The 72089-nt window shown below is 43.3% G+C and overlaps 2 protein-coding genes and 2 long non-coding RNA genes across 5 annotated transcripts; 1 reads left to right on the top strand and 3 right to left on the bottom strand.

The window, feature by feature from the left end:
* The first annotated feature begins 7044 nt into the window (after positions 1-7044).
* Positions 7045-10924, top strand: LOC139386718 (zona pellucida sperm-binding protein 3-like). The gene is made up of 9 exons (XM_071132551.1): positions 7045-7467; positions 7545-7660; positions 7750-7853; positions 8673-8850; positions 9028-9145; positions 9290-9375; positions 9495-9691; positions 9850-10026; positions 10800-10924. The coding sequence occupies exons 1-9, from the start codon at positions 7045-7047 to the stop codon at positions 10922-10924; spliced, it is 1524 nt and encodes a 507-aa protein (XP_070988652.1).
* Positions 10925-39828: 28904 nt separating this feature from the next.
* On the bottom strand, positions 39829-41207 carry LOC139387265 (uncharacterized). Its single transcript, XR_011629145.1, has 3 exons — positions 41163-41207; positions 40950-40994; positions 39829-40089 (listed from the first exon to the last, which is right to left on the bottom strand). It is a non-coding gene; the product is annotated as an uncharacterized lncRNA (long non-coding RNA).
* Positions 41208-41269: 62 nt separating this feature from the next.
* On the bottom strand, positions 41270-59023 carry LOC139386717 (aspartyl/asparaginyl beta-hydroxylase-like). The gene is made up of 7 exons (XM_071132550.1): positions 58604-59023; positions 57289-57444; positions 53470-53538; positions 45244-45321; positions 43087-43158; positions 41976-42953; positions 41270-41400 (listed from the first exon to the last, which is right to left on the bottom strand). The coding sequence occupies exons 1-7, from the start codon at positions 58668-58670 to the stop codon at positions 41270-41272; spliced, it is 1551 nt and encodes a 516-aa protein (XP_070988651.1). The 5' UTR covers positions 58671-59023.
* A 122-nt stretch (positions 59024-59145) lies between these two features.
* LOC139386531 (uncharacterized) lies at positions 59146-71179 on the bottom strand. 2 transcript variants are annotated; one of them, XR_011629065.1, is made up of 3 exons: positions 70956-71179; positions 68046-68093; positions 59146-59765 (listed from the first exon to the last, which is right to left on the bottom strand). It is a non-coding gene; the product is annotated as an uncharacterized lncRNA (long non-coding RNA). The 2 variants fall into 2 exon arrangements; XR_011629066.1 differs by lacking the exon at positions 59146-59765 and adding an exon at positions 62553-62908.
* Positions 71180-72089: the final 910 nt, after the last annotated feature.

The following is a 72089-nucleotide window of genomic DNA, read 5'->3' as shown; positions in this document are numbered from 1 at the left end:
CACATTGGTGCGGCTGGCTTCCGGGTTGGATGCGCGCTGTGTTAAGAAGCAGTGCGGCTGGTTGGGTTGTGTATCGGAGGATGCATGACTTTCAACCTTCGTCTCTCCCGAGCCCGTACGGGAGTTGTAGCGATGAGACAACATTGGATACCATGACATTGGGGAGAAAAAGGGAGAATAAAAATAAAAAAAAACTTTAAAAAACTACCCTAAACAGAAACCGTGGATGGATGGCGGCATTCGCGTAAAACTGAATGCCATGGAAAAAGGTCTGGGAATTTGGCTGAATATTAACAGTGTAGTTATTCCCTCCTTAAGGCAATCAAACAAGCGAAATGCCGGTACAGGGACAAAGCCCAATTCAACGGCTCAGACATGACACGTATGTGGCAGGGTCTACAGGAAATCACGAACTACAAAAAGAAAACCAGCCACATCACGGACAACGACGTCACGCTTCCAGACAAACTAAACACCTTCTTTGTCCACTTTGAGGATAATATAGTGCCACCGCCGCGAGCCGCTAACAAGAACTGAGGCGCCCCTCTTCTTCTCCGTGGCCGACGTGAGTAAAACATGTTAACGTGTTAACCCTCGCAGGGCTGCTGGCCCAGACGGAATACCTAGCCGCGTCCTCAGAGCATGCGCAGACCAGCTGGCTGGTGTGTTTACAGACATATTCAATCATTCCCTATCCCAGTCTGCTATCCCCACATGCTTCACAATGGCCTCCATGGTTCCTGTACCCAGGAAGGCAAAGATAACTGAACTAAATGACTACCGCCCTGTAGCACTCACTTCTGTCATCCTGAAGTGCTTTAAGAGACTAGTCAAGGATCATATCATTTCCACCTTCCGGCAACCCTAGACCCACTTCAGTTTGCATACCGCCCAAACAGGTCCACAGACGATGCAATCGCCATCACACTGCACACTGCCCTATCCCATCTGGACAAGAGGAATACCTATGTAAGAATGCTGTTCATTGACTACAGCTCAGCATTCAACACCATAGTACCCTCCAAGCTCATCGTCAAGCTGGAGGCCCTGGGCCTCAACCCTGTCCTGTGCAATTGATTACTGGAATTTTCTGACGGGCTGCCCCCAGGTGGTGAACGTAAGAAACAGCATCTCTACCTCGCTGAACACTGGGGCCCCACACTGGTGCGTGCACAGCCCCCAACTGTACTCCCTGTTCACCCACGACTGCGTGGCCAACGACTGCGTGGTAACTCAACCATTAAGTTTGCAAACAACACAACAGAAGTGGGCTTGATTACCAACAACGACGAGACAGCCTACAGGGAGAAGGTGAGGGCACTCAGAGTTTTTATTTATTTGATTTCACCTTTATTTAACCAGGTAGGCAAGTTGAGAACAAGTTCTCATTTACAATTGCGACCTGGCCAAGATAAAGCAAAGCAGTTCGACACATACAACGACACAGAGTTACACATGGAGTAAAACAAACATACAGTCAATAATACAGTATAAACAAGTCTATATACAGTGGGGCAAAAACGTATTTAGTCAGCCACCAATTGTGCAAGTTCTCCCACTTAAAAAGATGAGAGAAGCCTGTAATTTTCATTATAGGTACACTTCAACTATGACAGACAAAATGAGACAAAAAAATCCAGAAAATCACTGAATTTTTACTGAATTTATTTGCAAATTATGGTGGAAAATAAGTATTTGGTCACCTACAAACAAGCTAGATTTCTGGCTCTTACAGACCTGTAACTTCTTCTTTAAGAGGCTCCTCTGTCCTCCACTCGTTACCTGTATTAATGGCACCTGTTTGAACTTGTTATCAGTATAAAAGACACCTGTCCTCAACCTCAAACAGTCACACTCCAAACTCCACTATGGCCAAGACCAAAGAGCTGTCAAAGGACACCAGAAACAAAATTGTAGACCTGCACCAGGCTGGGAAGACTGAATCTGAAATAGGTAAGCAGCTTGGTTTGAAGAAATCAACTGTGGGAGCAATTATTAGGAAATGGAAGACATACAAGACCACTGACAATCTCCCTCGATCTGGGGCTCCACGCAAGATCTCACCCCGTGGGGTCAAAATTATCACAAGAACGGTGAGCAAAAAGTGTGAATGACCTGCAGAGAGCTGGGACCAAAGTAACAAAGCCTACCATCAGTAACACACTACGCCGCCAGGGACTCAAATCCTGCAGTGCCAGACGTGTCCCCCTGCTTAAGCCAGTACATGTCCAGGCCCGTCTGAAGTTTGCTAGAGAGCATTTGGGTGATCCAGAAGAAGATTGGGAGAATGTCATATGGTCTGATGAAACCAAAATATACGTTTTTGGTAAAAACTTAACTCGTCGTGTTTGGAGGACAAAGAATGCTGAGTTGCATCCAAAGAACATCATACCTACTGTGAAGCATGGGGGTGGAAACATCATGCTTTGGGGCTGTTTTTCTGCAAAGGGACCAGGATGACTGATCCGTGTAAAGGAAAGAATGAATGGGGCCATGTATCGTGAGATTTTGAGTGAAAACCTCCTTCCATCAGCAAGGGCATTGAAGATGAAACGTGGCTGGGTCTTTCAGCATGACAATGATCCCAAACACACCGCCCGGGCAACGAAGGAGTGGCTTCGTAAGAAGCATTTCAAGGTCCTGGAGTGGCCTAGCCAGTCTCCAGATCTCAACCCCATAGAAAATATTTGGAGGGAGTTGAAAGTCCGTGTTGCCCAGCAACAGCCCCAAAACATCACTGCTCTAGAGGAGATCTGCATGGAGGAATGGGCCAAAATACCAGCAACAGTGTGTGAAAACCTTGTGAAGAATTACAGAAAACGTTTGACCTCGGTCATTGCCAACAAAGGGTATATAACAAAGTATTGAGATAAACTTTTGTTATTGACCAAATACTTATTTTCCACCATAATTTGCAAATAAATTAATTAAAAATCCTACAATGTGATTTTCTGGATTTTTTTTCTCATTTTGTCTGTCATAGTTTAAGTGTACCTATGATGAAAATGACAGGCCTCTCTCATCTTTTTAAGTTGGAGAACTTGCACAATTGGTGGCTGACTAAATACGTTTTTGCCCCACTGTACGATGTGAGCAAATGAGGTGAGATAAGGGAGGTAAAGGCAAAAAAAATGCCATGGTGGCAAAGTAAATACAATATAGCAAGTAAAACACTGAAATGGTAGATTTGCAGTGGAAGAATGTGCAAAGTAGAAATTAAAATAATGGGTTGCAAAGGAGCTAAATAAATAAATAAAATAAATAAATACAGTAGGGAAAGAGGTGGTTGTTTGGGCTAAATTATAGGTGGGCTATGTACAGGTGCAGTAATCTGTGAGCTGCTCTGACAGTTGGTGCTTAAAGCTAGTGAGGGAGATAAGTGTTTCCAGTTTCAGAGATTTTTGTAGTTCGTTCCAGTCATTGGCAACAGAGAACTGGAAGGAGAGGCGGCCAAAGAAAGAATTGGTTTTGGGGGTGACCAGAGAGATATACCTGCTGGAGAGCGTGCTACAGGTGGGTGATGCTATGGTGACCAGCGAGCTGAGATAAGGGGGGGCTTTACCTAGCAGGGTCTTGTAGATGACATGGAACCAGTGGGTTTGGCGACGGGTATGAAGCGAGGGCCAGCCAACGAGAGCGTACAGGTCGCAATGGTGGGTAGTATATGGGGCTTTGGTGACAAAACAGATTGCACTGTGATAGACTGCATCCAATTTGTTGAGTAGGGTATTGGAGGCTATTTTGTAAATGACATCGCCGAAGTCGAGGATTGGTAAGATGGTCAGTTTTACAAGGGTATGCTTGGCAGCATGAGTGAAGGATGCTTTGTTGCGAAATAGGAAGCCAATTCTATATTTAACTTTGGATTGGAGATGTTTGATGTGGGTCTGGAAGGAGAGTTTACAGTCTAACCAGACACCTAGGTATTTGTAGTTGTCCACGTATTCTAAGTCAGAGCCGTCCAGAGTAGTGATGTTGGACAGGCGGGCAGGTGCAGGCAGCGATCGGTTGAAGAGCACGCATTTAGTTTTACTTGTATTTAAGAGCAATTGAAGGCCACGGAAGGAGAGTTGTATGGCATTGAAGCTTGCCTGGAGGGTTGTTAACACAGTGTCCAAAGAAGGGCCAGAAGTATACAGAATGGGGTCGTCTGTGTAGAGGTGGATCAGAGACTCACCAGCAGCAAGAGCGACATCATTGATGTATACAGAGAAGAGAGTTGTTCCAAGAATTGAACCCTGTGGCACCCCCATAGAGACTGCCAGAGGTCTGGACAGCAGACCCTCCGATTTGACACACTGAACTCTATCAGAGAAGTAGTTGGTGAACCAGGCGAGGCAATCATTTGAGAAACCAAGGCTGTCGAGTCTGCCGATGAGGATTGGGTGATTGACATAGTCGAAAGCCTTGGCCAGATCAATGAATACGGCTGCACAGTAATGTTTTTTATCGATGGCGGTTAAGATATCGTTTAGGACCTTAAGCGTGGCTGAGGTGCACCCATGACCAGCTCTGAAACCAGATTGCATAGCAGAGAAGGTATGGTGAGATTCGAAATGGTCGGTAATCTGTTTGTTGACTTGGCTTTCGAAGACCTTAGAAAGGCAGGGTAGGATAGATATAGGTCTGTAGCAGTTTGAGTCAAGAGTGTCCCCCCCTTTGAAGAGGGGGATGACCGCAGCTGCTTTCCAATCATTGGGAATCTCAGACGACACGAATGAGAGGTTGAACAGGCTAGTAATAGGGGTGGCAACAATTTCGGCAGATCATTTTAGAAAGAAAGGGTCCAGATTGTCTAGCCCGGCTGATTTGTAGGGGTCTAGATTTTGCAGCTCTTTCAGAACATCAGCTGACTGGATTTGGGAGAAGGAGAAATGGGGAAGGCTTGGGCGAGTTGCTGTGGGGGGTGCAGTGCTGTTGACCGGGGTAGGAGTAGCCAGGTGGAAAGCATGGCCAGCCGTAGAAAAATGCTTATTGAAATTCTCAATTATGGTGGATTTATCAGTGGTGACAGTGTTTCCTATCTTCAGTGCAGTGGGCAGCTGGGAGGAGGTGTTCTTATTCTCCATGGACTTTACAGTGTCCCAGAACTTTTTGAGTTAGTGTTGCAGTAAGCAAATTTCTGCTTAAAAAAGCTAGCCTTGACTTTTCTAACTGCCTGTGTATAATGGTTTCTAGCTTCCCTGAACAGCTGCATATCACGGGGGCTGTTAGATGCTAATGCAGAACGCCATTTTGTGTTGGTTAAGGGCAGTCAGGTGTGGGGAGAACCAAGGCCTATATCTGTTCCTGGTTCTAAATTTCTTGAATGGGGCATGCTTATTTAAGATGGTTAGGAAGGCATTCAAAAAAAATACCCAGGCATCCTCTACTGACGGGATGAGATCAATATCCTTCCAGGATACCCCGGCCAGGTCGATTAGAAAGGCCTGCTCGCTGAAGTGTTTCAGGGAGTGTTTGACAGTGATGAGTGGAGGTCGTTTGACCGCTGACCCATTACGGATGCAGGCAATGAGGCAGTGATCGCTGAGATCTTGGTTGAAGACAGCAGAGGTGTATTTAGAGGGCAAGTTGGTTAGGATGATATCTATGAGGGTGCCCGTGTTTAAGGCTTTGGGGAGGTACCTGGTAGGTTCATTGATAATTTGTGTGAGATTGAGGGCATCAAGCTTAGATTGTAGGATGGCTGGGGTGTTAAGCATGTTCCAGTTTAGGTCGCCTAGCAGCACAAGCTCTGAAAATAGATGGGGGGCAATCAGTTCACATATGGTGTCCAGAGCACAGCTGGGGGCAGAGGGTGGTCTATAGCAGGCGGCAATGGTGAGAGACTTGTTTTTAGAGAGGTGGATTTTTAAAAGTAGAAGTTAAAATTGTTTGGGTACAGACCTGGATAGTAGGACAGAACTCTGCAGGCTATCTTTGCAGTAGATTGCAACACCGCCCCCTTTGGCAGTTCTATCTTGTCTGAAAATGTTGTAGTTTGGGATGAAAATTTCCTAAACTAGGATTCAGACACAGCTAGAACAGTGTGTGGAGTGTGGTGTCAGGAAAACAACTTCTCACTCAACGTCAAAAAAGATGATCATGGACATCAGAAAACAGCTGAAGGAGCCCCCCCCACCCCCCCACCTACATCGAAGGGACACCAGTGGAGAAAGTGGAAAGTTCCTCAGCATACACATCAACGACAAACTGAAATGGCCCACCCACACAGACAGTGTGGTGAAGAAGGTGCAACAGCGCCTCTTCAACCTCAGGAGGCTGAAGAAATGTGGCTTGTCACCCAAAACCCTGACTAACTTTTACAGATCCACAATCGAGAGCCTCCTGTCAGGATGTATCACAGCCTGGTACGGCAACTGCTTGCCCTCAACCGCAAGGCTCTGGGGCAAACTACCTGCCCACCATGACATCTATAGCACCTGATGTCACAGGTAGGCAAAAAAAGATTATCAAAGACAACAGCCACCCGAGCCAATGCCTGTTCACACAGCTACCATCCAGAAGGTGAGGTCAGTACAGGTGCATCGAAGCTGGGACCGAGACCCAATCACTGGCCACGTTAACAAATGGATCATTAGTCACTTTAAATGATGCCACTTAATAATGTTTACATATCTTACAATACTCATATCATATTTATGTACTGTATTTTATACCATCTATTGCACCTTGCCTATGCAGCTTGGCCGTTGTTCACTGTGGAACCGCATATGTACATTTTCTCATTCACCCATTTTAGATGTGTGTATTGTTAGATTACTTGTTAGATATTACTGCACTGTCGGAACCAGAAGCACAAGCATATCGCTACAGTCGCATTAACATCTGCTAACCATGTGTATGTGAGAAATAAAATGTGATTTGATTTGAACATGTGTGCCAATTAAAGATCTTGACTAATCAGATGCAAGGCCAAATTAGGGTGTAATCCAGCCCAGGTGTGCAGCCTGGTTTTTTGATAAAAGCTACCTCAGTTTCATCAATTGTAGCATAGCAGAGGCGCGCTGTCCTCTAACCTACAGAGTCACATTAGTTGTTGGCATGGGACTCATGATGGCAAACACGCTCAGGTTATTGTTCAAGCAACTGGTTTGGTTTTTACTTGTGGAAAACTTCTTAATCTCTCCTGCTTTGTCATATACTTATAGCACTGAGACATGGCAACAACTTCTAAGGCGAACACCGCAATTTGACAATCATCCAGGCTTTAAACAGCCTCCACTCCAACAAACAGTTTCAAGGCCAGTTCGAGTAGAAACTGTTGCTGTGACGTGCCATTCAGACTACATGGAGATAGTTGTGAAGGCTGATCTGTTTCAACTCGGTAATCTAATCGATGTGGAGGACCTGCGACTTGGAGTTGAACAGTACCAAGACCAAGAGCCGTGTAGGGCTACAGCTTCAGCAGCCGGAGATGAGTACAGAATATTTGCAGCACTTTCGGACTGTGGAACCAAGTACATGGTAATATATATATTTTTTTAATCAGAGTTGACTTCTTGAGAGAACCTTCTCTTAAATGCTGCTTTGTGACTCCCCAGCTGAACGAAGACTCATTGATCTACACAAACCTTCTCAGCTATACACCCAGAACCACACCAGATGGTGTTATTCGAATGGCTGGTGCTGTAATCCCAATTGAGTGTCATTATGAAAGGTGAGTTGTGGCTATACTGTTGTATGACGGTCATAGGAATCCTGCATTGACCTATTGGTGTATTTACCGGTCTGTACTTTCTGTTTCAGGAAGTACAGTTTGGACAGCTCTTCTCTCCAGCCGACCTGGATCCCTTTCACCGCCACAGTGTCTGCTGAAGACACCCTGCAGTTCTCATTGAAGCTTATGACAAGTGGGTATAAATCCTGGGCTGCATTTCGCAGGGTCCAATTTTGTTGACCATTCAGATAATAAATCAAAAGGATACAATGGCGCCCTCCCAGAAGCTTGGTAAAACCTGTGAATTGAATGTTAAGATATCAAATGTATTTATATAGCCCTTCTTACATCAGCCCTTCTTACATCAGCTGATATGTCAAAGTGCTGTACAGAAACCCAGCCTAAAATCGCAAGCAATGTAGGTGTAGAAGCACGGTGGCTAGGAAACTCCCTAGAAAGGCTCTGAGGGGTGGCCAGTCCTCTTCTAGCTGTGCCGGGTGGAGATTATAACAGAACATGGCAACGATGTTCAAATGTTCATGCATGGTCAAATAATAGTAATCACAGTAGTTGTCGAGGGTGCAACAGGTCAGCACCTCAGGAGTAAATGTCAGTTGTCTTTTCATAGCCGATCATTGAGAGTATCTCTACCGCTCCTGCTGTCTCTAGAGTTGAAAACAGCAGGTCTGGAACAGGTAGCACGTCCGGCGAACAGGTCAGGGTTCCATAGCCGCAGGCAGCTATAAATGTACTATGTAGCACACATGCCCCTCTGACATGCAAAATACGGAATCACATCAGACAACTGTTATTGGGGACACTTCTATCTGCAACGTTATACAGTTTGCCTTCTAAACATGGCCCTCATTTTAACCCATTATTAGATGCTCACTAGTTGAGCGCCTATTGACAATATGTTCTGGCCGGGGTAGCTTTAATAGCGACTCGCGTTCGTAACTTTAAAACGCATCGCTTGCAGTATGGCCTTTCTTTACTGCCATTTCCTTTCCAGGTGACTGGCTCTATGAGCGGGGTTCTGGAGTCTACTTCCTGGGTGATCTCATCAACATTGAGGCATCGGTCAGGGTTGCTCACCACACCAGGCTCAGGGTCTTTGTTAGCAGCTGCGTGGCCACACTGGACCCTGATAGCAACTCTGTCCCCAGATATGTCTTCATTGAGAGTGATGGGTAAGCAGGGGGGATGCCTTAGAACGACTATTCTCCGGCTGGCCCGTAGAGAACGATGGAATATGCCATTTGAGGGCTTCCACCATTTTTAAAGTAGGCAACTGGTTTCTTTGAGACTTCTCAATTGGTTACTAAGGAAGATGCCCCAATATGTATTTTAATATTATCTCCCTCCAGGTGCTTGTCGGATTCCCAGCTGCCTGGTTCCCGCTCTGGTTTCATGCGTAGAACCCAGGACAACAAGCTCGGGTTCCACATTGATGCCTTTAGGTTCCACCAGGGGGACAGGGCAGAGGTGAGGGCGGTTTTTAATAAAAACAATGTTGTCGAGGCCATTATGGGTACTGTAGTTAAATTATTCTACAGTAACATAATTTACAGACATTATGTAGGCTACTGTGATTCTGCATCTTTGTTTTGCTTATCCTGTTTTTCACAGCTATACATCACCTGCCACCTTGTGGCAGTCCCTGTCATGGACCATGCAGAGCCTAGCAACAAGGCATGCTCCTTCATTGATGGCAGGTGGGAGAAGTCACATTTCCTTAGCTACTGTTACTGGGCTGTGACCTATTACTAGAACAACCATAGCTTTTTTTTAAAGTGTGTTCTTGGTCCATGAGTAGATCTTTCATACATTTCAGATGGAGGTCTGCTGATGAGAATGATTTGCTATGTGGGCATTGTCCAAGCCTGAGTAGACAGAAGGGGGTTGATCAAGCTCCAGCACAACGTCCCCTCAGTCCAAGACTAGGTGGTAGCCAACTTGAACCTCGTGTCTACCGCAACAAACCCCCAGCCTCTGGTGACAATTGGAGTATTGGGATGAAGGCCAAGAAAGGTGTATTTGACATCTTAATCCCTCTATTCCATCACCACCTTCTCAAAACACATTTCAGGAGTGGGACCTTCCCTCAATTTCCATCTCAACCATATTCGAGAAGACTAATTGAGTGTCTTGACTGCAAATGTATGTGTTTAATTAATGTGTCATTTTAGTATGGGACCAGGATACTACTTTGGGCCCCATGATGGTCCTCCCAAGTAAACAGAAGAGTACACCTCTATCTCTATGGACGAGTGGAGGTATCGATATACCTGGCTTCCCTGCCTCAACAGGGGACAGGAAGCCCGTATCACCTGGCAGTCGTTGGCGTGGCATGGACTTCAAGAGAGGTAATTTGACTCTGACATGGCATAATCTTATTCCTTATGTAGGTGCACTACCTTTGAACAGGTAGTCTTGAGAACCCAACCCTAGGCAACAGCACTAACTAGGGTCTTGTTTCAATGACTGACTCGTTTGACAACTTCTCCCAACAAATCACGAGGCAGAACGTCATGATCTGAAACCAAATTTTTCAGGGAATACCTTTGCAGTGGTTTTAGTGAAGGTAGTTGAAGCAAACTAGCCACTTGCATAATGCACTCATTAAAAATAAGTAATCTCCATCTTGCTAGCTATTTTGTATGTATTCAAGCGGATAAGGTAGTGACATAGGCAGACTTAGTTCCTCTATGCCAAACTCGCGTTCTAGTACGTACAGAAGTGTAAAGCCAGCTTTTAAAATGTGTGGGAGGCAACCAGGATGTCTAGACTATTGCCCAGACCATGATGCACTGGTCAAAAGTAGTGCACTCTATAGGTCATTGGGTGCCACTTCGGACACCTGTCTTTTCCTATCCCTATAGGCTAGCAATTCTGCCAACACTGGCTGTGTTAATCTGTTACATTTAATTCCAGGACCTTATTTCGCCCAATCCCAAAATGAGGCTAGTCCCTTGGGCCCAAGGGTCGGACCCAACAACAAGCACGGTCTCGTTAGCTCTGCAACATATGATGGCTTCATCAGGCAGAAAGGACTAATCGCCCAAAGAGGTAATGACAGTACGTTACTGTTTTGAATGATAATTGCATGTAGGCTCTGTGCTAAATAGTTTGTTCTCAGAGATGGAGGCCACTCCAGACCCTGAGTTGATTCCTACACCTGAGCCCATTGGAGACCTTGAGGTTACCACAGAGAAAGAGGGTCTGGGTGAAGAGGAGGATCAGTATGAGATTGGAACCTATTGAAAGGGTATGTATGGGATGATGGTACTGCTATTATAGAGGGAAATAACCTGCACATGGCAAGCAGGTTAGCACTTATTGGGATGGCTCCACAGAATATTCACTAGCTGGCACAGCCACAAGGTAATAAAATATGATTTTTAAACATTAACCTCACTGCCAACCCTAATGTCTAACATTAAATTAGAAGCATACATTGTTACAATGTAGCCAATTTTGACTTTCCATCTGGCACATCTAGTGGAAATCGCTCAGTTCTGCCTCCAGGACAATACCGTCTCAATAAATGTCAACCTGCACATGGCAATTGCCAGTATCACTTTAAAATATCTGCTTTTGATGTGGTTTCATAAAGAAGGGTTATGTTCCCAGTCCACTATCAAATTTCTAGAATTGGAAGGCGCTGTTGTCGTGGTGGCCCTTAATAGACTTGCTCCAAGCAGCAGCACACCAACTCACTGAGGTTGGTGCCGGTCCTGATGTCCCAGCACACAAGGTGGATGACCCTCCAACAAAGTGACATAAGCACCACATCTGCTCCTGGCGAACTCAACCAGTGAAGGGACTACCACAACACTGAGACGATCTCAAGAGATGCCTGTTAATCTCTTTGAAAAATAAATGATTTAATGCTACTTCGACTGACTGTCTTCACCATTATGCACTACATGCTAGAGTAATCTGAAATATTGCCTTCACTTGTTAAAGTGAGGGCCTGTTGCTGCCAACTGACATTTCCTAGCTTAGTCTTTGGTCTGTATTGGTGTTTGCGTAGCCAGACATCACATCCTGGATTAATGTGACTCTGTCCCGAGGTTCCTGATTGAGCATGTAAGCTACAGAGCATTCAGACATTGGGCTTGCTATGAAGGGTCTGAGGAATGGGTGGACTGCACAGGAGGTTGGTGGCCCCTTAATTGGGGAGACCGGGCTTGTGTTAACTGCAGTGGAATGGTATCAAACCCAAGGTTTCCAAGTGTTTGCAATTCGTGCCATTCTTCCCTCAACCTCCACTGGTGGACTGGAACCAGAAATCGGCACTGGCATTTCTAACTGGTCCTGTTCCTTAAGGAGAAGTGTCTTTAATTCTGTGCATAACACTTGTGTCTTTTATCAAAGTTTATGATGAGAATTTCTGCAAATTAATGTGGCTCTGTTCGGCGATGTTTCTGAAGCACAACATTAATGCGCCAACTGATTTTTGGATATAAATATGAACTTTATCGAACAAAACATTTGTGTAACAAGAAGCCCTATGAGTGCCATCTGAACATCAAAGGTTAGTGATTAATGTTCTCTATTTCTGCTTTTTGATTCTTTGGCAAGAATTTGTTTTTTTTTGTGACTAGGCTCTGGCCTAACAATATGGTGTGCTTTCGCTGTGAAGCCTTTTTGAAATCAGACACGATGGGTAGATTAACAAGTTCAGTTTTAATTGGGTGTTTTGCACTTGTGAATGTATGAAAGTTAAATGTATATGGATACTGTTCTAGTCCTCCATATACATTACACAATCTCATGTGGTCGATGACCACTACTAGCTAATGTCCATTTGAGTAAACAAATATTTCCCTTAAAGTGTGCTAAAATTGGGCCCAAAAAATTACATTATCCCACTGATTTTTCCTATAACTATAGTCCTTGCATTAATGTGTTTTTTGAACAAATACAAGATCTGCGTTGCAGTCCTTAAATATAAAAACATTTGTCTTCAACAGGTTTCGTATCCCCCTGGCATTCAAGTAAAAATAAATCCTATTTAATCTTAACTCTACCCTCTATAAAAAGTTACTTCATATATGTATTAAGTCTTAACTTGTATTTTATTTCACCTTTATTTAACCAGGTAGGCAAGTTGAGAACAAGCTCTCTTTTACAACTGCGACCTGGCCAAGAAAGCATAGCAGTGTGAACAGACTTACATGGAGTAAACAATAAACAAGTCAATAACACAGTAGGAAAAAAGTCAATATACATTCTGTGCAAAAGGCATGAGGTAGGCAAATAATTACAATTTAGCAGATTAACACGAGTGATAAATGATCAGATGGTCATGTGCAGGTAGAGATACTGGTGTGCAAAAGAGCAGAAAAGTAAATAAAAACTGTATGGGGATGAGGTAGGTAAATTGGGTGGGATATTTACCGATGGACTATGTACAGCTGCAGCGATCGGTTAGCTGCTCAGATAGCAGGTGTCTAAAGTTGGTGAGGGAGATAAGTGTCCAACTCCAGCTATTTTTTTTTTTTTGCAATTCGTTCCAGTCACAGGCAGCAGAGAACTGGAAGGAAAGGCGGCCAAATAAGATGTTGGCTTTAGGGATGATCAGTGAGATACACCTGCTGGAGCGCGTGCTACGGGTGGGTGTTGCCATCGTGACCAGTGAACTGAGATAAGGCGGAGCTTTACCTAGCATGGAATTGTAGATGACCTGGAGCCAGTGGGTCTGGCGACGAATATGTAGCGAGGGCCAGCAGACTAGAGCATACATGTCGCAGTGGTGGGTGGTATAAGGTGTTTCGTAACAAAACGGATGGCACTGTGATAAACTGCATCCAGTTTGCTGAGTAGAGTATTGGAAGCTGTTTTGTAGATGACATCGCCGAAGTCGAGGATCGGTAGGATAGTCAGTTTTACTAGGGTAAGTTTGGCGGCGTGAGTGAAGGAGGCTTTGTTTTGCGGAATAGAAAGCCGACTCTAGATTTGATTTTAGATTGGAGATGTTTGATAGGAGAGTCTGGAAGGAGAGTTTACAGTCTAGCCAGACACCTAGGTACTTATAGATGCCCACATATTCTAGGTCGGAACCATCCAGGGTGGTGATGCTAGTCGGGCATGCGGATGCAGGCAGTGAACGGTTGAAAAGCATGCATTTGGTTTTACTAGCGTTTTAAGAGCAGTTGGCGGCCACGGAAGGAGTGTTGTATGGCATTGAAGCCTGTTTGGAGGTTAGATAGCACAGTGTCCAAGGAAGAGCCAGAAGTATACAGAATGGTGTCGTCTGCGTAGCGGTGGATCAGGGAATCGCCCGCAGCAAGAGCAACATCATTGATATATACCAGTGGTTCTTAACCTTGTTGGAGGTACTGAACCCCACCAGTTTCATATGCGCATTCACCGAACCCTTCTTAATTGAAAAAAAAAATCAAATTCAAAACATAGGTATATATTTGACTGGTGCACAAAATGAACCGTGCATCAACATCACTGTGTTCAAAGAACAAAATCATCAAAACATTTTCACACAGATGATCATTTTCACACAAAAACAAAAACATAATAATGAATATTTACTGCAAATCAGTGTGACTTCTGCTGTTGCCTTTCAGAGACCAGTTCAGAAATGCGCGGCTTCACCTTGGCAAGTGCCACTCTCATGTCATTTTCGCAACAAAGTCTGTTCCTTTTCTTCGTTTTTATGTCCAGCATTCTCGAAAAGGATTGCTCGCAAAGATATGTTGTAACAAACGGTATGAAAATCTCCAGAGCTTTCTTAGCAATAACAGGGTACTTACCATTTGTTGACACCAAAACGTTGAAAGCGTTGTTGTTCTGAAGAGTTGCTGTTGAACCTGGCTCTGCTGAATTTCAATGATTTCATCGAGGTATTCATCATTGACATCTGTTGTCTCAACACTAAACGTGAACGGCTGTCTCACCCATGCTGGATATGACTCTCTTGTAGGGAAGTATCCGTCCAGAGAATTTGCAAGCTCATCTAAGTGCGTGGCAATTGCTTGCTTCAGTTCAGCGGGTACAGAAATGTCTCCGATTCCAGATACATCTTCGATCTTACTTACACAGTCGTCCAGCAGGGGAAAGTTTGCAAAGTTATCGTTCTCTGTTCGTCGTTTCCATAACGGTAGCTTTTTTTGAAAAGCCTTCAGGTTTTCCTCCGCTTCGATGATGTTGACTCCACCGCCCTGCATCTTTTGATTGAGATGATTGAGAGCTGCGAAGATATCGGCCATGTACGCTAAAATGAGAATGAACTCAGAATTTTTGAAGCAATCTGCATGACAATGTTGGTGCTCTTGCAAAAACAGGGCTAATTCCACACGCACGGCAAAAACACGATTCAGCACCTGTCCCCGGGATAACCACCTAACGTTAGAATGGTACAGAAGTACCTCGAATTCAGAGCCCATTTCTTTACACAGCTCACTGAAGATGCGATGCCGCAGAGCACTAGTTCGCACACAGTTCACGCATTCCACTACAATTTTTAATACTTCTGCCAGTTTTGGAGGCAAGGTTTTTGTTGCCAACGCATGCCTGTGCAGAATACAATGCGTAACAATGATGTGTGGTGCATCGGCTTTCACTAGCGCACCAAAACCAGACTTTCTTCCCAGCATGACTGGAGCTCCGTCCGAACAAACTGCAGAAACCATATCCCACGAAAGATTGTTGTCTTTGAAGAAGTCATCCACAAGTTTCTTCACATCGGCTGCCTTAGTTGTTGTTGTAAGAGGCTTACAAAATAAAAATTCTTCCTTTTTCACGTCGTCTTTCACATAGCGCACGAATACAGCAAGCTAGCTTAGATTGGAAACATCTGTGGTCTCGTCGAGTTGAAGGCTGAATTTTGCTGGGTTTGAAATCAGATCTGCAACTACTTGAGCCAAGATGTCTTTGCTCATGTCCTCTATTCTGTCGCTGATGGTGTCATTTGAAAGAGGAATTTGGGATAACTTAACTTCAGCCTCTTTTCACAGCATGATATTCACCATCTTCAACGCAGCTGGTTTTATGAGTGTTTCACCAATGGTGTGTGGTTTGCCCTGCTTTGCGATCAGGTAAGCAACTTCGTACGATGCTGTGAGGATCGGTTTGTTGATGGGTACAAAGCCGAGAACAGGCAGAGTAGCCTTTTCATCGAATCTGGCTCTCTTCACCTTGAATTCAGCGAGCGTTGTGTTCTTGTATTTTCCATCTCCATGCAGCTTAAGGAAGTGTTCTCTTAGTTTTGCCGGTGCTAGACTAGAATTGCTCAACTTGGCATTGCAAATCATGCAGTTAGGACACTGACTCCCATCACGTTCGGTTATACATGTAAATCCATATTGTACATATTCGTCCGACCACTTTCTTTTTTTGCTCGACATAGTAAGTATGAAGGGATTAAAATATTAAGAAAGAAATCACAAGTCGACTACTGAGCGCACCAAATTCCCTGCAGCACAGATAGGCCAAGCGATGTAGCGTGATCACCTGCAGCCAATGATGGCCAAGCGGAGCGTGTCATCACAAATCATATTAATCGAATGTGTGTCTTGACCTCCGCCGAACCCCTGAGACTGACTCACCGAACCCCTGGGGTTCGATCGAACCCAGGTTAAGAACCACTGATATATACAGAGAAAAGAGTCGGCCCAAGAATTGAACCCTGTGGCACCCCCATAGAGACTGCCAGAGGACCGGACAGCATGCCCTCCGACTTGACACACTGAACTCTGTCTGCAAAGTAGTTGGTGAACCAAGCAAGGCAGTCATTAGAAAAACCGAGGCTACTGAGTCTGCCGATAAGAATATGGTGATTGACAGAGTCGAAAGCCTTGGCCAGGTCGATGAAGATGGCTGCACAGTACTGCCTTTTATCAATGGCAGTTATGATATCGTTTAGTACCTTGAGCGTGGCTGAGGTGCACCCGTGACCGGCTCGGAAACCAGATTGCACAGCGGAGAAGGTACGGTGGGATTTGAGATGGTCAGTGATCTGTTTGTTGACTAGGCTTTCGAAGACCTTAGGCAGGGCAGGATGGATATAGGTCTGTAACAGTTTGGGTGCAGGGTGTCTCCCCCTTTGAAGAGGGGGATGACTGCAGCAGCTTTCCAATCCTTGGGGATCTCAGATAATATGAGAGGTTGAACAGGCTGGTAATAGGGGTTGCGAGGGGAGGGGGGCTGTTGGCCGAGGTTGGAGTAGCCAGGAGGAAGGCATGGCCAGCCGTTGAGAAATGCTTGTTGAAGTTTTCGATTATCATGGATTTATCAGTGGTGACTGCGTTACCTAGCCTCAGTGCAGTGGGCAGCTGGGAGGAGGTGCTCTTGTTCTCCATGGACTTTTCAGTGTCACAGACCTTTTTGGAGTTAGAGGTACAGGATGCAAATTTCTGCTTGAAAAAGCTGGCCTTTGCTTTCCTGACTGACTGCGTGTATTGGTTCCTGACTTCCATGAACAGTTGCATATCGCGGGGACTATTCGATGCTATTGCAGTCTGCCACAGGATGTTTTTGTGCTGGTCGAGGGCAGTCAGTTCTGGAGGGAACCAAGGGCTATATCTGGCTCTACGCTCCTCCAGTGTGCCTCCACGGTCCAGTATATCCTGTGCCAGCTCCACGCACCCGGCCTCCTGTGCATGTCTCCAACCTGGTACGTCCTGTGCCTGCTCCGTGCCCGGAGTCCCCGGCGACGATCCGCGGCCCGGTTCCACGGAAGTGGAGGGATCCACGAGCGGAGCGGGGTCTACATCCCGAACCGGAGCCACCACCAAGGCTAGATGCCCAACCGGACCCTCCCCCATAGAGTCAGGTTTTGCGGCCGAAGTCCGCACCTTCGGGGGGGGGGGGTACTGTCACGCCCTGACCTTAGAGAGCATTTTTATTCTTTATTTTGGTTAGGTCAGGGTGTGACTAGGGTGGATACTCTAGTTAGAAACATACAATGTTGGCCTGGTATGGTTCCCAATCAGAGGCAGCTGTTTTTTGTTGTCTAATTGGGGATCATGTTTCGGCAGCCTTTTCTCAGCTGTTGTTTGTGGGATCTTGATTTTGTATTGTTGCTTCTGAGCCCTACAAAGATGGACGTTTCATTTTGTTACTCTTTATTTTGTTTTGTTGCTGGTTCACTTTAATAAATATGATGAACGCTTTCCACGCTGCACCTTGGTCCGATCCTTCAAACAACAAGCGTTACAAGTATCCACCCTTTCCTTGATTTCAGGCCGGTTGTACAAGAGGCCACAATTTGGCTTTGTTGCCTTGTCTACTGCAGTCAAGTCCTTACCGAATCTACATTTTCTCTTTCAGAAAGGCGCTTTCCTTTGCTTGGTTCCAAACTGCATCTCTCACTGTGCGAAAAGCAAACTGGATGATGATCTAGCGGCTGACGATGGCATCTTGTTTCTTCCCAATCAGATGAGCGACATCCACAGCCATATCCATCGGGGAAGTTCGGTGCCAGATGTCTCTTACAAAGCGCTTCACATTCTCATCCTGGTCCTCGGGGACACTGTAAAGCCTTAGCCCCCACCTTCTCCGGTATCACTCTGCTTCCGATAAGTGCTCTTGCATGTCTGTGATGGTCTTCTCCTGTGCAATACATTTCTCAGAAGTAGCAATGTTTGAAAGTTTTAAGTTCTTCGATACTCTTGTGTGCATCATTCAGAGAGGTCTCAAGGTCAACTATTTTTTATGTGGTTTCGCGTATCATTTTCTCCAGACCATCGGCTCTTTCGTTTATCTTTGCAGAGACAGTATTGATTATGTTGACCTGTAGTTTGCGCAAAGACTATTATTTCTGTGTCTTTTTGGGTGCAGGACTATTGACTGGATTTTCAGAATCAACCGAATGTCCAGAATCCTCCATGTCTTCTCCCGAGGAGTCAAGTGGCAGTTTTTCTCCAATGTATGAGTGCTCAGCTAGCAACTGCCGTCTCCTCCCATTGCTCTTTGGCACATTGTTTTCTTCCATTTCTCAAAGTTTCAGATCAAATTAGCAGTCAACTGAGCGCTGTTCTCTATTGTGTTTACTATAAGCCAAGTTCTGTTAACTTTTATCCCTTTCAAACGTACTTAAATGTAAGGTTACTCGGAGCAAGCTGAAATCTCGTCTGCACTCGCCGTCATCTTCAGCACCCCCAAGGAAGTGGTCAGATGCTACACTACAGGACAGTTTTGCTAGCACAGACTGGAATATGTTCCGGGATTCATCCGATGACATTGAGGAGTACGCGATAGTACGTACTAGGGATGCAAGGGTACAGTGGGCCCATGGTTTGCTATATATCACGGTTTGTGGGTAACAGTACGGTTTCAAAACCTTTATTTTTAAGAAAAGTGTGCGCTTGTGTGACTCTCATACAGGGGACAAGTTTGCAACACGTAGCTCTCCCAAACCAGTACATAGTGAACTGTCACAGTGAGGTAGCTTTGAGTTGCTCTGGAGGTCTAACTATCAGTGGAGAGAGCTAGATAGGGTGTCTGTCAATTCGTATCCAATTTCTATCTGATGTTTCATGAAGTTTAGGAATTACTTTGCTGCTGAAATGTGTGCGGAAGGGGACTTTGTAACCCGGTTCAATGTTTTTCATCAGGTGACGAAATCCCGAGTCAGTAACCACCGAATAGGGCTGCAAATCTTTGGCTATGAATACTCCCACTGCTTTAGTTATTTCTTTGTTTTTCTGAATTTGTTGTAGGAAGGCAGCAGCGAAAGATTGTTGTGTTTTCGCTAACAAGTGGACTCTCCTTGCTCCAACACCACCTGCAAGGGATACGGCCGGGTTATGTAAATTACATGTTATAAGTGTTTCCACTTGAGTAGCCGACAGTGGCAAAGAAATGCTTGCAGACTGTACTTTGTTGTTTAAGGTCTTCTTACCCTCTGCCTCGCTAGCGCTTGCCATTGTCAAGTTGGAGCTGAGAGAATATTTGTTTTTAGTTCCCCTCTCTTCATGGGGCCCCTTTAGGGAGGTTTCCTACTGAGATGTCATTGCAAATCGTCCATTGGTTGTTTAAGGGGAGGGGGTTGAGATCTCTGCGGTTGCCACATATTGAGGCATTGCTGTGAGGTAAAGTTTGTCAGCCCTCAGGAGTCCCTTAACGGCTTGGGGCCCCAAGTTGTTGCCTGCCAAGCCTGGTCACAAGCTGCACGTCTGGTTCTGTGGATCTGAATGTACAACGTGCGTGTAGTCTGCAGCGAAATAAGCAAGTTTAGGAAAATGACAGGAATATCGTAATTCCACGGTTCACATGTGTGTATTGAACCGTAGGGGGCGTACTGAATGGTTTGACAGCATATGTGTTGAACTGCTTTGCTTTATCTTGGCCAGGTCGCAGTTGCAAATGAGAACTTGTTCTCAACTAGCCTACCTGGTTAAATAAAGGTAAAATACTGAGCACTGAGCTAAAGGGTAGAGCTGCCACTTTCAAAGAGTGGGACTCTAACCCGGAAGCTTACAAGAAATCCCGCTATGCCCTCTGACGAACCATCAAACAGGCATTGCGTCAATACAATACTAAGATTGAATTGTACTACACCGGCTCTGACGCTGAGACTACCAGACAAGCTAAATTACTTCTATGTTCGCTTCGAGGCAAGTAACACTGAACCATGCATGAGAGCATCAGCTGTTCCGGACGACTGTGTGATCACGCTCTCTGCAGCCGATGTGAGTAAGACCTTTGAACAGGTCAACATTCACAAGGCCACAGGGCCAGATGGATTACCAGGACGTGTACTCCGAGCATGCGCTGACCAACTGGCAAGTGTCTTCACTGACATTTTCAATGTCCCTGACTGAGTCTGTAATACCAACATGTTTCAAGCAGACCACCATATTCCCTGTGCTCAAGAACACAAAGGTAACCTGTCTAAATGACTACCGACCAGTAGCATTCACATCTGTAGCCATGAAGTGCTTTGAAAGATTTGTCATGGCTCACATCCACACCATTATCCCACTCCAATTTGCATAACGCCCCAACAGATCCACAGATGCGATCTCTATTGCACTCCACACTGCCCTTTCACACCTGGACAAAAGGAACACCTATGTGAGAATGCTATTCATTGACTACAGCTCAGTGTTCAACACCATAGTGCCCTCAAAGCTCATCACTAAGCTAAGGACCCTGGGACAAAACACCTCCCTCTGCAACTGGATCCTGGACTTCCTGACGGGCCACCCCCAGGTGGTAAGGGTTGGTAACATCTGCCACATTGATCCTCAACACAGGGGCCCCTAAGGGGTACGTGCTCAGTCCCCTCCTGTCCTCCCTTTTCACCCATGACTGCATGGCCAAGCACGACTACAACACTATCATCAAGTTTGCCGATGACACAACAGTGGTAGGCCTGATCACCGACGAGACAGCCTATAGGGAGGAGGTCAGAGACCTGGCCGTGTGGTTCCAGGACAACAACCTCTCCCTCAACATGATCAAGACAAATCAAATCAAATTTTTTTATATAGCCCTTCTTACATCAGCTGATATCTCAAAGTGCTATACAGAAACTCAGCCTAAAACACCAAACAGCAAGCAATGCAGGTGTAGAAGCACGGTGGCTAGGAAAAACTCTCTAGAAAGGCCAAAACCTAGGAAGAAACCTAGAGAGGAACCAGACTATGAGGGGTGGCCAGTCCTCTTCTGGCTGTGCCGGGTGGAGATTATAACAGAACATGGCCAAGATGTTCAAATGTTCATAAATGACCAGCATGGTCAAATAATAATAATCACAGTAGTTGTCGGGGATGCAGCAAGTCAGCACCTCAGGAGTAAATGTCAGTTGGCTTTTCATAGCCGATCATTAAGAGTATCTCTACTGCTCCTGCTGTCTCTAGAGAGTTGAAAACAGCAGGTCTGGGACAGGTAGCATGTCCGGTGAACAGGTCAGGGTTCCATAGCCGCAGGCAGAACAGTTGAAACTGGATATGATTGTGGACTACAGGAAAGGGAGGACCAAGCACGCCCCCATTCTCATTGACGGGGCTGTAGTGGAGCAGGTTGAGAGCTTCAAGTTCCTTGGTGTCCACATCACCAAAAAACGATCATGGTCCAAATGCACCAAGACAGTCATGAAGTGGGCACGACAAAACCTATTCCCCCTCAGGAGACTGAAAAGATTCGGCATGGGTCCTCAGATCCTCAAAAGGTTCTACAGCTGCACCATCGAGAGCATCCGGACTGGTTGCATCACTGCCTAGTATGGCCTCCAAATGTAAGGCACTACAGAGGATAGTGCGTACGACCCAGCTTCCGGCCAAGCTTCCTGCCATCCAGAACCTCTATACCAGGTGTCAGAGGAAGGCCCTAAAAATTGTCAAAGACTCCAGTCAGCCTAGTCATAGACTGTTCTCTCTACTACCGCACGGCAAGCAATACCGGAGTGCCAAGTCTAGGTCCAAAAGGCTTCTTAACAGCTTCTACCCCAAAGTCATAAGACTCCTGAACAGCTAATTAAAGGGCTACTCAGACCCCTCTTTTACGCTGCTGCTGCTGTCTGTTATTTATCTATGCATAGTCACTTTAACTCTACATGTACATATTACCTCAATTACCTCGACTAACCGGTGCCCCGCACATTGACTCTGTATCGGTACCCCTTGTATATAGCCTCGCTAATGCTATTTTACTGCTGCTGATTAATTCTTTGTTAAATGCTTTTTTTAAAAGTTTTTTAAAAATTTTTTTTACTTAACACTTATTATTCTTAAAACCTCAAAGCATTGTTGGTTAAGAGCTTGTAAGTATTCGGTACACGTGACAAATAAAATTTGATTATATGGGAATAATATGCAGTCCTAAACCTGCCTTCCTGCCTTTGGGACAGAGAGTCCCATTGTTAGGGCGGAGGTATGAGCATCTCGTCATTATATACAGATCTCTGGTTTCAGCCTACTGCGAATTGGACATAAATTGGCGAGTGCACGGTGCACTGTTAGGATGCTGGACTGCCCTAAAGTAAATTGATGTTTCGCCAAAATGATATAATTACTTCGGTCTAAATAAAATCGTTCAAAATACGCACTACTTCACGAGGGAGCATGATTTAGCCACAGAAAATCATTAGCTTCCTAAATTTTTTTGATGTTGCTGTGAATTATTTCACATCACTATTGTGTTTGGGGAAACTCGCGATTTGGGTAGTGCGCATAGCAATATGTCTAGCTGATTGAGTTTCGGCGGTCAGTGAAAAGCGTCTAAAATATGTGTGAGGATAATGTCTTGAGTATAATTGAAAATGTTGCATCAATTAGAAGGGGAGGGGGATGTGACGAAGATATGGTGCGTCTCTCTCAAGAATGCATTCATTTGTTGGTAAGTGCCATCTTGGCAGTCTGATTTCTGATTGTATTTACTCACCACGTACACCGCTAATTTTTACTTTGCCTCACACAAGTCAACGAAGTATGTTTTTTAAACATCCATTGAGAATGGTAGTTCCTCAGTATTTGAAAAATCTTCCCAACACGCCCGGCCTCGACAATCACCAAGCCATGTGAAAGAGCAAAATATCATGATCAGATGATCACATACACTACCCGTCAAAAGTTTTAGAACACCTGCTCATTCAAGGGTTTTTCTTTATTTTTACTATTTTTCTACATTGTGGAATAATAGTGAAGACATCAAAACTATGAAATAACACATGGAATCATGTAGTAACCAAAAAAGTGTTAAACAAATCAAAATATATTTTATATTTGAGATTCTTCAAATAGCCACCTTTCGCCTTGATGACACACTCTTGGAATTCTCTCAACCAGCTTCATGAGGTAGTCACCTGGAATGCATTTCAATGAACAGGTGTGACTTGTTAATTTGTGGAATTTCTTTCCTTAATGCATTTGAGCCAATCAGTTGTGTTGTGACAAGGTACGCTCAACGTTACCTCATTGGTTTTTAGGAACATATACCATATGGGTGATTTGAAAGATTAACTGGAGGTCCACACTCCAGTCGGTTGTAGTAATGCTGTAAAGTTGGTTGCCAACCGTCATGTAAAGTCCAAAGACAAATAAGCCTGAAGGAAGGAGGAGAGATGAGAAATGAATGCAGTTTAATGTTTTATCTGTGGATTAATTGTCGGAGCAGTGGACCTTGTGCATTTCAGGTAAAATAACAACCCAATGTTTATATCCCAGGACAAATTAGCTAGCAACAGCAAGCTAGCTAGCTAATTTGACATACATGTTTAATGCTTTTTGACCTGTCCCCAAAATAATATAATTGGTTGAGTTTATTTTGATATTTCAACCTACGTGTCCTGGTCGCTTCTCGTGCTGGTGAACAAAATCAATGTGCGGACGTCCGGTTTGGTTAGCATGTTAGAGTTACTAGCCTAAGAAATTGCAGCCCAAATAAATGCTTCACAGAGTTCAAGTAACAGACACATCTCAACATCAACTGTTCAGAGGAGACTGTGTGAATCAGCCATTCATGGTCGAATTGCTGCAACGAAACCACTACTAAAGGACACCAATAATAAGAAGAGACTTGCTTGGGCCAAGAAACCCAAACAATGAACATTAGACTGTTGGAAATGTGTCCTTTGTCTGAAGTTAAAATGGGAGATTTGTGGTTCCAACTGCTGTCTTTCTGAGATGGTGTGGGGGTGCTTTGCTGGTGACACTGTCTGATTTATTTAGAATTCACTTAACCAGCATGGCTACCACAGCATTCTTCAGCGATACGCCATCCCATCTGGTTTGGGCTCAGTCTCACTATCATTTGTTTTTCAACAGGACAATGACCCAACACACCTCCAGGCTGTGTAAGAGCTATTTTACCAAGAAGGAGAGTGATGGAGTGCTGCATCAGATGACCTGACCTCCAAGATGGTTTGGGATGAGTCTGACTGCAGAGTGAAGGAAAAGCAGCCAACAAGTGCTCAGCATATGTGGGAACTCCTTCAAGACTGTTGAAAAAGCATTCCAGGTGAAGCTGTTTGAGAGAATGCCAAGAGTGTGGCAAAGGGTGGCTATTTGAATCTCAAATATAAAATATATTTAGATTATTTAACACTTATTTTGATTACTACATGATTCCATATTTGTTATTTCATAGTTTATGTCTTCACTATTATTCTACAATGTAGAAAATAGTTCTACATTTAAAAAAAAAAAAAACCTTGAATGGGTAGGAGTTGACCGCCGTTCTGTCCCGAGCTCACTGGCGCAGGAAACTCTGAGGGCCCGGAATAGGCTAGTTGATAGAATGTAAGTTCGCTATAGAGACAGAGTCTGGCAGGACCAAGTGATGATTTGATACAATATTGCACTTCACTATCAATAGCTCAAGTCAAGACAAAAAGGAAGGCTAACCACTGGCCTAGAACAACACATCATCACAGTTGCTCAAGGCAGTACCCTGCCCAACCACAGGTTACTGTTAGGAGGGAAGGGTAGCACCAAGCACATCTAAACTCACACTGTGAGGGTCAGCCACATTTACCTGGTAAAACATTGCAACGGTACTGGGCGATACCAGCTGGCAGCCGCTCATATGTCCGAGAGAGGGACTCCCTTAAGCAGTGCCCAGGAGGTGGCAACTCCCCTGGTGGAGTGCGCTACCACAGAGGATGGGGCTGGGCAGCCAGCTAGGCTATATGCTTGCAGGGTAGTGTCTACAATCCAATGTGACAACCGTTGTTTTGAGAGAGAGACTTACCCTGCACTATCTCCAAAGTACACAAACAGCTGATCAGAGCGACAGATCGCCTGAGTCCACTCCATGTACGCATTTAGGAATCTCCCAGGACACAGAGCGCGTACATCAACATCAAGAGCCCCAAGGTGCATGGAGGTGTACAAGGCTGTCAGCACCATTTCCTGGCGGCAGGACTAGGATTAGGTAGGTAGGTAGGATTAGGCCACAGAGTAACGCTTGTCTTACCCGGCCTAGATGATAACACTCATCACTTACAGATAAAGCATGGAGCTTGCCAACCCAGAAATGCTGTCTTAAGAGAGACACTATAGACTTGAAATATCAAATGGTTCGAAGGGAGGTCTAACAGTACTCGACAGATTCCCTTACAAAAAAACTTTTGTCTGCCAATCGGACCATCCTGCTCTTCATCATGGAATGCTGAAATGCCAGCTGCATATACCTTAAGTATGGATGCAACTCTGCCAGCATCGAACAAAGACCTCAAGAACTGGAGCACAGTTTTTATGCAGCAAGATTCTGGAGCAACCCCCTGCTCCCAACCCCCTGCACGTTTATCCCGCAGTTGTATGAGAAAGTTGAGCAGAGCTAGTTGGACTGCTCTCAACTCCAGCATGTTGATGTGGAGTTTGGACCAGCTGGCCACCCTCCCTCTCAATACTGCTCCCCAGTCTCTCAAGGGGGAATTTGTTTGAACCAGTTTCCTACGATGGACTCTGCCCAGATGTATCCCACATGAAAGGAAATTCAGGGATCACCATCTTGCCAGTGCTCGTGTGCATTCCTTGGACACAGTCAGGCAACAATACCTGTGTTCCTTGGGATGTAAACCTTGAGCATTGAGCCACCTTGGCAGGGATCTCAAGTGTAGAAGGCCTAATGGGGTCAAAGAGAGGCTGCGGAGAGGAGACCTATTAGTCTCTGACAATGAAGAACAGTCATCTTCTGGTCTTGGACAAAAGTGATGAGGTGATCTACAATTTTCTGGACTCTCTCTCTTCGGTGAGGGAGCCCTCAATAGAAATGAGTCGATCCGCATGCCCATGAACATCAAAGTTTGTGTGGGGACCAGGTGGCTTTTTTGCATGTTCAACCTGAGGCCTAGCTCTGAGATGTGCCTCAGGAGAGGTCGTGTCTGCTGCTGTCTGTTTACGTGACTGAGCACAGATTAGCCAGTCATTTAGGTAATTTAGTACTATCATCCCTTGTGTTGTTAGGGGTGCTAGAGTGGCATCCATGCATTCTGTGAATGTTCTTGGTGTCAGGGAGAGACCGAAAGGTAACACTTGATACTTGTACACTATGCCGCTGAATGCAAAGCGCAGTAACTTCCTGTGAGCCGGGTGAATGAGAATGTGGACGTAGGCATCTTTAATGTCGACAGCCCACTGGCCTGGGATGATAGGCTGTAGGATGCGGGACGGAGATAGCATCTTGAAGGGGTGGGTTTTCAACCACCAGTCGAAAGGCCTTAAGTCCAGGATGGGGTGAAAGCCGCCATCCCTCTTGGGGACTAGGAAATATTCACCATAAAACCCACTGAGCTGTTCTGATGGTTCCAGTTGTCTGATTGCCTCCCTTCTGGAGAAGAATGCAATCTCCAGTTGGAGAGCTTTTCAGGGGGTCAGTTGTTGTAGTTCACCAAACCCCTCTGAAACTGGAGTTTGTACCCCTGTAGTATGGTATCCAGCACCCAGGGGGACTCCACAAGCTCCTCCCACTTTGCCCAATGGGCGTGGGAGAAGTGACCGATGCGGGGGCCACACTGTCACAGGCCGGCTCATAGCCTGTGGCAAAAATGAGGGGACACGAACAACAGGTATAGGCCAATCAAAAAGGTTCTTTATTGTAAACCAAACTATTAACTTTAAACAAAGAAAAAGGAATGAGGTGTGAAAGTATCATAATGTAAGGTGTATGTAAAGTGCAGGGATGCGTGAATCTGTGTGTGTGAATATGACTGAGTGAAAACTATGCAAAACTACAAAGGAACAAACAAAACAGGATCATACCTGGAGGAGCAGAGTGATTAGTGAAACAGTTTAAATACTTTGAGCCCAGGTGACTCCAACCACTAACGACCCTTCTCTGCCTGCAGGAGGAACCGCCCCTGCACTGCAGAGGAGCGGCCGTGACAACACCCATCAGGATGAGTGAGGTGGCCCGTCTATCTTCGGAGCAGAGGGACGGTGCTTGTTATGCCGCTGCCTGTGCTGGTGTTGGCGTGGCTGGTCAGGGCGTGGCTGGTTTGGGGGTGGGCCCAAGCGGCCTTTCATGGCAGGGGAGAGCTGAGGTCTAGACTGAATGGTCTCTGGGTAGGGTAACGCGGTGCAGAGGGACCCATGAAAGACTGCAGCTTCGCCGTTTGATCCAAAATGGCGTTCACGCCAGGACCAATAACTTGGCCTGTGGAGATGGGGAGCTCCATAAATGTTTTCTTCACAGAGGCTGACATCTTTGTCTGTGAGAGCCAACAATAGATGAGATGACAGTATGCAGGGCTTTTCCATTAGCACGTGACATCTCAGCGTTTAATAGGGAGTGGAATGTGGACACCTGAGTCATTTCAGCCGTCAGCTCAGGGCCACCATCGGTGGACAGGCAAGCTATCAGACTGTGTAGGTATGCCTGCAGCAGAGTGGTTTCATGAAGGTGTGATCGTCAGCAGCCCAATGAGCTCCCGGAGGACAGCGGGGAGACCTACTAATGATCTTCCTGTCTGGGAGGACCGAGTTCACCTAAGCCCAAGTTTGACGCAGTTCATTGAAGAACTTGGGATACTGAGGAATATACACTCTTCCCGGGCAGCTGTTAGGGTCTAGATTAATATCCAGAGCTTTCAGAACCCTAGAGAGGAGCTCCTACATATTAGCTGATGAACAGGGTGCTTCACTCAGCCCTCTGAGCCGTGGTTCGCTGACCCAGAACCGGTCTCAGAGGTCGCTCTGTCTAGGTCATTACAAGCTAGGTTGGAGATAACATCAGGATCCTGTCTTAAGTCTTCAACTTGCATTATTATGCACCATAGTGCTATTTTTGCATTTTCGTGCTGGGAGAGTTCAACCAATTACGTCGTTGGTTGATTGAGCCTGCTGTCTGATCTAAAAATGAACGGAGTCATGTTTTGTAGCAATTAGTGTGGCCTTTGTGTTTCGCCGATTGCAAGATCACGCTAGCAGGAAGTAGATATGGTTGGCATTGTTCAGTAGAGCCATTGGACTTGTCTCAATGATGTTCCCATCTGTCACAACATTGCAGGATATCTAGGTTGACATTTTTTCCTTGGCTTTGTGAAGACTACTGCCTGACTGGAGCTCTATTATTTTATCCAATTGTGTTCCAACCCTCTAAGGCAGGCTTTTCAAAACGGGGTACTAGTTTCTACAGGTTCATGGGAGCTATGTTACTGTGCACTGTCTATCCGAGATGGCTAGAGAAATAATTACAAACAATGACTGCTTCTGATGATTCTAAGAAGAGCTGGATAATGAAATGCAGGAAATCACGCACAGAACGAGCAGTATGGCTGGTGGCATTGTCATGCTGGAGGGTCATGTCAGGATGAGCTTGCAGAAAGGGTACCACGAGGGAGGAGGATGTCTTCCCTGTAACGCACAGCATTGAGATTGCCTGTAATGACAACAAGCTCAGTCCGATGATGCTGTGACACACTGCCCCAGTCCATGACGGATCCTGCACCTCCAAATCGATCCCGCTCCAGAGTATAGGCCTTGGTGTAACGCTCATTCCTTCGACAATAAATGCAAATCCGACCATCACCCTTGGTGAGACAAAACCTTGACTCGTCAGTGAAGAGCACTTTTGGCCAGTCCTATCTGGTCTAGCGAGGGAGGGTTTGTGCCCATAGGCGACGTTGCCGCTAATGTCTGGTGAGGACCTGCCTTACAACAGGCCTACAAGCCCTCAGTCCAGCCTCTCTCAGCCTATTGCGGACAGTCTGAGCACTGATGGAGGGATTGTGTGGTGTAATTCAGGCAGTTGTTGTTGCCATCCTGTACCTCTCCCACAGGTGTGATGTTAAGATGTTTTTTCTTCTAGATCGTGATGTTCAGATGTACCAATCCTGTGCAGGTGTTGATACACGTGGTCTGCCACGATCAGCTGTCCGTCCTGTCTTAGGCATCTCACAGTATGGACATTGCAATTTATTGCCCTGGCCACATCTGCAGTCCTCATGCCTCCTTGCAGTATGCCTAAGGCACGTTCATGCAGATGAGCAGGGACCCTGGGCATCTTTCTTTTGGTGTTTTTCAGGGTCAGTAGAAAGGCCTCTTTAGTGTCCTAGGTTTCCATAGCTGTGACCTTAATTGCCTACCTGTAAGCTGTTAGTGTCTTAACGACCATTCCACAGGTGCATGTTCATTAATTGTTTACAGTTCATTGAACAAGCATTGGAAACAGTGTTTAAACCCTTTACAATGAAGATCTGTGAAGTTATTTGGATTTTTACAAATTCTTTGAAAGACAGGGTCCTGAAAAAGGAACATATCTTTTTTTGCAGAGTTTATAAATGATTGGAGACAGGCGCAGGAATACGTAATAGGGGTTTTTAATACTCCACCCAAATATACAACATGCCATGAAAGGCACGGGGAGAAGCCCAAAACAAACACGTATACAAAAACACAGGGATGTAACCCAAACAAAAGAGCGAGGTTAAACCTCTAATAAATACACGGGACGAAACCCGTAATAACAATACACGGGATGAGACCCGAAATAACAAGTGCACAATACACGCAGCATGAAAGCTGAAACCACAGGTAGTCACAAGACCAACTGACATAGGAACAATAACCGGCCAGACAATGGTGCAGGTGTGCATAATGAGACAGTTCAGTGACGCCTAGAGGCCGGTGACATAGAACTCCGGAACTAGTGCACAGAATGAGCATCATTGCCGGGGGAATCTGTGACAGTACCCCCCCCCCCCCCCCCCACGGGAATCAAGGAAATGCAACAGATTTTCCAACTGTCCTTATTCCACTTGTTATGTCCTGGTTAGTAATTTCTCAATACTTAGGGTAGCATTCATTATTAGTTGTACATAGATTGCATGAACATTGACTGAATTGAAACTGACATACTGGAGAATTCGGATGCACTTGTTATTTTACAAGACTAAAGGTGAAATGTATGTTTACCTGTATTGTGGTTACACGTTCACTTTTTCTCAGACACACCTCTCCTCCACTCCTCTCTGTACATCAGAGCTCCAGTGCCCTGCCCTCTCTCTCTTTATGGCCATGTCTGAAGCTCTTCTACTACTTCTAGGCTTTGAGTTGTCCCTGTATCGGTCTGCAGTTGTGCCAAAAATACATGCTCTTGTTGTTCTCTTACAGATTGCACATTCATTTTTACACGCACACACCCTTTTCCATTTGTTTTTATAACTGTCATGTTCTTTCCTGTACTTGAATAGTGATTCATTCTAATGTTTTCATAGTCAGTTGTTAAATGTGTTTATTAATATCTTATTTAGACTTAATCTTCTTATTTCTTCCCTACACCTTTGCAGATCTAAGACAAGATGAAAGTAAAAACACTCTTCCTAATTGTTTTTTTCCACCTGTATTTTGTCAGACCTGTGAAGATGGTGGTAAACTGTACTATTTGGATGGACCCTAGGTTACCCTTTCCACACTGTTATCATACTAACTGTGCGCCGTATAACCTCCAAATGAAGAGAGACAAGGAGAAAAAATAATCTGGGGGGGAAAAAATGCTATTTTATGGACAATGGAGGATGGTTCTTAAAATAACCTTGGTGTTAGGGGGCTCCTAAGAGCCGTTTCACTCCACGGCATACTGCCATGGGACTTCACCTGCTGGCGATGAGAAGTTCGGTGGTCAGCTTCTCCCTCACCTGGAGTGTCTGTCTGGGGGTGTTGTTGGCACCTGCCCTGGTGACATCAGGAAGGGAACCATTTGGAGTGCCCGTCTTCATCCGGAGCGGCTACTGGAATGACCTCTGCAGGTAGTTGTGGAGAACACATGTGGCCTTCACACAGGCATCGACATTTGAGGAGCTGAGACCAAGTCCTGCCTCTCCCATCGCCTCATTGGTTTATAGAAGCAGGTACCCACGTACCATCTCCTCTTTGGTTATACGCACGTGGATGACTGAAGATGAGCTAGGTCAGTGGCAGTAATGCACCTAATTTATGAAAGCTGCCAATTGCAATATAGAGTCAAGATAAGAAAAAGCCTGGAAGGCTTTTTTGTGTTGATTAATTGTTGGAGTAGAGGACCTTGTGCATTTCAGGTAAAATAACAACTCAATGTTTACATCCCAGGACAAATTAGCTAGCAACAGCAAGCTAGCTAAATAGGACAAATTAGCTAGTAAGTGCAAGCTAGCTAGCTAAATTGCCAAAAATGTTTCATGCTTTTCGACCTGTCCCCAAATTAATATAATTGGTTCAGAGTTTGTTTTGATATTTTAACCTGCGTGTCTTGATCGCCTTTGGTGTGGGGGGACAAAATATATTTTTGCATGAAGCTGGTTTGGGTTCTATGTTAGGGTCGGTAATACTGTCACATGGTATCAATGATTAGAGACAGGAGCAAGAATACCTAATATGGGGTTTTAATACTCCACCCAAAAATACAGCATGCCATGAAAGGCACAGGGGGAAGCCCAAAACAAACAAGCATACAAAAACACAGGGATGTAACCCAAACAAAAGAGGGAGGTAAACCTTTAATAAATACACGTGACACAATACACGGGTAATAACAAGTACACAATACACACAGCACAAAAGTTGAAACCACAATGTACAGGTACTCACAAGACCAAGGGCACAATAACCACCAATGGTGAACAGAGGGCACTAAATATACAATTACTATTCGGGGGGGGGGGGACCAGGTGTGCGTAATGAGACAGTTCAGTGAAGCTTAGATGCCGGTGACTAGAACTCCAGAACTGGTGCACGGAATGAGAAGTAGTACCGGGGAAATCAGTGACAGCTTGCAGAGGTAATTGCAAGTTATGATGCTTTACTTGTTGAACATATAGAACTTTGTACTGTCTTTTCTGGGATGTCAAAATCAATTCAGAATTATTTGATAGCTTCCATCCCATCATCCATCAAAAGTTAGATTAAAGAGAGAGGTTGACGCAGCGCATTTTTTCCTCCGGTATTTATTTAGCAAAGATGATAACACAATCACTCTGGACAGAAAGAAGCAAAAACTCATTGCATAAATGTTGCAGCAGCCTAGGCTACACCTAAATGTTAGAGATCTGACATGCTATATGGTATGAAAACGAGACAATTTTTCAGTCTGATCAACTGTAGGCTACTAATAAGAGCATGTGCATACAGCCTATCCGTTTGGTCAGGGTGACTAATTGGTAACTTTATGTATTTCTAGTCCATTTGTGTGTCAGGAGAAAATGTGATCCAATTTGGTTTATATTCAAAATTGGGTTGACGGTGCTATCTATTCATTTAATCCAAAATTATTAACTGGAATTAATCAATCAACATACGTGATGACAGATGTGAGTACATTTTTTACAAGGCCGACAGTTGCATATGCCTAATGCAAACATACATAAAGCAAGCTCAGCCCTGTGAGTTATATTGCCTATCAGTTGTCTCTGTGTCTGGGTAGCAGAAATCCCCCTCCTAATCTAGTCTAAATATAATTTATATGAACAAGAATAAGGTTGCTGCAGTTTGACAGAGGACTGACATGAGCATGATGCTGCCTATAAAATGCCTATTTTGTGTGAATATAGGTGTTGTGTAGGAACTAGAATATTTCAGTGATATTTCTGCTGTGTGCAGTCTTGGCGGATCCAATGGGATGATGTGGCGCACTCTTCGCTGATAAACGTATTCTTTGCCATGTTCGGACCGGTATTACTAGACGTTGGTTTTGTCATTATTATCCAAGCTATTATTCAAGCATGTGCGTTATTCCAGGGGACGATTCACACACGATTCGTAATTCTTATTTTTTTTTATTAATTGAATTGACTCTTATGACGGACTTTATTGCATCCGTGAAGATATGTCAACGTCATTTCTAGACGATAATAGGCTACACACTGACAACTCGCGCTTGGCTGCCAAATGTATAGGTCTCCCCATTATATTTAAATTGATTAAGTGTGATCATAATTATTTTAGCTATCCATCCATGGTATACGTCCTCCCTGATAGCAATGCCCTACATCCTGATGATTTGAGCTGCTGAACAGTGGCGGTTCAAGACCATTTCAACTGGGGGGGCCAAGCTGGGGTCAGTTGTACTGTTACGGGGCCAGTTACATTAGACGCTATTGTTGTCATTGTTTTCTTCACTGGTATTTCTTCAAAATACCATGTTCATAATCATCATCGTTGCCACTGTCTAATAATGGATGTAAAATAAAACGATAAGAAACAGTTTGACAATCATTAAAATGATTTCATACTCCACATTTAGGGGGTCCAAAATTGTTGTCACATGGGCACTGGGGTTGGTGCGAAAACATACAGGAAGGTGCTCTCCAGGAACAGGGTTGGAGAACCCTGACCTAGGTCAACAGCCAGCCAGGGTTTCATTAAATAAACTATAGGCAATACTTTTTTATTGCGAAAAACAGCATTGCGATAGCCTATAGCCTACATCTTCTGATTACCGATACACGGTTCTGTTGTGCTGCCTGGTGGCCGACATGCCTACCTATGCCCCTCTATCTCTCTTTCTTTGCTGTGAAATATGTTTGTTCTTGAAATAGACTACGGAGAAAAGTTTCCTCGGTAGCAAAAATACAGAAATGTAGGAGTAGATCGAAGCTTGACATCCAGTAATGGGAGTCGACGGACTCCACACCATATAGCAGGTAATCAAACCAAGATTAAGTTTGTCATAAATTCTGAGTACATTTCACATTGCTCTTGGGTTATAATCGTATTATAATGCTTGCATGCATGTTGTTTTACAGTCAGCCATAATAGTACGGCTTCAGATTGAACAATGAGACGATATTAGATGCCAACAATAAATTGGTGTCTGATGCTGGTTAGCTAGCATGCTAGCTAGCCGACTGCTACATCTGAAATAATAGATTACAACAATTTCACCCCAGTTTAATCTTAGCGACTGTTTTAAACAACAGTCCAAACAACATGTATTATTAAATGTACAGGAAAATCACTACGGAATCATAGTCTCATGATTGAAGACTCCTGCATCTTTGGTGCTAACATTAACAGCGCTAGCTAAGTAGCTAACCCTGTTGCCTCTGTATTAGTGTTTTCAAAAATTATCTGCCAAATACAGCCTTAGCTACTGTCCAAGCAACCAGCAGCCAACAACACTGTAGGCATATTGGAACTAATACAACAAATTCATTTTACAAGTCATTTACTACGAAAATATAGGCTCGCTCGCCTGTAGTCTTAAACCCCGGAAATAAGTTACATCTGGTCTGTTCAGCCATCCCTATGGGGAAAGAATAGGGTTCCGGGAATAAACACCGAAAATAAAGTCAGAGGTTAACACGGGCTTTTTTAAATATACGTTTTGTTCTGAGATAAGAGGTCAGTTAACACGAACGTTATGAATTAAGACGCCTTTATGGGGTTTGTTTTTAGTACTACATAAATTCTTCAAAATTCACAAAAAGTGAAGTTAGCTGATGAAGATTATCAGATAGAACACAACATATAAAATCTGCTAAACCTAATTTTCTGCGTTAATCCATGGGCTATGTCCAACGAACGATGGCGGAGTTAGTACCTACTAAAAAGACACCATTACTATTTCTCTCTCTTTGGAAAGGGCGCACTGCAACGGCTGCCAAAGCTGCGACAGTGACGGTGGAAGTGGTTGTGCCGAATGGAATCATGGGAGTTTGAGCCTTGAACAACAGAAAAATATTGTAGCAAGCCAACTATAAATATCATACTATAGGTTTTTGAGCGTCTATTTAAAAATGTTATTTGAAGACAACCAGAGCAACATGTAGCAGGGAGTTCCAATATGATCAGAAATCTATAGACAGGTTATATAAATAGCTGAAAATGACTGTCCATAATTTAATTTCTTAGTTATCTCAGGGATTCTACTTGAAAACGTCACAGAGAAGCAATATCTGTTTTTTTCTCGCAACTAAACAGTCAATAAACATGAAAACTACACTAAAACTGTGTAGGACATCACTAAATAAGTCATAATAACAACCCAAATGTTAAGTGGCGAAGTTGCCCTTCAAAGGTCCAAAGCAGCCATTTTATCTCAAGATCAAATCATTTCTATTTCTCAAACACATCTTAAAAAGAACTACTCAAGTACTGTGATTGTTTTCAATTAAAATGGTAAAAAATAAACAAATTGCTTCTTATTAACAAAGCAATTTCTCAAGCAAGAATTTTGGTAGCTGTGTCACTATGTGGTCTGAGTGGAGAGAACTAAAAACTAGCTGTTATTGGCAGAGGTTTGGAACTCTTTCTTAGTGATGTCACCAGGCAGACCAAAACTCCATCTCAGCAAAACAGGCTGAATTTCAGGCAGGCTATTCAAACAGCTCTTACATTAAAAGGGCATTATCATTTTCACAATTTCACAGTATTATTCCAACTCCATAGTGTGGAAATTCACTGAGTATATAAAACATTAAACACCTACTCTTTCCATGACAGACTGACCAGGTGAAAGCTATGATCCCTTTGAACGGGGTATGGTAGTAGGTGCCAGGTGCACCGGTTTGTGTCAAGAACTGCATCACTGCTGGGTTTTTCCACACTCAACAGTTTCCCGTGTGTATCAAGAATGGTCACCACCCAAAGGACATCTAGCCAATTTGACAACTGTGGGAAGCATTGGAGTCAACATGGGCCCGCATCCCTGTGGGACTCTTTTGACACCTTGTAGAGCATGCCCTTACAAATTCAGGCTGTTCTGAGGGCAAAAGGAGGGCATAAAACTAAATATTAGGAAGGTGTTCCTACTGTGTGGTATATATAAAACACAAGCAAATCACATTGACAACACCGGACCTTTAAAGGGTACCTTAGTGAAGTGTTATCATGCATGGGATGGCGGACTAACTATGCCCATGTCAAGGTATTCCAATAAACAGTTACACAATGATAAACGACACCATGGTGTTGTCCCAAACCTTTATTGCAGCCCTCGAACAGAACATTTACAGCACGTGTCAAACTCATTCCACGGAGGGCTGAGTGTCTGCGGGTTTTCGCTCCTCCCTGGGTGTCTAGGTCCTCATTGAAAGAAAAAAAAAAACGAAAACCCGCAGACACTAGGTCCTGCATGGAATGAGTTCGACACCCCTGATTTATAGAAACTGTGACAGCCGTCCAACTCTGCATACAGAATGCATTTTCACAATCATTTAAAAACCTGTTAGCCTATACAGCTGGATACTATGTTTACCTCTATGTATAACATGTTTTTGTGTGTAAACCCCTGTTCATATGTGAACTGCAATAAAAAATAAACACTGAGATTGTAGTGATGTTTTCGGTTACTGCTGGTTGTGGAATGTCTTTCCCTTGGAGTACAGTCCATTCTGAGCAGAAGAGCCTCAACTGTCACATATGGCTTTGAAAAAAGTGAAGCACTTTTTATTTATTTAAATTTTCATAATTAAAAAGGTCTGATCCTAAAAAAGTGTATTTTTATTTAAAAATCTAGAACAGATCTATCTTGTAAAGTTTTGTATAATGTAAAATTAACGCCACATTAAAAATTCACATTGACTTCAAGTGTTAGGTAATAGAAAAAGACCCACTAGTGTTATAGAAAAAAGACAAAATAAGTCCTAAGAACTAGATTGCAACTACTTGTTTTCGTGTACATCGAAACAAACCGTTATTTGGTTTCCTCAGAGAAGATTTGCATTGCAGCATTCCCTACAGTCCATCACCTTATCACCATTATATCATCCGGCAGGCCCCCTATTACCACAATGTACAGAAAACTTCTACAATGGAAAAATGTCAAACAAAAACGCACTCATCTGAATTCACAGAAACATTACATCGTTGGAGGAACACAAACTAAGCACATGACTGAGTTTCCTTGAAAAAAATTAAATCATTTTTCTTTTTCTTCACCGTACAGCCTTAAGTTCAAAGCATAAGCTAGCATCATCCTTGTAGTAAAAACAAACCACGACAACATCAATATTAAATACTAGCACAAGTCGAGTTAGATGTCGCTAGGACAGAGTGAGCAGGTTACACTCAAGTTCCCTTCTAGATGCACAACAGTGTTTCTCTTTGAACGGTTGGTTTGGGGGGGTCACGCCCTGAAACACATGCAGAGGGACAAAAAGAGGTGGTCCGGGTGTCTGCTAAATCAGCAACAATTACAGACATTCAAAAACCTTTGTTCCAAATGAAGCACTTACCCTGGGCTTGAGCCAGTTAATATACAAGTGAAAGTGGAACTGTACATTTAGAGAGAAAGGGAACAAACGTTTATGAACATTACTGCCGCAGACTTTAAATATATATATATATATATATTTTTTTACAGTTTACGTGTACTGACTGATGAATTTTGAATAATCATGTTCCTGTTGGACCACGTGTGTGCGTGTGGAGAGCAGATCTATTGGAGGACCTGGGACACTGCACAGCAGCCTGTTTTATCAGGAGACTGGGTTGGGTCAGACCATTAACCCATAACAGCTACGCCCACACTGAGCTGCACCTAAGAGTTACTACCAGACTCTGAGACATGCCCTTCCTTCGTCTCCAGGTAAAAATCAGTTTTTCCCAGAACAAATGGCATATGCCAACATTTCTCCCATTTGGAGAGTTTACATCCAACCCAAATACAGTAAAAAAAAATTGTTTTAAAAGACCACAAAATAAATAAAATAGTAACAAAATGGACACAAGCCTGGCTTGGGGATAACTCATTGTGTTCCGTTAGATGTTCACCATTCTGGCTGGAGGTATGAGTAAGTCAAAAACACTTTCAGTATTAAAGAAGTAACAGTGAGAGCCAGGTACTAGGAGTTTGAACAAACAAAACTGAAATTGAAACGAGTCTCAAACGCATCTTAATGAGAACTACGGCTCATAGGATTGTTTTATAGACATACAGTCTATAAAATGCACACACGCAAACATACACTATATATACAAAAGTATGTGGACACCCCTTCAAATTAGTGGATTCAGCTATTTCAGCCACTGCCGTTGCTGGCAGGTTAATAAAAAATGAGCACAAAGCCATGCAATCTCCATAAACAAACATTGGAAGTAGAATGGTCTTACTGAACAGCTCAATGACTTTAAACGTGGCACCATCATAGGATGCCACCTTTCCAACAAGTCAGTCAAATTTCTGCCCTGCTAGAGCTGCCCCAGTCAACTGTACGTGCTGTCAGCACAATAACTGTTCGTCCGGAGCTTCATGAAATGGGTTTCCAAGGCCGAGCAGCCACATACAAGCCTAAGATCACCATACGCGATGACAAGCTTTGGCTGGAGTGGTGTAAAGCGGACCGCCATTGGACTCTGGAGCAGTGGAAAAACGTTCTCTGGAGTGATGAATCATGCTTCACCATCTGGCAGTCCAAAGGATGAATCTGGGTTTATTGGATGCCTGGAGAACGCTACCTGCCCCAATGCATAGTGCTAACTGTGAAGTTTGGTGGAGGAGGAATAATGGTCTGGGGCTGTTTTTATTGGTTCGGGCTAGGCTCCTTAGTTCCAGTGAAGGGAAATCATAATGGTACAGCATACAATGAAATTCTAGCAGATTCTGTGCTTTAACTTTGTGACAGCAGTTTGGGGAAGGCCCTTTCCTGTTTCAGTATGACAATGCCCCCATGCACAAAGCAAGGTCCATATAGAAATGGTTTGGCGAGATCAGTGTGGAACAACTTGACTGGCCTGTACAGAGCCCTGACCTCAACCCCATCGAAAACCTTTGGGATGAATTGGAACACCGACTGCGAGGCAGACCTAATCGCCCAACATCAGTGCTCAACCTCACAAATGTTCTTGTGGCTGAATGGAAGAATGTCCCCGCAGCAATGTTCCAACATCTAGTAGAAAAGCCTTCCCAGATGAGTGAAGTGGCGGCTGTTATAGCAGCAAAGGGGAGACCAACTCCATATTAATGCCCATGATTTTGGAATGATATGTTCGACGAGCAGGTGTTCACATACTTTTGGTCATGTAATGTACATCTATACACATTCTCAGTCATACACATATGGAAGCTCACACACTCACCCTACATCGCCAGACTTGTCTGTTCACCTGTCAGCATAACTTTGCCCTAGATATGCAACATCTTGACATGTAGACTCAATACATACTGGTAATACAAAACTGCAGCTTTGCATCTTCACATTTAACAAAAAACTGAACTCGGCTCAGACGTGAAGTTCTTTGACTAGCAACATGTACCTCTGCTTGCTATACACAGGAAATGGAAAACAAACTACATTCCATTAGCGAAAAGCTACCCTCCCATTATCTACCTACATCTGTAAGAGAAATTCATTGATACTTGTCATTATAAGAAAAAAAAAAGAAAAAAAAATATATAGGGTGAATGAAAAAAATCGAACAAGTTCTGGAAGTGAGAAAAACAAGTTTCTGGGTGTGCGAGTGAGAAATAGGAGAGAGTGTTGAAGGCCGTGATGGCGCTTTTCATTCTCTGGAGGTGGGAAAGCGCGGCTGCATGCGCTCAGTGGGATGCGATGTGGGCTGGTCCTCAATCAGTCTTACCGCGCTGAGACCGCAGGCTCTGCGTTTCTATGGAAAGAAGATACTGACCTCACTAAGTGACAGTGATGGAATTAAAAAGCAGTTACCATTCAATTTAATTCATAATACAATTACATCATGTAGAAAAAAACATTTTGACAACATAACACTTTACATGATTGATACATCATATAATAAAGAATTCACCACACAATCTAACAGACAAAAACAGGATGGAGGCCTTCTATTTCAGTTGTAGTCACATCACAAGTCATTTAACAAAAATCCTATCATATCAAGATATGGAAAATGCATGGAATGACTAGTTGACTAGTTAGTCGACTCCTGTGAGAGCCATTTCATAAGCTGTCTTTCATAAACCAGCCTCAAGGGGGAGCTATAGCATACTCTACAAATAGCTTCACTGGCCTTCATTACTCACCACAAGGGAGAGTTAAGTCTACCTACCTTGATAGGATTAATCCACAGACTACATGTGGTCTACACATATTAGAGCACACGCTACCTACTAATCACGTGTGTCCTCACTGGCATGGGCTTCAAAGTCAGGAATATCTTATTGTACGACATACAAAGAAAGACTGCCTATTTGTGTCTGCTGTGGATACATGCCCACAGGTCAGCTTCACTGAGAAAGCTGGGCTTCTTAGATGGCATGAAACCATACTGCTGGTTAATAGCCAAAGTGAAAACTATCTATTAAACAATGATTATGGACTAATTACAGTAGGCCTGCATTCGGCTGTGAAATGTCGATTCTATGAAATGAGGATTCTGAACTTGTTGAATGTCTGATTCTAAACTTCCTGCTGTGCAGTCATACAATCGAGTAAAAAGGAATGAGAAGATGCAATTGCGCTATGACAAGTTTTAAAATTAAAGTGTACCTGTTGGCTCATCTTCCATCTGTTCTTCTGCCTGGGAAAGCTCTTCTGTTGAAATGAAACAAGTCAAAGTTAGAATAAAAATGCTTCAACACACATGCTTTTTACTGGACATGCTTTCAGAGAACAGGGTCAATGACCACCATGAAAGCTTATGCAGGAGAACTGTTCATAGTAATAACATTGGACTAGAGTTAAAATAATCTTATCACCAACCTATCAACTCCTCCAGCTCATCTACTTCAGCTGCTTCCTCCGCAACAGAAAACCAGCAGTTGCAGTTAGTTAAAACGGAGAGAGAGTGGAGGTACACGTACATAAAATCACACTCGACACGTACCTGCAAACTCTTCCCGAAGAGCTTCCTCCTGTTGAGTTTCTTCTGACTCAGCTTCTGATTTGGCTTCTTCTGTTTGTTCTGAATCTTCTGCTGCTGTTTCTTCTACCAGCTCTTCTGTGGAGCAAAGGAACAAGTTGTATTAGAACACTGTTTTTCAAAAGACAATGAATGACAGCCTCACATTGAGAATTGACGAATTCATCCACAAAATGAGCAGAGAGACTTAAGTTTCAAGTTTTATTAGTCGTATGTACGGGATACGCATGGTATACATCATCCAACGATATGCTTACTTGCAGGTTCCTTCTCCACAATGCAAAAACAATAAGAAATAATACAAAATGAGGTGACATGAGCAACACAAAAAGCAGATAGGAGAGACAGAAAAGTGAGTGCCCTATCCACTACCCCAAGATTAGATGGGAAAGGGGCCACTGCCCGACCTCTCTACAAACATGTAGCTACTCTTATCAGAAAAGACAATGTGTGCATACACTTCTGCAATGCAGCACCTGGTGTTCAACTGTGCTCGTTTTAAACTGTGTGAAGACAAACACCTCATCAGCAAAAACCGAGCCTTGAGAGGATTTTCTTTCAATCATTTCTGGACCCAGATTAAGCCTACCCCTGGATTAAGCCTACCCCTGGACTAAAAACCTTTTGTTCTGTTCTGGATCATTTTTCCTTACCCTCCTCTGTTGCTGGCTCCTCCTCTGCCTCCTCCTCCTCCTCCTCAACTGGTGCAGCCTCTTCTTCTGCGGGGGCAGCCTCTTCCTCAACAGCGACTTCCTCCTCAACTGATGCAGCAACTTCCTCCTCAGCGGCCTCCTCCTCAACAGCTTCTTCTGTGGGAGAATCCACTTCCTCAACCGGGGCAGCCTCTTCAGCAACCTCCTCCTCAACTGGTGCGGCTTCCTCCTCAATGGCGGCGACTTCCTCCTCGACTTGGGCGGCTTCCTCTACCTTTTCAATGGGGGCAGCCTCCTCCTCCTCGACTGGGGCGGCCTCCTCCTCCTCGACTGGGGCGGCCTCCTCCTCCTCCTCGACTGGGGCGGCCTCCTCCTCCTCCTCGACTGGGGCGGCTTCCTCCTCCTCCTCGACTGGGGCGGCTTCCTCCTCCTCCTCGACTGGGGTGGCTTCCTCCTCCTCCTCGACTGGGGCGGCTTCCTCCTCCTCCTCGACTGGGGCGGCTTCCTCCTCCTCCTCGACTGGGGCGGCTTCCTCCTCCTCCTCGACTGGGGCGGCTTCTTCCTCCTCCTCGACTGGGGCGGCTTCTTCCTCCTCCTCGACTGGGGCGGCTTCTTCCTCCTCCTCGACTGGGGCGGCCTCCTCCTCCTCGACTGGGGCGACCTCCTCCTCCTCGACTGGGGCGACCTCCTCCTCCTCCGGAACCGCAGGATCTTCCTCAATGATTTCAGGCTCATCCACCTCAGGCTCTTCTTCCTCCAGAACCTCAGGCTCTTCCTCAATGATTTCAGGCTCATCCACCTCAGGCTCTTCTTCCTCCTCCAGAACCTCAGGCTCTTCCTCAATGATTTCAGGCTCATCCACCTCAGGCTCTTCTTCCTCCTCCAGAACCTCAGGCTCTTCCTCAATGATTTCAGGCTCATCCACCTCCGGCTCTTCTTCCTCCTCAACCACCTCAGGTTCTTCCACAACCTCAGGCTCTGTAAGGAAGTGAAAGCATTATAAAACTTAGCTGATAACTGAAAATGACACTGGGTGATACATGTCTATGATATTGGCTGACTTTTTCCTTTAAAAAATGACAATTTCAATGTCTTCTTCAAGCTTACAGACCTGGTAGGGGAGCAGCAACTTCCTCTGCTTCTGTGGCCTCGATCACTTCTTCAACAACGGGTTCTGGTGCGGCTAAAGCAAAGGGACGCAGGGAAAGAGATAAGGGGGGTAGAGGGGAACAGTTAAGACCATCTTGATCGCAGTTGATCCTTTTACTTAAACTACGGCCTTATCTGGCATACTTCATAATTTTCTTCTCGCACAGAACGTTCCAAATATCTTACGGCACATATAAGAAAGTGCACTAACTTTATGAGGTGACTTTCCATGGTGTGTCAATAATGAAAAAAAAAGCGTAAGCTCCTTCAAATATAGATTTCTAAACCATGGTAGGTACAGTGGGGCAAAAAAGTATTTAGTCAGCCACCAATTGTGCAAGTTCTCCCACTTAAAAAGATGAGAGAGTCCTGTAATTTTCATCATAGGTACACTTCAACTATGACAGACAAAATGAGGGAAAAAAATCCAGAAAATCACATTGTAGGATTTTTAATGAATTTATTTGCAAATTATGGTGGAAAATAAGTATTTTGTCTGTCATAGTTGAAGTGTACCTATGATGAAAATTACAGGACTCTTTTTAAGTGGGAGAACTTGCACAATTGGTGGCTGACTAAATACTTTTTTTGCCCCACTGTATATGTATGTAACATTACTTTGTATAATGTGACAACAGGTATTGGTGTCTTGTTGACCGTAGGTGTAAACATGTGGTGTACATGTCCTGCAGGTTTTACACAACAACTTGCGGCAAGACCAGCTTATCAGAGCCAATGGTTAAAAGGATAGAGAATGGCTCACGTATAGAGCCTACAGGTGGCAGACATGAAATCAATACAGTTTACATGTACGAGTTTAATGGTTAACTCTTGACTTAGATAGTCGTAGCAGCACCATGTGAGTGTCTGGTGGAGGACACAGTTCTACTAAGGGTAAAGGCTTCACAAAGACCCATTAAGGCCCACACATACTATGATTTTAGCCGTCTTACGCCACGACTCAGCTGTCCCGGGAAATGTCCACGTTGTGGGGAAAATTCTTAGGGCGTAAATAATTGGTCGGACATCCTGGCTCGTTCTGGGTGACAGGGTCTAGGTCTGCCGACTAAGTACCACCACGTGCGGTCGTAGGCGCCGACAAAGTTCTGTCAGTGTCTTTATCGTGTAGTGTGTGGCTGGTGTTTACGAGATGATCCTGGTGACTGACCAATAGGCACACAGAGTATGCACACCATAATATGATTGTGGATAGCCATATTCATGTCACGGTTAGATTTAAACATTGACGTGCTTTGCAAGGAGAACGATTTCCCTTAAACTTGTTTACATGACATCTGAAAATCAGGCCGCCTGACGGGATTTTGATAAACAAACAAAATCGGCAATCAAAATAAACGTTCTACCACAGCGACCGTGTTATTTTTTGGGACGTCTATTTGATTCCGAGTTCAGACAAAGTTTGGATGCAAAAACTATTTCTAAGATGCATACTTTCAGTTTTTCCCGAACTCATTCCACTCGCGCATAAGCATAGAGGGAGGCTTGCGCTGCTGGCACACGCTCAGATCAAACACACCGCTGCAGTTGACGTAGCCTACGTCGACTGACAGCCTCGCAAGCCAATCGCAGAATGTGACAAATGAACTGAAGCAAATCGTACAATCTGGCCAGGTTGACGTCAAGATTTTAAAAAATTCGGTAACGTCACACAGTGCGGCATCTAATAATCGTAAAAGACGGAATCCGACGTACATTGCGGGAAGGCCTTAACAGCTCGTGACGTTGTAGATGGATGCTGTTTCGTCTAGTCAAGCCCACAGTTCAAATTCAATGAGAATAGTGATGAATAACTTGCATGTTTAAGTAATTAGGATACTGCATAAACATCTAACAAAGGGATGTTGAATGGAATTGTAATGAAGAAATTAAGTAGTAGGCTATGTTTGAGTATTTCAAAAAAATAACCACTGGTCACATTCTACAGTGTAGAAGATGCCTTTGTTGTATCCAGTACGGTGCTACTGGAGCCTTCTCCTGTGTCTGTGGTTATAGTGTGCGTGTTTCATTACACACATTTCCTCTCATGACCTTTACCATCTACCACAGTTAAGGTGTGTGTGTGTGTGTGTGTACATGTGTAGACCAGCAGGAGTTCTACCTTCTTCCACAGGTGCTGCAGGAGCCTCCTCTGGTGCTGCATCTCTGGTAATGACGACGGTAGCCTTCTCTTTCAGCCCTGAGGGTTTTACAAGTGACGCAGGGGGATGAGGACGACATGGCAACAGCTCTTGTTCAGGAGAAGTGCCTTTTCAGAGGCTACAAATCTGTATAATGTATACTGTATTTGGCATAGTAATATTCATGTAAACTCAGCAAAAAAAAGAAATGTCCCTGTCTTTCAAAGATAATACGTAAAAATCCAAATAACTTCACAGATCAGCCTAGTTAAATAAAGGTAAAAAAAAATATATACACATTTTTTATGAACTTGCACCTGTGGAACGGTCGTTAAGACACTAACAGCTTACAGACAGTAGGCAATTAAGGTCACAGTTATGAAAACTTAGGACACTAAAGAGGCTTTTCTACTGACTCTGAAAAACACTAAAAGAAAGATGCCCAGAGTCCCTGCTCATCTGTGTGAACGTACCTTATGCATGCTGCAAGGTGGCATGAGGACTGCAGATGTGGCCAGGGAAATAAATTGAAATGTTTGTACTGTGAGACGCCTAAGACAGCGCTACAGGGAGACAGGACGGACAGCTGATCGTCCTCGCAGTGGCAGACCACGTGTAACAACACCTGCACAGGATCGGTACATCCGAACATCACACCTGCGGGACAGGTACAGGATGGCAACAACAACTGCCTGAGTTACACCAGGAACGCACAATCCCTCCATCAGTGCTCAGACTGTCCTCAATAGGCTGAGAGAGGCTGGACTGAGGGCTTGTAGGCCTGTTGTAAGGCAGGTCCTCACCAGACATCACCGGCAACAACGTTGCCTATGGGCACAAACCCACCGTTGCTGGACCAGACAGGACTGGCATAAAGTGCTCTTCACTGACGAGTCACGGTTTTGTCTCACCAGGGGTGATGGTCGGATTCGCGTTTATTGTTGAAGGAATGAGCGTTACACCGAGGCCTGTACTCTGGAGCGATTTGGAGGTGCAGGGTACGTCATGGTCTGGGGCGGTATGTCACAGCATCATCGGACTGAGCTTGTTGTCATTGCGGACAATCTCAACGCTGTGCGTTACAGGGAAGACATCCTCCTCCCTCATGTGGTACCCTTCCTGCAGGCTCATCCTGACATGACCCTCCAGCATAACAATGCCACCAGACATCCTGCTTGTTCTGTGCGTGATTTCCTGCAAGACAAGAATGTCAGTGTTCTGCCATGGCCAGCGAAGAGCCCGGATCTCAACCCCATTGAGCACGTCTGGGACCTGTTGGATCGGAGGGTGAGGGCTAGGGCCATTCCCCCAAGAAATGTCAGTTAACTTGCAGGTGCCTTGGTGGAAGAGTGGGGTAACATCTCAGAGCAAGAACTGGCAAATCTGGTGCAGTCCATGAGGAGGAGATGCACTGCAGTACTTAATGCAGCTGGTGACTTATTTTTGATTTTGACCCCCCCCTTGTTCAGGGACACATTATTCCATTTATGTTAGTCACGTCGGTGGAACTTGTTCAGTTTATGTCTCAGTTGTTATGTTCATACAAATATTTACACATGTTAAGTTTGCTGAAAATAAATGCAGTTGACAGTGAGAGGACGTTTCTTTTTTTTGCTGAGTTTATATGGCTAGAAACAATACAGTAATGTACATTGGGATTTAGGTCTAGGAGGTCATATGCATAAACTGTTAGAAATTAACATAATTAAAAACAATAATATAACATTGAAAGACTGATTTGGGTTTACATTTGCACTTAAACACTGAATTGGTATTGTGTTCTGATATGCTGTGAAAAGGTGAGGTCTGCAGTGCTAAGAGAGAGCAAGACAGGGGAGCAAAAGAAAAAAGGAAAGAGTATTCCAATAGAAACGACTGGGAGGGAATGCCCATTTAGGCACAATGTCTAACCCAAACCTTGTGGATGTATGCATACAATTGGCAATTTGTGTAACACCAAAACATCTTATTAAAAAGTATTAAAAAAACAGGAAACCTTCATGAATCCAGCTACTTTATTAACAAAGAACAAGCACATAGCTGATCCTTTCAAATCCACTTCTCCACCAAATGCAAAATAAATCTTTGTCTAATTCTACAAATATCTTGTCTAGCGACTTTAAATAAAGCTATATTTTCTGATGTAAATTAACACAAAACTAAACCACATGGGAAACTAAGCTTACAGCACCTTGCCATCCTCTTGGCGCCTTTCCTTGTCCAGTTCATACTTCTATAGAGGACAGCATTATGATTTTTACCACAAGCAGGAAGTGGCTAAAACACTATGCACTATACATTGCGGAAATGGCTGTCCTGCACAGTATGGGGATTCCTACTCCCATTCGCAGGGGTCTGTCACTGGAGACCTCTCACAGGTGGTGTTTCTCCTGAATCTTTTAACATCTGTGTCAGCAGAGGGAGTGAAAGATCATCAGTGCAGGTGTGAAGAGTTTAGCATCATTTCCGGACCCCCTTATCAGACATCTTGAGCTTTTTAGCAGCCGCTTTGGGGGACTCTTTATTTTTGGCATCTTTGGGGACCTCCACCCTCTTACCCTTCACCTCTTTCATTGACTTCTTGTCTGGCTTTGTCGCATTCTTCTTAGCTTTCTTGCCCTGCTCCTGTTTCTTATTTTCTCCCTCTTTCTTATTTTCTCCCTCCTTCTCTTTGTCTCTCCTAATCTTGCCCAAGGCCTTCTTAAACTCCCCCTTCTCTGGCTTGTCCTCCATCCTAGCTGCCGTTGCCACCTTAGCCTTCTTTGCCACCTCGTCCCTCGTCACCCCTAGGACCTTCTCCTTCTCCCTGGCCAGGATGTTCCTCACCTCGGCCAGCGCCATCTTGGCAATCTTTTTGGCCTCCAATCGCTCATGGATGATGGCCAGCTGCTGGTTCAGGGCCTCCCTCAGCTTCCAGCCCACGTCTTTGGTAAGAGGGTTTTCTGGGACACGAGAATACCATTTAGCGGCTTTGACAGTTTTTTCACTGCCAGGCTGCTAGGGCCACAACGCAAGCATATTGCTGACCACACTTCAAGCGTTTAGTAGGTTGCAAAGCACCCTGGGTAATTGGATTTGCTGACGGGGTATGTTAGGATAACAACAACTGGCATTTTGCTGCACTTTGGAAAGGTTTCGCTTTCCAGACAACATCTGTGGTCAAACACATTTTACTACACAGATGGGATTCAGTTGGTCCAACAGTTATATGATGTTGTCCAATATTACACTCAGCACACCACGCAATGATTTCATACCAAATACCTTATAACTACAAAAGGGGTAGTCAAATACAGCATGCGGCTAGAAACCAATTCATGATTGTATGTCAAGAAGCAATCCTATTTGTTCTACTAGTACACTTAAATTCAAAAGATCCCAATATGGTTATTAGAACTATGGTAAGCAAGATCTTCATAGCTCAAACTCTACTGCACACTGGAACCCACACTGTTCCTCATGCAATACCTTTTTTGGCTTTTCTCTTGGAAACATGTCCTGGATTTTCATCTGAGGTTTAGAAAAACAAATAGTTAAAATATGGATATAGTCTCAGTAAGACTGGTGTATCTGCTTGGTGCACAACCGCCAATAGGAACAGCCGAATCGCAGAGCTTGCCTATAGTAGGGGAGAGCAACCGTTACAACAGAACAAAACCAGGCTCAACCAATAACAGATGGAGGGAAGTCTTGTACCTCTCTCAGCTTTCATTGACACCCGTGGCAAGCTCACTCATGGATGGGGCTTAGATTTTCTCTCACAATCTAATAGTAAAGCCTTTGACATAGAGCTTTCGGGAGTATTGGTAGTAATAGTGCAGGCAGAATCTACTTGGGCCACCCCAAAAATTAACAAAACTAAAAACCAGCCAGACCTCAAACAGATTCTAAGTTACAGCCCCCCCCCCCCCCCCAAAAAAACTAAATGTGCATGTTGATAACATGGAAAAGCAGACAAAACGCTTCAACACATGTTGAGAGCATGGACTAGACTACAAAGCAATCTGGACATTCATCCACAACAAAGTACCTTTGGTCTCAGTAGCCGCCTCTTTTTTCTTGACCTTTGTTTTTGGAGATTCTGGTTCGATTAAGCTGGCTAAGAAGATAAAAAAAATAAAACTATGACCACCAACATAAATCAACACTAACCTAGCAATGTTCTATTTCAAAACTTTAGCAGAATATACAGGTTTCTTTAACTAGCAGACCTGCTTTCCATGAATGGAATGCCATGCATCCACGCATCTGAAAAGTGACATGTGGCCTAGTCGGCTACTTAGAGCTGCTTGAAGTTTTGCTCTCAGCAGAGAATTAAAAAAAGGGGAGCAGGTGAAGTACCTTTGTGTCTCGCTCTTTTCCGATCGGGTCGAGGTTCATCTGATATTTTTCAAAAGGAACATGGCATTAGAATCTAACAATGACCATTACTTACTGTGACCAATACTAATGAACACCAGGCAAAACTAATATCCAAAAATGACCACAACAAAATTTGACAACTCAAAACATGCCCATGCCAAACCCCAAAGGCGGACGGACAGATGCTACCATTCAGGGCTCTACGCTGACCATTTTTTACAAGGAGCATGTGCGCCTAAGTTGAAAAATGTAGGAACACACCAGGAAATTTGGGAGCACAATCCAAAATATTTTGAGGTAATAAAGCTAGAATCCTTCATTTTTCTAGGCGCACTGGTGCTCCTAAATACAATTCCAGGTCTTACAGCAAAATATTTAGGTGCAAAATACAAGTAAAATGGTCACACTGTGGACCCCTGCCACACATTCACGATTGCATTGTGTTTACCCATACCTCCTATTCTGATGGTTTTATTACATTACTTGTAAGAGTATGACTTGGAAATGATGACCATGTGAGTGTGACATTACTGTATAACTAATTTTACACTTTATCAATGCATTTGGAATCATATTTGTCAATGGTGCCAAAGACCAATCATCATCAAAGCCCAAACAATATATGGGTAGTTGCGATGGAAATATGTAAGATTAGTAAAGTTCATATTCAGTTTAGAGTGATTTAACAAAATGTTTAGCAAATGTATATAATTTTTCCCTTTCTGTAATACACATGATATCCAGTGTTCTGTTTTTAACACACTGGTTGGTCACATGTTATGGGTTAAACTCATATCTGTTGATAGTGATTGGAGGAGGACCGAGGACACTGATTATTATTGTATTCTGTGAAACAATGATTCTGTAGCAGCTGACAAAGTCACTGCCTTTTTAGTTTTTTACTTCCTACAAGCGTCTTGGGCTGGTGTTGTCTCCCTGTTGCAACTTGTATTAAACCAAATTGATTTATGATTGACTTTATCTGCGACTGCTCTTCTTTTGTTCACCTGGAAATACATTTTTACAGTTGTCCACAATCAAAAGGGGCGTCAAAGCACCATGTGTACAATGGCCATCCAGGAGTCACTGGTTGTGCGCATACTCCACCTGCCTCTTCGCCAGCCCCGACGACTTAAAAAGCAACATCAAGTCCTTCAGGGCTTGTTTGACAGGGTAATGCTAATAACCCAAAAGGCCACGCAACATGACCACACCTCACCAATTGGGTCACTTGTCTAGTTCTATTTTAAAATGGGCAGTTAAGTATGACATGACCCGCTTGAGCTGCGGCGACATAATCTACTACAGCCACTATGACTTATTTTCACACGAGAGCATGAATCTCACCAGTTCAACCTGTTCCTAGCTATACGGCCAATGCTTGGTCATTGTACTTGAGTACTAAGTCAAGCCTCTAAATGAGTGAAAGCCAATACGAAATCCGAATGGATTCCACCCAAAATCTTGCTCAGCAGGTTTATTGTATCTTTGACAGTGCCATTCCTTATACCTTTTGTGCCAGACATGTGTTTGCTAGTACTTACAAGAAACCTGTCTCTGTTTGCTTTCAATGTTGTCATAGACAACACATTTTTGACCATACATACCATTACAAATGACTGGAATTTATTGAGTTCCATCTATCGACCAGAATGTTTAGAGTTTGAAATCTAAACTAGCTGGGTAAGTCTCTTTAGGGCGAGTGGGAGTCAGCATTGACCCATTTCAGAGATCTGGGGTTCAGGTTATGATCTGCGTCTCAAAGCAGGTAAAAGGTCCACGGAGGGTGGAATTCGGTAAAAGTCCTTGAACTCCTAGTCGGGCTCAAAAAGCATGGAATCCTCCACATCAGGGAGCACGTTTTTCCAAAACCACCTCGGGCTAAGTATGCAACATCATATTTCCTAACCCTGTCCCAGGACGTCTAGAAAATTGGTTTAAGGAACAGTCGAAAGCTAGTTTCTCAAAGGGTTTGCTTTAACAAAAGTGGACAGCTAACAATAAATGATTAACACCTGTGCAGTGCTCCAGCAAGCCGGTCTCTAAATATCTTATGTGCAACGTTTCAACCCCCCAAAAATCTATACTTTACCATGCAAGGAAAAAAAAGCACATTCACAAAATAAAACACATAAACCTTAGCGAATAAATCATCTGAAAAACACGTTTTTAAATGTGTTTAACAAATGGATGACGAAGACAGGGATTGGGGACAAATAGCAGACCTGAATACGTTCAAAAACCAACAAACACAGAACATGAATAGTAATCCTAATAGGGACAACAGAAAAATAAACATGATAATGAGGGAATGCTTCACTGATAAAGAAAAATTATAATCTTCCACAAAACTTTCAATAAAGCAAAAACTTAAGACGAAAGGTCAAACTAAAGTAAAAAAGTATAAATATAATTCCTGCTAAGTGGATAAAAATGTGCGAACGTTAGGGCCCTAGGGCATGCAGTACTGTGGTTGGAAAAAAGAGAACCGATCTGTTACCCAAGTGCAGCTGTTCATTGCAGAAAATCGGGTGTTTGCAGTCTGTTAAGTGGAAATGCACATCATAGAAAAGCTGGCTGGCATTTCAAACTGCTGCAAAAATCCTAAAGGCATAGTCTTCGCCCCACCATCGAAAATCTTCAAAAAAAGACTTGAGGGGTCAACATCTACACGACTTAACCCTTCAAATTATTCTTCCAGGGAATGGTGATTTTTACGGAGTGTTTTTCAACAAACGCACCTCAAGCAATGGGAAACAAGTCTAAAGAAGCAACAAGTCAACTTGGGACTTCATGCCACGGGGGATATGGCTACTGGTTATGGTAAGCAAGGCCTACTGATTATGGAGGCCTAAGATCACACAACTCTTTCCCTGAACCCCATCAGTCTGAGAAGTGCCAGCACTTTCCTCCTCCGCCGCTTCATCCTCATCCTCAAACGGGTTTATGAGGCCATAGAGGAAGGTGAAGAAGCCTTGAAACCAATCGGAGCCCTCCTCCACTAACATATCCGGGACCTCCTCGAGGGAGTCCGACCTTTCCTGACTGCCATCTTTGGTCAGGCCTACGCAAACAGAGGGGAAAACAAGGAAAGGAGATAGGGAGGGAGAAAAAGAAAGAAGAGAAAAAGGGTGGTAGAGCAGGGGGAAAAAGGGAGGAAAGGAAAGGGTGGAAAGTTTTAAGCGAGGTCAGGCAGCGAGGGAAACTATGCAGGTCTAAGATTGCATGAAGCAGGGTTGGAGACTAAAGAGAGGAGAGAATAGCAATAGCATAGCCTAGAGGGGGGTGGGTGGGCGGGCATGCAGAGGGACTCTATAGAATCTATCACTAGCAGCAGGGACCACAGCTGTGCCAGACAGGCAGTGGTCTGGGTGACAAAGCAGAGCAGTAGTCTTTATGGCAGACAGCAGCAGAGTAGACCGAGTACCAGAACATGGAACCAACTCATTGGACCAAACACTCCTGAAGTAGGTTCTTCCCTTTTGATTAGAAAGAAATTAGCAACTTTAAGATCATATAACAAGTGACTTAGAGATGAGAGAGCACAGACGTCTTCGTTATGACTGAGTCATTCTTAAAGCATGCGGCAATAGGCCCTGGATGTTACGTCAGTGGAAGTGAAACGCAACAGTCAGTATGGAATCAAACTTCGAAACCCCTTTTCACAACATGCACATGCAGACGTTGTTGATTCATTGTCCAGTTTGGTAGAATTGACTAAAATAGTATCTTGTGGCAGAGATCGCTTAAACCAGTCAGTCATGCAAAAGAAAACCCAAATCAGTTATGTAATCACACAAACACACGTCAATAAATAACAATCCAGTTCAAATCGATGAACTTGCCTAGCAGTACTTTAGCATCCTCCACATCGAAGTCACCATCTCCATCAGCATCATAGGACGAAAGTTGACCTAGTAAAGTAATTGGAGTTAGTCTTTATCCCCGGGTCAGTGGGGGTTGGGTATGTATGGTGAAATGGGGGTGGGTTACTATACCCTACGCAATGAAAATAGCATAGGATGGGGGATATTAGCATTTAAATGATAATAACAAAAACAGTATGTTAATTGCTATCGTTCTTGGATGAGGATAATCATCACCGTTCATTTCCAGAAGTATTGCTATTTATTTCTACGATAAGCAATATTATCATGAGTAATTTTTTTAATGATCATATTAGCGTTTCTGGTAAATCTGGTTACATAATAAAGTAATAAAACATCACATCTGGGTTAACCCAGAAGTAAAATCTTGTGTAATTCGGTCAGCTGTGTGATAAACTTCCGGGTCTATGTGTGTTAGAAGTCTCCACCCTCGCAACATTCTCTGCATCTTGTGCCAATATCAGTTATGTTTAAGTCATGGTTCCAATAGTTCATATTTTTTTTTCCGAAGAGGTTGTCAGTTGGATATGCTCTCTGCAAGGTTTTGTTCATCTTACCCACCATATGAATATAATTTCCTGACTCAAATAGGGTTCCCTCAAGATTGCTCTCATGTCCAAAATATTACAAATCAACATTTTTAAGTTGCATGTATTTGAAAATATCTACATTGGCCAGTCCAAAATGGCTTTTTAATTGTGTTATGGAAATATACTTTCTTCCGATTACCAAGTAATTTACAGTTTCCAAGAATTGTTACATAGGGTTGTGTTTTTGGGAGTGATATTTGTTCTTGTTGAATCTGTTTCATCTTCTTCTTCCATACAACTATGAAGTTGTTAATGTTCTTTGGAAATATACATGTGAAAAGATTCTGGGGGTGAGCATGCGCATCTTCAGTAATTACCCATTGTTCCTCTTTAGTGCATTTAACAATATGTCTCAAGTAAAAGCCTTGGGTGGCGAGTTGATACAATTAAAACCACCCTCAGACTTGGGGAGATGTAAAACTTTCCTTTTTATTTTCCCATATAAAGTCTTATGGCAGAGTATACTTTTTGAAAGAATGCCTTCAGTGGGGTAATTGGTATACAGGCCAGGCACTTCTGTACGTGCTCAAGCTATTTTTTTTACAAACATTAACAAAGAGCAAACAATTGACGTAATGAAACAATAAATGCACACAAATTAGCAGGAGACAGAGGACATTCTGGAGAGAGATGTTTCTACTAGTGAGCCTTCTCCACACATACACCCCCTTCCCTTCTTGTGTCAACATTCTAAATTAGGGATGTAATTTATCAAAATACTAAGCTGTAGTGTAGACCACAACTCAATTATTTTAAATAGGCCGACAACAGAAAATGCATGTGAAACTTTAACGTTCACTGCCTGACAAGGCTTGTGCAGCAATAATGTGTCATTTTTAATATTTCGGATCCATTTGGGTCCGATACAGACCCGACCCAATTTGGATCCGATTCATCTGACATATTTTGGGTAGGATCTGGTCCACCTCGGATCCGAATCGGATACTAACTTTCAAAAGAAATAACAGGATCCTGTGAGCTGGGAATTTCACAGATCCAAGTCCGTTCGGATCTCAATTTCGGGATCCGAGAATAGCATGAGCCTACGCGCAGAATCTGCCAATGAGAGATTAGCTTTATAGTAACATGTTAGCATTTCAATATTTAAATGTTTTAATGATGAGCTACACATTTTTCGTTCTGAAACAAACCAACCTTTTTTTTGTTCTGTTCCTACCGGAAAAATAAAAAAGTCCTGAACCAATTCGAACAAAAATGTACATTAGCCTGACATTCAATTACTTCACCAATCAATGTGGATACAGGCGCTTGCTATGGAGCGTGCACGGTATAGGCCTAGTCATTTTGGCCTGGGTGCTATTGGCTGCGTAGCAATAGTTGTTTACAATGCGCAATAGACAATCAAGTATAGGGCGCTAGATGGGACTGAAATTTTGCGGGGAGAGAGCGAGAGTGGGTGGAGGAGGAGGATTGGCTTGAAGCACTGGGCATCTTATGACATGCATTATCGGAATTAGACCCACAGAATTACAGCTACAGAGGCTTCTACAGAGGAACTTTGAATGTCTTTCAACTTCTGAGAGTTGGACCAGAGCTAGCTAATTAACGAGCTTGTTAGTGCAGAATTAAAAACGTGTCTCAACTTGTAGTAGTTAATATATCCAATGTGAAACGTGATACTATATTATCCATAACTAGCACTGAAAAAGTGAATCCATTCTTCTCTAATTAAAAATCTTCTCAATTTCTGAACTATGCTTGTAATGTCAGCAGGTTACAGTAGCCTAAGCTTCGGAGGGGGAGAGGCAAGTTGCGCGCACACACACACACACAAGAGCGTGCAAAGATTTTCAGCTGGCAGGCAGACCCTGGAATAAGTTTGAGTGACAGAGTGAGGGCTTTGGCACATGCGAGTTGTTGCGTTTGTGGGACCCCCAAAAAATGCCCCGAACGTAAAAGAACGTTATTAACTGTTCCCTGAACCGGTTCCAACCTCTATCACAACATAGCCACACTGTCTTATTTAAATAAACATGACTAGCTCAGCATAAAAAAGCAAGGAAGCAATGATTCAAAATATTATTTTGCCAGTTTTGCATCATTAAACAAATACAGTGTGACTATTAAAAAAAGGTAAAATCTCTTTTATGACAAATGCAACTTAAAAATGTTGTATTTTCTCGTAATAAGAATTTAGTCAAAAGCAAGTGATTAGACGATATGTATGGGAAATAAATTGATTATTTTAATTGGGACTGGAGGGCGGGTGAGTCTCATGGTTATTTGGGGGCATGATCATGGGCGCAAATATCATACCTTGCATTGTCTCAGAGAGCTTAATGTGCAAGTCCTTTGCATTGGCTGCATGCAAGATTAAGACCAGACAAAAACATTCACATTGGAGAAATACAAATATTTGCAAGATTAATAAATGATTAACTATCAATTTGAGATCCAAACATGAGTTAGTAAACAGACATATTCAGATCCACACATTGAGCAAGTGCACACATGCACTATAGATAAAACTACGTCATGGTTGAGAAGTTGAAAGTTCAATGTTAAAATGCATCAAAGCACTCAGTATCACTTTGGGTTATTCCTCAATGGCATTCATGACTGTAGCAAAGGCTGAAGGTTCTACCAACTGACTGTGACAGACTGCTGTAGCTAGCAGGAAATGTAGCCTTGCTACAGTACTGTAGCATTTGTGTTTCCTGTTAAAAGGTTCAATGAAGCCGTTTTTATCTCAATATCAAATGGGTTCTGGGTTACAATTAAGTACCTTACTTTGATTTCTTTCAATTGAAATGGCCAAAAAGAAACAAAAACAGCTTCTTAGCAAAAAGCAATTTCTCAAGCAAGACTTTTGCTAGGACTGTCTGGGAGTGGCCTGAGTGAGGGACCTTATTGGAGGAACCTATTTGTAGGGATATGTAACCTGAAAACTAGCCATTATTGGCAGAGAGGAGGGCAAACTATTTATTGGTCTATTAACTTATACTGCCTGGTGATATCCCAAAACATGTCAGGCTGTCTTTTCAAACAGCTCTTACACTTATAGTGCATTATCATTTTCACAATATTATTACAATCTCAGTATGTGTGTGTGTGTGTGTGTGTGTGTGTGTGTGTGTGTGTGTATATATATATATATATATATATATATATATAACACAGGAAAATAAAATTTTTCACTGCACTGCTCCTTTAAGGTTTCACTTACCGATGACGCCTTGGTAGTCGACCAGGTCGAAGTAGACGACGGCCACAGAGGTCCAGACGCCCAGGAGGGCAAGAACCATGAACCAGGTGAAGAAGGAGCTTCCTCCTGCTACCTCAGGCTTCTTGCCATTCTTACTGGCCAGCTGGGCTTTGGCTTCTGTGATGGTGGGTGGGAGAGAGATGAGTCAGAGAGTCAGACCTGAAACTAATACTATACAGGATAAAGACATGTGTATACATGAGCCACACACAAATGCAATGTGTTCCATTTGAGGTGTAAAGTGGCCAAAATACAGGCCTAGGCCTAAATGTTCCAGAAATCAGAAAGCTTTTGTGGTTAAAAGAAGCTGGCGGCAAAGAGATATCTTGCGATAATACTCATGACTTAAGCCTTTTTTTGTTTTGTTTTGCAGTCAGAGATATAAAATGGGAAGTTAAATGGGTAAGAATGGAGAAAGCTCATAAGCCACTGACCACATTTTTGATACTTACAAAAAAAAAAAGTAGATAAAAATGTTGCCTATATATAGCATGAAAACCTAAGAATGCCACATTGCAAACCTCAAGAGGCCTGAACATAGGCCTAGAGCTTTCAAGTAACTGAACTCAGAATTCAGTATGGTCCCCAGAGAGGCAAAAAGACAAAAGCAGTGGAGTACTCATTCAGGTTTCTGTTGACACTGAACACAGAGCACTGTATGGGTAAAAACAACAGTATGTTCGAAGAGACGGCAGTGGAATAAAGAACAGGTGCAGAGTCTGCTAACCCAAAGCTAGGTCAAACCATTTCACACATACAGATCAAATTAACTGATATTCGTCACATGCTTCGTAATCAACAAGTGTAGGGTAACAGTGAAACGCTTACTGGACACCACATATAGACACACAGCACCTGCTTATGTCATTGACAGTTCTTTATATTTTTTTATATGTATAGTCCTAAAAAAAATCACCAAATGCCATCAGTCATAATCAATGCAGCCATTGGTCATTCGACTTCACTTTCATGCAAACCTCATCTACACACTACAGTTTGAGATTTTATTTCCAAAAGTTCAATAAAGTGGTCCTACATCTGCACCGAAACCAATCCAAAAACTAGGCACAATCCTATAACCTTATCGACAGAGCTGTGTCGTGCTCCACATCATCCCTCAGTTGAGTATAACAAACGCCCAGAAGTGCACCCCTCATAATAACAACGGTTTGTCCACCATCACCAAAAAAGGAACATTTCACGGGTCGAACCAATGTCTATAAAAGTAACCCTCATTCCGGAGAAGGCTGTTAACTGACGACATCGCTCCATCTACCTTCTGTGTGTTCGACAACCACCGCGGGTTCCAACACCGGGGTGGGCTTGACTATCGGCACTTCCATCCGTGCAGACCGTCCCTGACCCGTCCGAATGGGAAAAGCTTCAGTGAGTCTTATCTCCCTTATCCTTCCCCCAAACCCCTTTGCAACAGCTACCCTCCTCTATTTGTTCCAGGCAAACTCAGCAGGAACCCGATATGGGACCTGAACCGGCCAATAGGGCTATTTTTAGAGCTGTCTGCTTGTCCACCAGAAGACGTTCAGGCATTGAAATGGAGAGGCGGTGTTAACGCCATGCCAATGTGACATTACCCGGCATCTCTCAGGACAGAACCCCAGGGATTCAAAGGGTCATAAAAAAATGGCTGTCATTATTACCTTCCACCCCAGTAACAATAAAACAGCAACAGGCAGAGAAGGGGAGAGCTTCACTAAGTGAACTGGCTGACACTCATTCACACACTACCGTGTGGTGGAGCGGGCTGAGGGGGAGGGATTTAAAGGCTACAGGCCACAGCCCATGCAAATCCTGGCAGACTTTCAGGGACTTTGCTTGGCTGCCAGGGGGATACTCATTAGACCTACATGGGCGGTTTAAGCAGGCTCTCCGAGAGAGTAGAGGCATTTCAAAACTTCTCTGCACACTCAGGATTGCGGGACGTCATTCACAAACGTGCATCACCTGTCTGACATAGGTAGAGTACAAAGCAAATCTGCTGCAAAGAAGCGTGTGCATTTTGGGGAAGGAGCTGGGTTATTGCTAATGTGTTAAATGTTGCTCATCCAAGCCTCCAGAGGGACGCAGCAGTCTAAGACACAGCATCGCAGTTCGATCCCAGGCTGTTGTCACATCCGGCCGTGACCGGGAGACCCGTGTGGCGGTGCACATTTGGCCCAGCGTCGTCCGGATTAGGGGAAGGTTTTAACGCCCGGGATTTCCTTGTCTCATCGTGCTCTAGTGACTCCTTGTGGCGGGCCGAGCCCCTGCAAGCTGACTCCGGTCGTCAGTCAGGCGGTGTTTCCCCTGACACATTGGTGCGAGCAGTGTGTCAAGAAGCAGTGCGGTTTGGCAGGGTTGTGTTTCGGAGGACGCATGGCTCTCGACCTTAGCCTCTCCCGAGTCCGTAGGGGAGTTGCAGCGATGAGACAAGATTGTAACTACCAATATCACAAGAGAGAAAAAGGGGGTAAAGTAAAAATGTTGCTCATCCAGAATATCACTCACATGACCACAAATCACAGCAAAACACACAATGGGCCTCACATTGCCAAGCACACATGGAAATCACCAGGGCCAGGAGATACTAGTATCGCAATACTTGTTAGTATCGTGGCAAGGAAACACAGCACAAATGGGATTTTACTTCTTTAGGAAAACATCCCTAACATTGGAAACAAACATTATGTTGTCATCAAGTCTCACAGTTCTTTATTTTCGAAGCTATAACATACAGTATTTTATTGTTTTGAAAGGACCAAAGAGAGCTCTGCTTCTGTGTTATCATTTTTGCCATGGAAAAAAATTGTTGCAATACTGGTACCGTCCCGGTCCTAGAAATCACATTAAAATATGAAACACAGGAAAACACAAACTACTATGTCATGCGCTGTCACAACCCTGGTCGGAAAGTTGTTGTTCATGTTAAAAGGAAAGGTTGCACGAGAGAGAGAGATTCCACAAATCTAACAGCATAGATTGATTATATTCTTATGCTTTTTGCAATCCGAATTCCATTTATCAAAACTCCAACAATACATTGCTTCTTTGACATCAACAAAGGAACAGCCGGCTGGTCGAGTCGGTGATGTTGGCCAATCGGGAGGTACTAAAGTGTCCACGAATTATGTTCCTATTTGATCAAAATAAAAAAATTGCTGGCTATCTAAGAGCACCGGGCCATGCAAAACAAACTAGCCCACTCGGATCTAGCAGGTGTTTGGGGATGGAATAAGCTTGCTAGATAGCAAGCTACAACAACTCCAACACTGCACGTTTTACAGAAATTAATGTTCAAATACCAAATCAGATTAATGTCACTGTTTATTCCAAGATATTTATTTCTGCTGAACTGCCTGATCTTTATTGGCCAATATAACTTGCAGGAGATCATGGTAGCCAATGTTTGTGTTAGCCATTATCTGGATTTACTGTTACTACTGCTAGTAAAATGTTAGTAATGTCAGCATGTGGCTAACTATAGCACTGTCAGCTAACAACAGAGTTTTAGCCAGTTTGGTTATAGATGTTCAATGTCTACTATGATGGTAAAGGTTCATCTTGATTTTGTGTAACAATACGAGAAATGCTAATGTGATGAACTGCTAATAAGTGAGGTGTTTTAAGGCTGCTAGTGGTTAGCGAGTAGGGGTAAGCCAGCAGGGGTGTAAAATATGGCCTTTTTCAAACTTATGGGCTATTCACAGATTTAAATTTGTTTTTATCTCTAAATAAGATTTGTTGTACAATTAAAGGTCAAATACACTGTACTTTAAACAGTCAGCAATGATCTTAGTTATTATTATTTATTTTTGGGGTCTATTTTACCCCCCAGTCTCTCCCCAATTTCGATCTTGTCTTATCGCTGCAACTCCCCAACGGGCTCGGGAGTCGGAGGTTGAGTCGTGCGCCCTCCGAAACCCGCCAGACTGCGCTACTTAACACCCACTTAACCCGGGAACCAGCCACACCAATGTGTCGGAGGAAACACTGTTCAACTGACGACCGAGGTCAGCCTGCAGGCGCCCACAAGGAGTCGCTAGAGCGCGATGAGTCAAGTAAAGCCCCCCTGCCAAACCCTCCCCCAAACCGGACGGTGCTGGGCCAATTTTGCGCCGTCCTATGGGACTCCCGATCACGGCCGGTTGTGACACAGCCTTGGAACGAACCTGGGTCTGTAGTAACACCTCTAGCACTAGCGGTGCAGTGCCGTAGACCGCTGCACCACTCGGGAGGCCCAGTCAGCAATAATCTAATGAATTCAGGGCTTGTGAAATTATATTTAGGCCAAATAAGCCTTCCACAAACACAAGACCCACGAATAATTACATTACTTTATCAAAATAGTTGCAATAATCACTGATCTGGCTTTCAAATCTGTCCATGAAAATGCCCTTTTTGTTACAATCTTAACCAGCACCATGTATAATGCACATTTAGTTCTTGTAGCTGGCATTATGGAAAATGAACACTAAGTTTAGCCAACTTCGATCTATTTGCTAGTTAACAAGGCAGAACAGTTGAATTGTTATGAACACACCGTTCTGTCCTTCTCCAACTGTTTGAACAGCAGGCTAGCCTGTCCACTTTGTTCAGATGTTGAAATCAAGTAGCCTATGACCCATTCTGATGGACCAAACCTCAAATGCAAATAGGAAGTTAAAACTTTTTGTCGGGGAGGAAGAAGTGACCTCTCATTGTGTTGTGGCGGGGGGGGGGGGGGCTTGCTGTGTGCGTGTATAAACAGAGAGGAAGAGGTGAGGCAAGGTTTCACTCATCAAAATCTGTCCAAAATAAGCCCAATGCATTTTATCAGCTTATTTTGGACCTAAGCGTGTCACCAACCTTCTCGAGTTTGGGATGACTCCCCCTATTGTTAGAGGAGTGGGATTTTTCCTATGGAAAATGTCTCGGTTCTTCCATGGCCTGCATACTCACTAGACATGTCACCCATTGAGCATGTTTGGGATGCTCTGTACTGAAGTGTACAGCAGCGTGTTCCAGTTCCCATCTATATCCAGCAACTTTGCACAGCCATTGAAGAGGAGTGGGACACCATTCCACAGGCCACAATCAACAGCTTGATCAACTCTATATGAAGGAGATGTGTCACACTGCATGAGGCTAATGTTGGTCCCACAAAATAGACTGGTTTTCTGATTCACGCCCCTAGCTTTTATTTGTACTTTTTTCATATAGTACCAGTCAAAAGTTTGGACACACCTACACATATTGAATCATGTAGTAACCCAAAAAAAGTGTTAAACAAATCAAAATATATTTTCTATGTGAGATTCATAAAAGTAGAAACCCTTTGCATTGATGACAGCTTTAGACACTCTTGGCATTCTCTCAAACAGCTTCAACTGGAATGCTTTTCCAACAGTCTTGAAGGAGTTCCCACATATGCTGAGCACTTGTTGGCTGCTTTTCCTTCACTATGCTGCCCAACTCATCCCAAACCATCTCAATTTGGTTGAGGTTGGGGGATTGTGGAGGCCAGGTCATCTCATGCAGCACTCTGTCATTTTCCTTCTTGGTCGAATAGACCTTACACAGCCTGGAGGTGTGTTGGGTCGTTGTCCTGTTGGGAAAAAATGATATCCCACTAAGCCCAAACCAGATGGGACGGCGTATCACTGCAGAATGCTGTGGTAGCCATGCTGACTAAGTGTGCCTTGAATTCTAAATAAATCACTGACAATGTCACAAGCAAAACACACCCACGCTTTCACACCTCCTCCTCCATGCTTTACGGTGGGAAATACACATGCAGAGATCATCCGTTAACCCACACCGCATATCACAAAGACACGGCGGTTAGAACCAGAAATCTCCAATTTGGACTCCAGACCAAAGGACAAATTTCTCCAGGTCTAATGTCCATTACTTGTGTGTGTGTATGTGTACATATACTGCATATACTACTACATACACTGCTCAAAAAAATAAAGGGAACACTTAAACAACACAATGTAACTCTAAGTCAATCACACTTCTGTGAAATCAAACTGTCCACTTAGGAAGCAACACTGATTGACAATACATTTCACATGCTGTTGTGCCAATGGAATAGACAACAGGTCGAAATTATAGGCAATTAGCAAGACACCCCCAATAAAGGAGTGGTTCTGCAGGTGGTGACCACAGACCACTTCTCAGTTCCAATGCTTCCTGGCTGATGTTTTGGTCACCTTTGAATACAGGTAACGAGTGGAGGACAGAGGAGCCTCTTAAAGAAGAAGTTACAGGTCTGTGAGAGCCATAAATCTTGCTTGTTTGTAGGTGACCGAATACTTATTTTCCACCATAATTTGCAAATAAATTCATTAAAAATCCTACAATGTGATTTTCTGGGTTTTTTCTCCTAATTTTGTCTGTCATAGTTGAAGTGTACCTATGATGAAAATTACAGGACTCTCATCTTTTTAAGTGGGAAAACTTGCACAATTGGTGGCTGACTAAATACTTTTTTTGCCCCACTGTACGTATGTACGTACATACGTATATACATACATACATACAACCGGTCAAAAGTTTTAGAACACCTACTCATTCAAGTATTTTTCTTTATTTTTACTATTTTCTATATTGTAGAATAATAGTGAAGACATCAAAACTATGAAATAACACATATGGAATCATGTAGTAACCAAAAAAGTGTTTATATTAGAGATTCTTCAAATAGCCACCCTTTGCATTGATGACAGCTTCGCACACTCTTGAAATTCTTTCAACCATACATACATACATACATACATACATACATACATACATACATACAGACATACATACATACATACATACATACATACATACATACAGACATACATACATACATACATACATACATACATACTAGAGGTCAACCGATTATGATTTTTCAACTCCGATACCGATAACGATTATTGGAGGACCAAAAAAGCCGATACTGATTAATCTGCAGATTTTTTTAAATGTACTTGTAATAATGACAATTACAACAATACTGAATGAACACTTATTTTAACTTAATATAATACATCAATAAAATCAATTTAGCCTCAAATAAATAATGAAACATGTTCAATTTGGTTTAAATAATGCAAAAACAAAGTGTTGGGGAAGAAAGTAAAAGTGCAATATGTGCTATGTAAGAAAGCTAACGTTTAAGTTCCTCGATCAGAAGTTTTAGGTTGTAGATATTATAGGAATTATAGGACTATTTCCCTCTATACCATTTGTATTTCATTAACCTTTGACTATTAGATTTTCTTATAGGCACTTTAGTATTGCCAGTGTAACAGTATAGCTTCCCTCTCCTCGCTCCTCCCTGGGCTTGAACCAGCAACACAACGGCAACAGGCAACATCGAAGCAGCGTTACCCATGCAGAGCAATGGGAACAACTACTAGAAGGCTCAGAGCGAGTGACGTTTGAAACGCTATTAGCGCACGCTAACTAGCTAGCCATTTCACTTCGTTTACACCAGCCTCATCTCGGGAGCAATGCTTGACGCACAACGAAGAGCTGCTGGCAAAACGCACGAAAGTGCTGTTTGAATGAATGTTTACGCGCCTGCTTCTGCCTAAAACTGCTCAGTCAGATACTTAGATACTTGTATGCTTGAATGCTCAGCCAGATTATATGCAACGCAGGACACGCTAGATCATCTCTAGTAATATCATCAACCATGTGTAGTTAACTAGTGATTATGATTGATTGTTTTTATAAGATAAGTTTAATGCTAGCTAGCAACTTACCTTGGCTTACTGCATTCGCGTAACAAGCGCTTCCTTGTGAAGTGCAACGAGAGAGAGGCAGGTAGTTATTGCGTTGGACTAGTTAACTGTAAGGTTGCAAGATTGGATCCCCAGAGCTGACAATGTGAAAATCAGTCGTTCTGCCCCTGAACAAGGCAGTTAACCCACCGTTTCTAGGCCGTCATTGAAAATAAGAATGTGTTCTTAACTGACTTGCCTAGTTAAATAAAGGTATAAAAAAATATATTTTTTTTTAATCGACGCCCAAAAAAACACTGATTTCTGATTGTTTTACGAAAACTTGAATTTGGCCCTAATTAATCGGCAATTCCGATTAATCGGCCGACCTCCAATAAATAAATAAATACCTACCTACCTACCAACCAGTATAGATGCACGGACCGGTTTGGATTTTTACTTTGTCATTATGGGATATTGTGTGTAGATTGATGAGGGGAAAGAACTATTTCATCCATTTTAAAATAAGGCTGTAACGTAACAAAATGTGGGAAAAAGTCAAGGGGTCTGAATACTTTCCAAACACACTGTATATCATAAAAAACGGTATACCGCTCTGCCCTAGCATCACCTCATTACATACAGATCTCTGGTGTAAATGGGAAGGTGCACACAGCACAGAAGGATGAAGGAGACGAGACCAAAAAGAAAACATGAGAACAATCAAGACAATCGCTCATAAAAAAAACTGAAAGAAAAACGTTATTCTTGCTAAACAAGGCATTTGGAATATTGTGTAAAAACACCAATTCAAATTGATTCGATAAAAATCGCCCAGCCCTAGTGTAAAAGGGGATATGCTAAAAGCCTGCGTACTGTATAAGTGATACACATATTTTTAGCTGATACAGAATACAGAAATAACAGGATATTGGCAGATGATAAGTTGGCTGTAACACAACCGGCCGTGATCGGGAGTCCCATAGGGCAGCGCTCAACGTCATCCGGGGTAGGTCCTCATTGTAAATAAGAATTTGTTCTTAACTGACTTGCCTAGTTAAATAAAGGTAAAAGGAAACATTTTACTATCCGTTTTCAATAATAAAACTGTTTGCATCTGTTTTGTATAAGGTATTTGCTACTCGCTCACATTTTCAAACACTTAGCCTTCACAAGATTACAAGAGAATGAAAATAGCCTACCAAGTGAGCCTAAAAATAAATGCCAACAAACTGTCTAAACTGTTTGCATTCCCCGTTGGAACATGGGTACTGACAGTTCTGAAAAGGTTGCAGCCCTAATCTAGCAGACCTACGTTTTAAAGCCCCTAAGCCATTTGTGCAGGCGTTTACAGATTTTGCATGTCATCCTTTCAGAGGGGCCATGCTAATCTCAGTATCAATCCAATTTTTGCTGCCGAAGCGTTTACTACAACCTTCCCTACCGACTCTCTCTGGAGAGACATGCCCCCTCGCTCACACTGGCCAGACCTGTTTCTGGCCACAGACAGACTACCAACTGAATACTGTTACTTCCTTTTTAATTGTGTAGTTAGTTGTAAGAAACTCGCTCTCTCTGTTCTCTTTCTCTGCTGGTGTCATTTGTGGGTATGTTGTTCTGTTTGAGCTTGCATAAGGATCCTGTGGAATGTCTGCTTTGACACAGTCCCCTTCTCTTTCAAACACATGCTCTCTCTCTCTCTCTCTCTCTCTCTCTCTCTCTCTCACACACACACACACACACACACACACACACCTCAATTTTAGGGACTTAAGTTGGTGCATGTGGTCACATTGACAAGATAATGTTACCACCGTCCTCGACTCCCCCACCCCCTGGCTCTCACACAAGGCCAGTTTGATTTAATCATGATCTGTTTGGTTTCCCAACTAATACCACCTGGTTACTTCATACATTGTCATGGTTTGGCTAAAAGGGCCAGTCACAAGTTACCAAGTCCACAGAAAGGGGAGTGGAAGGGACTCCCAGACCAGATACAGGGTAAACTAATCAAATGGCTACACGTCCCCCTCCTCAAATACCTCGACTAACCGGTGCCCCTGCACATTGACCCTGTACCGGTACCCCCTGTATATAGCCTCGTTACTGTTATTTTACTGGTGCTCTTTAACTATTGGTTATTTTGAACTTATCTATTTATTTGTTTGAACTTAACACTTATTTTTCTTAAAACGACATTGTTGGTTAAGGGCTTGTAAGTCAGATTTTACTGTAAGATCTACACCTGTTGTATTGTGACAGATAACATTTGATTTGATACTGCTAAATACTTCCTTCAAGCACATAGGGCCAACACACCAGCCTCCATTCATAACCAAAGTGACCTTTAGAGATACTGCTCACATTACCAGTAACATAACAGCATTCTATGGACTATGTGGGAGCATCAGGAAATGAACTATGATGCTCAGTTGAAATCTAAAATGAAGCTTTTTCGCTGATGTAGCGACCGGACACAATTTAAAAGCAATTAGCCTAAATCATTTCAAAACCACCTTACTGACTCTCCATAAAGACATGCTTGTGTCCTTTAACGTCTGTAGAACAAAGACATTCAGAACCATAGTGCAAACTGAACAAACGGAGTCCGGTCTCTGAGACGCAGCAGGACCACATACTGTACAAAGGACTCTAGTAATAAAGTGGGCAAATTGACTTATTCAAATACTGATACTTCGGTGCCATCAATTCAATAGCAGTAAAATTAACTCAAGGATCAGTGAGAGCAACAAACAAACAAACTTCAGCATAGCTGACAAGAATGTGCGAAATGTTCACAACCCACATTCATCAGTTATACAACATTTTCAGTCCTACAACTCTTGTACAGCTCGGTGCAAAATCCAAAGCAGAACAGGCAAGCAAAACAACATCCCCTACAAACAAGCTCACACCACACATGCAAGATTATTCCCTAACTAAGAATAGTATTTAGTTTGGGGGGTGGGAGATACACCGCAAAGAAAACACACAAGGTCACATGTCAGTTGTTGCCTTTACCAGTTCTGTGGCCTTCGTCCAATTAAACCATCAGGCTGAGAGAAGAGGCTGGAGGGAGCAAATTCATTGTTTATAAATAATAATATGACAAGACATAATAAAATATGGCATGTCAATAGAAACACTGTGTAGAATATCAATGACAATCCAACCTCTTAACAAACAATATGTTGAAAGGATGCAGATTCAAAAGGAACAGCTGTTTTTATATTTTGGTCATTCAGTATAGTAACTGACTTCCACATACTTTTTCTGTACATAAATTAATTGAAAGGGAAACTAGGAAATAGCTTTCACGTTGAGGCATCAATAAGTCCCTATAGCTTTAAATTATTTTTGAAATGTAAACTTTATTTAGTTAGACAAGTCAGTCAAGAACTAATTCTTATTTACAATGACAGCCTACACCCGCTAAATCCGGATGACGCTGGGACATTTGTGCGCCACCCTAAGGGACTCCCAATAACAGCCGGTTGTGATACAGCCTGGATTCGAACCAGGGTGTCTGTAGTGATGCCACTAGCACTGAGATGCAGTGCCTTACACGCAACCCAATCCCGGCTGCGGGCATGCCCCATCGAGCGCCATCGCGCATAAATTTATTTTGTCCCCCCACACCAAATGCGATCACGGCAAGCAGGTTCAATTATATTCATTTGGGGACAGGTCGAAAAGCATTAAACATTTATGGCAATTTAGCTAGCTAGCTTGCACTTGCTAGCTAATTTGTCCTATTTAGCTAGCTTGCTGTTGCTAGCTAATTTGTCCTGGGATATAAACATTTGAGTTGTTATTTTACCTGAAATGCACAAGGTCCTCTACTCCACCAATTAATTCACACATAAAACGGTCAACCGAATCGTTTCTAGTCATCTCTCCTTCTTCCAGGCTTTTTCTTCTCTTGACTTTATATTGCGATTGGCAACTTTCATAAATTAGGTGCATTACCGTCACTGACCTCGTTTGTCTTTCAGTCAGCCACGTGGGTATAACCAATGAGGAGATGGCACGTGGGTACCTGCTTCTATAAACCAATGAGGAGATGGGAGAGGCAGGACTTGCAGCGCAATCTGCGTCAGAAATAGAACTGACTTCTATTTTAGCCCTTGGCAACGCAGACGCTCGTTGGTGCGTGCGAGCAGTGTGGGTGCAATTAATGAATAATATATATTTCAAATTTTATTTTGCAATGCTAGCGCACTCGACACGAGAGGTGTAGTCAGCCTGTTAGACCACTGCGCCACTCGGGAGCTATAGGCACGCAGTTGATAGTCATCAGATGTTGGGAAGTGAGTATGAGGCATGTTCAGGGGGGGTGCAACACAGCCCATGTTAACTAACAGAAATGTATCACAGATGCGTCTGTCTTGTTGAATAGTGAATAGCGTCAGTTCTACAAATTACATTTCTATCAGCAACTGAACAGTTCACCTAATGAATATGCCCCTGTACAACGTCAACATACATGTAAGGGGAGGAGCCTTGAGTTGTGAAACGCTCCGATAAGAACAGTACATAATGTTCCAAAGGACTTTTTATTAATACAACCACCGCTTGATCATGCATAACATGCAAAGTGTGTACCTTCAACTCATTTGCAACCACTTGAAGTTGATAAAAAGTTTGCAATTGCTTACCCTTATGGCAGGAACCATAATATTCACACCGATATGAACCATTTGCATGATAGTGGCCTGATGATTATCATCTTATTGAAAGTGTAACAAAACATGGTATAAATGCTGCGTTCTATATCAGATGAATGAAAAAAACTAGTTATGGAAGTAGCCTAAAAATGAGGGGCACTGAAACACTGATAGTAACAGAAGATTGCCACAATCTACTTACCTTTGTGCAACACATTCTAAGGTTATATAAGTCTACAAGAACTAGAAGTCTACGAAAAACAACTGACTTGCCTGGTTAAATAAAGGTTAAATATATTAATTTTTTTAAATACAATACCATTTCGGGTAATCTTTTCTAGGACACGTGTCACAATGACACTGGAGTTTTTGAAAAGGGGCCCAATATTTAGCATGACTTGTACAAGCACCCCCTTGCAGTCTGCCCTGAAACCAATAGTTTAGAAAGTTTAAAGCAGGGAGCTTAGCCCGTGCCAATATAATTCATCATCTCGATAACTTGGGGAGCGGTCCTGCGATGAGAAAAAGGGGTGTCCATATAATTTCAAAGGGATCCATATGGCCATATGGGTCCTGGTTCGCAACAGTGACGATATAAGCCACGTGTAACCCCTCCCACGTTCTCCCACTATTGACACGTGAGCACTTGGGAGAAATTAAGGAAAAGTAAATGGGGGGGGGGGGGGGGGAACAATACACGCAACTGATGCCGTTTCCGCTGAAGTCTACGAGGTTGATATTGTAATTGGTCTCGCTGCGTAAAATGACACATACTGTCATACGTGAGCACAAGATGATACAGATACCATAGCCAATCTAAAATGCACGGGCTATGGTCGTGCAAACTATTCTTTGCAACCTGACGAATTGCACGAACATTTTTCAAATCGAACAAATGCCCTGTTATGAATAGTATGTATAATGTATAGTAAGATAGGGAAAGCGTCTGAAATCTGGATATAAAGAGACACTGTTTGTGTTGTTTACTATAACTCGAAACAATGTACTGTACAGTTGATGGTTCCGTAAAAAGGGGCACAATTGCTGGCTTACGTTGTTGGTATATTGTTGACGTTATGCTACATACTGTCCAGTTTTATAGGCTTCGTATTATTTATTGTATTTGTTGTATCGTATTGTTGTAGGCTAACTTGCAATGCTTAAATAAAAATGTCAATATTGCCCCCCGATTAACTTTTAAAGCCATTCTGCAGCTAAGTGAAGGTTGGTTCCATGCACCACTGCCACTACTAAAATTACGAACCTTTCATTTTGTGTCCTCGTGCGTTTTTCTTCGGGGCCATGGCTATTCGAAGTTGCTTGAATTCAAGTAGAAATGTGCAAATTCAAAATTAACGAGCTTCACTCTCAATTTCTTGCACTAAAGGTGGCCCAATTGAAATCAAATCTCTGCCCTCATAACCCGAAGCCCATAGCAACCCCGTCCACTGTTTAGAGAATGCGCCCTCAGCCAGTGCGAGCTTCACGAAGACAAGGTGGGCGGAGAAAAGGAAAATCTCGTCCAATTCGCTTTCAGAGGTGGTCGTCTTATTCAATCGTATGGATACAGTCATTGGGATACCCCCGCAGGCTAGAACCGCCTTGTTTATCCCCCCTTTATGTGGTTTTAACTATAAGGGATACAGCTTTTGTCAAAATGGACTTTTCGTAGGTTATGAGAACTACGCTGAAGAAGACAGCTTGTCTGTCGAAACGTTGGTTATTAGGTTATTAAATGATTGCATCTGAGCTCCTAGTGTGCGGCAGTTTTTTAGAAGAACTTACGCAGCATGTTAGTATAATTAACGTAGCAGTTTAGGATACTTATGTTAAGGTTAGGGTTAGCTAAAATGCAAAAAATATATTTTGGACATTCATTTGACAAAAGCTGTATCCCATCTAGACATAACCGTTTTACGTCAGCGCTCGAACGTGGCAAGATGGAAGATACACCCATCGCGAGAACTGACTGTTTTTCACAGTACTGTATTAGCTTGTTATTACATAACCTATGTAATCTCTGAGCCTTTGTGCAGTTGTAACCAGTTTTTAACAAATATGTGGCTTAAAACCACGTAATCTTGTTGTGGAATGTGATTGATGGATGTTTTATGTGCATTTGATAGAGAACTCTCAGTATCACAAAGATGAGACCGTGCAGAGAATGACCACCGTCAGCGTCACACGGATCAGAGAATGTGCAGAGAATGAATCACATCGAGTAGCCTAGCTTCCATGAGCTCAGTAGTGCTTGCGCAATTAAATCCAGTGTCAACGGCGGTGATTCTACTCTTATTCATCAGAAACCAATATATATTATTATCAAAGTAGAGAACCCCCTTTATAAATTGCAAATATTCCATCGACAGCATACTAAATCTAAATCATTACTGTCCAG

This window comes from Oncorhynchus clarkii, chromosome 28 (assembly GCF_045791955.1).
Source record: "Oncorhynchus clarkii lewisi isolate Uvic-CL-2024 chromosome 28, UVic_Ocla_1.0, whole genome shotgun sequence".
Lineage (NCBI taxonomy): Eukaryota > Metazoa > Chordata > Actinopteri > Salmoniformes > Salmonidae > Oncorhynchus > Oncorhynchus clarkii.
Note: the sequence above shows the minus strand (reverse complement) of the source record. Positions and strands in the feature narration are given on the sequence as shown.

What these genes read in the sequence shown, in the direction of transcription:
- LOC139386718 (XM_071132551.1), top strand. Translation starts at nt 7,045, where the DNA reads ATGGGACTCATGATGGCAAACACGCTCAGGTTATTGTTCAAGCAACTG. An exon ending in CTCATTGAAGCTTATGACAA is followed by an intron (nt 7,854 to 8,672) that starts GTGGGTATAAAT and finishes TTTCCTTTCCAG; the next exon opens with GTGACTGGCTCTATGAGCGG. An exon ending in TGCTCCTTCATTGATGGCAG is followed by an intron (nt 9,376 to 9,494) that starts GTGGGAGAAGTC and finishes CATACATTTCAG; the next exon opens with ATGGAGGTCTGCTGATGAGA.
- LOC139386717 (XM_071132550.1), bottom strand. Translation starts at nt 58,670, where the DNA reads ATGGAAGTGCCGATAGTCAAGCCCACCCCGGTGTTGGAACCCGCGGTG. An exon ending in TGCAGCACCTGTGGAAGAAG is followed by an intron (nt 43,159 to 45,243) that starts GTAGAACTCCTG and finishes CCTTTGCTTTAG; the next exon opens with CCGCACCAGAACCCGTTGTT. An exon ending in AGTTGCTGCTCCCCTACCAG is followed by an intron (nt 42,954 to 43,086) that starts GTCTGTAAGCTT and finishes ACTTCCTTACAG; the next exon opens with AGCCTGAGGTTGTGGAAGAA.